This window comes from Ostrea edulis, chromosome 9, assembly GCF_947568905.1.
Source record: "Ostrea edulis chromosome 9, xbOstEdul1.1, whole genome shotgun sequence".
Taxonomy (NCBI): domain Eukaryota; kingdom Metazoa; phylum Mollusca; class Bivalvia; order Ostreida; family Ostreidae; genus Ostrea; species Ostrea edulis.
In genome coordinates, this window is record NC_079172.1 from 48,570,133 (window position 1) to 48,642,221 (window position 72,089).

The 72,089-nt window shown below is 36.2% G+C and overlaps 2 protein-coding genes across 2 annotated transcripts in view; both read left to right on the forward strand.

Moving 5' to 3' along the window:
• The first annotated feature begins 15,863 nt into the window (after positions 1 to 15,863).
• LOC125659381 (solute carrier family 22 member 4-like) lies at positions 15,864 to 44,473 on the forward strand. Its single transcript, XM_048891036.2, has 9 exons — positions 15,864 to 16,505; positions 26,047 to 26,451; positions 29,455 to 29,876; positions 34,638 to 34,868; positions 35,085 to 35,219; positions 38,762 to 38,844; positions 41,300 to 41,423; positions 43,254 to 43,326; positions 44,115 to 44,473. The coding sequence occupies exons 2-9, from the start codon at positions 26,059 to 26,061 to the stop codon at positions 44,271 to 44,273; spliced, it is 1,620 nt and encodes a 539-aa protein (XP_048746993.2). The 5' UTR covers positions 15,864 to 16,505; positions 26,047 to 26,058; the 3' UTR covers positions 44,274 to 44,473.
• A 17,973-nt stretch (positions 44,474 to 62,446) lies between these two features.
• The window catches only part of LOC125659192 (organic cation transporter protein-like), a 15,168-nt gene continuing 5,525 nt past the window's right edge, over positions 62,447 to 72,089 (forward strand). The window contains exons 1-4 of the mRNA XM_048890782.2: positions 62,447 to 62,850; positions 68,473 to 68,894; positions 69,044 to 69,274; positions 70,761 to 70,895. Coding sequence (XP_048746739.2) covers positions 62,509 to 62,850; positions 68,473 to 68,894; positions 69,044 to 69,274; positions 70,761 to 70,895 — 1,130 coding nt within the window. The 5' untranslated portion in view covers positions 62,447 to 62,508. The remainder of the gene's footprint in view (positions 62,851 to 68,472; positions 68,895 to 69,043; positions 69,275 to 70,760; positions 70,896 to 72,089) is intronic.

Consider the following 72,089-nt stretch of genomic DNA (forward strand, 5'->3'; position numbering starts at 1 on the left):
ATCAAATGTTGTATCAGTCTTGCTCTACGAGTGAGAGACATGGAAGCTTACAAAGGGAGATGAAAAGTATTAGACGTATTTCTCCATTCATGCCTGAGAATGGTGTTTAAAATATATTGGCCGGAGAATATCGATGACATTAATTTGAGGAAAAGAGCAGAGATGGATAAGATCAGTCGGTGCTTTAGTGAGAGTAAGAAGATGGACCTGGATTTGGTATGTTTGAGAAAAGATGTACATAACAACTGCAGAGTAGTATTGACATGGACACCTGAAGGTAGAAGGAAAAGAAGTCGGCCAAAGGAAACGTGGAGAAGAACGGTGGAGAGAGAAAGAGAGCAGCTAGGGTTTACAAACTGGACTGAAACGGCAAAAGCTGCACAAGACAGAAAAAACTGAAAAATGTGTGCTAGAGGCCATATTCTCCAGTAGGAGAAAAGGAACTAAGTCAAGTAAGTCACAGCATAAGTAGTAGATGACCCCTGTTAGTTTTAGGTCACATGGTCACACTCTTGACATAGGTAGATAATGTCTGCTCAATACTTTGAATTGGTGATATTACTATCAATTAAAAGATGCATGTGTATAACCATTTTCAATTTTGCACCACATTGGGGCATATATGTTTTACAAACATCTTTTGTTTTTCTTGATTTCACTAGGCCAAATTTATATGCTAAGCGTACTTTGTTCTTCAGTGGATAGCCATCCTTTAGGGGTAAGACCAACCGAGCAATACAAAGGGCAATTTGTCTTCGTTTGAGGATATGTATAATACATACCTGTATTGGAATGCTAGAAAACCAATGTTTGATGCGCATATTCCGTATGTCAACCTATCTTGCCTTCACATGGTGTTCTCTTGACACGCGATACAGTTTAAATGAAGTAATCAATTTGGTTGTGCACGTAGTATGACACAACAGAACATTAAGGATAGGCAGGACATGTCAGAGCTTCGTCATAATAGCGAGCGACGAACAAAGCGCTGGTTCGTATTGCAAACTCTAGATCTAAAAAAGTAAAAGTAAGTGACGGAGGGCGGGTGTGAGAACGGAGCTCTCCCTATATGTAGCACGTATATACATGTTTAAAAGGAAAATATGGAAAACTAATGAAAATTAACCATACCTATGGAAATTGAAAATCAAAATGGCGTCGATTAGAATGCAAGTGCGAAAACATGTATTTCACCATTTTAAATCTCATCTACCCAAGATCACGTCGTTCTAAGATGTTACATAAACTCCATAAAAGCGTGTAAACTATATTTCCTCAATGATATTTTGGAATCAGATCTCGATTGTAACCTGCCACCTATGTTTGTAAATTTGTTAAAGAGCGATGCTAAATGTGACGTCACATTGCACTTTGAATAGCAATTATGTTATATTTCCCGCGTTCAATGAATAGACGTATCAAATATCTTAAGTTGTGTAACAAGATGGTTAAGATTCTTTGACAGCTGTCCGTACACGTCCGGATAACTTGGGAATTTTTTTTCATCCAAGGATGGATATAAATACCAATACCAATACTTTTAGCTTCGCCCTCAAACATGGTCACTCCGCAAGAAATATTACAGCTGTATCTTTGTAAAGAAAATTTTTTGTCACCAATCCCAGAAGTCCCTCATCAAAAATGACGGATATCTCGCAAAGGCACACTGTGAATTATGTGGATTATCACCCTAGTCTTATGGTCCCCTAGCTCCAAAATACAGTGTACCATCAGTCCTAACGTACAAAATACAGTGTACCATTAGTCCTAATGTACAAAATACAGTGTACCATTAGTCCTAATGTACAAAATACAGTGTACCATTAGTCCTAATGTACAAAATACAGTGTACCATCAGTCCTAATGTACAAAATACAGTGTATCATCAGTCCTAATGTACAAAATACAGTGTATCATCAGTCCTAATGTACAAAATACAGTGTACCATCAGTCCTAATGTACAAAATACAGTGTACCATCAGTCCTAATGTATAAAATACAGTGTACCATTAGTCCTAATGTACAAAATACAGTGTACCATCAGTCCTAATGTATAAGATCGCTGTTCGTTGTCTTCGCCTTTCATAAGGAAATGCAATGTTGATGAAAGGCAGGGTAAGACGATATGTGACGTCATGTCTATGTTCTGACTTCATAGTATAATTCATGTGGGGATACGGGTTAGAATAGGTCCTCAGTACCCCTTGCTTGTCGTAAGAGGCCACTATGTGAGGGTGTTCCTTCGGATGAGACCGCAAAAACCGAGGCCCCGAGTCACAGCATGTGTGGCATGATAAAGATCCCTTTCTCGCAGTAGTGGGTCTAAATTAGTAGGAGTTTGTTTCATTGAACAGAAAATGCAAATCTGTAATTTTCCCCCAGACACCCCCACCCACATCCCCCTTCCCCGATAACCAGACATGTCACTTAATATTCACGACTAAGAATTCATGAATTAATTCTAGACTTCTGAGAATAAATCTCAATGTAGCCTTACTAGAACAAAAGGGAGGATTGATATATGTAGCAATTTGCCCAATATATTAATGATATGCGAATGCAGAATTATTTAATAATTGTGTTAATTCTAGTATTCCATACAATGTCACATTGTTCTGAAACATGCCATTGATACTTGGGGATTATTATATAGATTTTCAGGATAACCACCGCCTTGCCATTAGATAATGAGAATTTTGAAGATGTTATCATTATATTGTGTCATTTTTAGTACACTTAATTAATACATATATTCCCCATTTTTCTTTTTTCAGTTTTAAATTAGATAGGTACGCATAAAGGAGTGACGGGTGCTAAAAGGAGAAATCTTGAACACGTTTGGATCCGCGCATGTATGTGCAATACTTGATGTAATTGATATTTCATCTACAGGAATGCATATCTAATGTTTCAAACTGAAATTAAAGTATTTGAATTACTTTTATTTTGAATGCGTTTTAAGTCTACAGGCAGTGCTGTTTACACGGTTATACTTTGGAAGATTTGCGGCAAGACTTGAAGGACATGTTTGGGCATTTTCATCACACAGTTAGAGACTAAAGATTTGAGGGTTCAAATAATGAAAGTAGAGGTATCTAGATCATACAGTTCAGAACAATTCGCCAAAGCAAGACACAATGAAGACAGCAGAAGGCGACAGAAATATGATAAGTGAACATGAAATAAAAGACACCACAGAGTCGTCCACTTCTGCTTCATGCTTAGATATTTTATTGGAAATAGATATTAACGCCAAACTAACAACTCAACTTTATGACAAATGGGATGATTTCAGTTTCTCCATCGTCAACTTCCCATATTTATGTAGCAATATTCCATTATCATCTGCATATGGTGTTTATATCTCTCAACTGATTCGATACGCGAGAGCTTGTTCTGTGTATGGTCAGGTTATTTTTAAAAATTGAGACAGGCTACTGTCAAACAAGTTGATGGTTCAGGGGTTTCAACAATCTCGTTTAAAGTCAGCAAATTTTATGGTCGTTATAACGATCTAGTTTGCCAATACAACCTATCATTGGGTCAAATGCTGTCTGACGTGTTCCGTACCGATTGGTAGGCCATTCGTGGCCAACTGATTTTGATTACGGATAACGTCCGCTTACTGGATCAAGATATAAGGCTCACGGTAGGTGTGACCGGTCGACAGGGGATGCTTACTCCTCCTAGGCACCTGATCTCACCTCTGGTGTGTCCAGGGGTCCGTGTTTGTCAAGCTCTATTTTGTATTGCTTATAGGAGTTATGAGATTGATCAATGTTCGTTATCTTCACCTTTCATTTTATATATCTAAACACTTTCAACCACATTCATGTATATGATTGTTATTTCCTGCCGGATCTAAATATAGCAAAACCTTAATTGTTCATTATTTAACACGAAACCCTGGAAGAGAGCTAAAATAGGATGTTTCCGCTGCCCAATCCCATTCATGTACGGATTATTTCAGTGGTAAATAAACATTTTTTAGATTGAACTTGATCTTAGATCTAGTCTGGTCCCCGCCCCCGCCACTCCTTGATCACTCGTTTTGACACGAGTGATCAAGGAGTGGCGGGGGCGGGGACCAGACTATCTTAAATCCAGTTTTCAGTGCCCTCTATCCGTGTATGAATATGCACATTCCACGAACTTTGCAACCTATTTCGTGGCATTATTGAAATTGTTGGAAACTATGTTTTGAGGTGTAATTTTTACAATTTATTTGAATTTACAATAATAGATAAGGTTTACCTATATCATACGATGGATTATTTTATAAGTTTAAAGTTCATCCTTCTTGGACTATTTCCCTTTACCATCGTTTAAATATGGAAATTGGACAAGTCAAGATCGGGTTTAAATAACTTAGTTCTTACAAGATTATTGTTATTTCGGATTTTCAAAATTTCGGCTTCAGCATCACTGAAAAGACACAATTTGTCGAAATGCGCATCTGATGCATCAAAATTGGTACCGTATAAGTTTTACATTACGACCCCTGGGTCGAGGCCTCTGCTGGTGGACTGTGAGTCCCCGAGGGTCTCTACAGCCCAGTAGCTAAGTACTTCGTTACTAGCTTGGAAATACGGATGTATAATTAATTGCTGTGATAAAATTTAGAAGTTCATTTCCAAATTAAGATATTATCTCCCTCAAGCATAGCTCTGATCCTTAGACGAATTTGGCTCCAGTCTTTGACACTCTGTTTTTCCTTTTCATTCCTACAAGTTTATTGTTATTGGATTTTCAAAAGTTCGGCTTGAGAATCAATGAATAGACATTAGTTGTCGAAATGCGCATCTGGTGCATCAAAATTGGTACCGTATAAGTTTTACATTACGACTCTTGGGTCGAGGCCTCTGCTGGTGGACTGTGAGTCCCCGAGGGTCTCTACAGTCCAGTAGCTAAGTACTTCTTGACACTAAAGACTGGGTTGTGTATGATAAAATTTCTTAACATATATATTTTTTCTCAAGTCAACATATAGAGGAAAGGTGAAGATAACGAACAGTGATCAATCTCATAACTCCTAAAATCAATACAAAATAGATAGTTGGACAAACACGGACCCCTGGACACACCAGAGGTGGGATTAGGTACCTAGGAGGAGTAAGCATCCCCTGTCGACCGGTCACACCCGCTGTGAGCCCCACATCCTGACCAGGTAAACGGAGTTATCTGTAGTCAAAATCAGTGTGCCAAGAACGGCACTTTAACGGGACTCATCCTCTACATCATGTAGATCACAAACAGTACAAAACCGTCATTTTCTAACCTACATCATGTCTTCCAACCTCAACATTCAATGTATGAGATGAAGTCAAAAGCGAGTAATATATAGGAATTTTGAACATAGATGAATTTGGGGGAGGTGACTAAGAATGTGAAAATCGCCTCTGGAAAACTGCTTGTTTTATGTTTGTGAGAGAGAAAAAATACTTCATGTTAGAAAATGAAATGACACGATTTACTCATCTATGCTTGAAAACGAAAATTATGATTATTAGAAGACGAAACTCTATTTGTGATACATCTATACATTTAATCACCAATCAAAATTACAGAACCACCATCCTTCCCTCGCTTTAATTTCTGATACGAGTAACAGACGAGACCAAGCCATATGACTGACTAGTTTTCTTGGTCAACCTAAATAAATGAAACTGAATATTTTCTTAAGCTTGATTAGAAATGGTTAATTTAGGTTAAGTTTAAAGGTTGAAGAGATAAAAGAAAGTAAGTTATCTAAGGGCGTCAGAGATCTCTCTTGTGCTTCAAAATGGCGTGTTTAGTTCTATGCGACTTACTGGCATTCGACAAACTTCGACAGATTCCGGTATCCTCCGGTACCCTACATCTAGATGGAATCGACCGAGGTGATCCGAGAGACTTATGGTATACTCTCTGTAGACAACTTTTGAAACAGATGAAAGAGGTATTTGAAAACAATTATTTTGAGTAAGTTATGGGCAGCTAAGTTAAAAATCGCAGTAGAAAACTTGTAGCAGTATAGTTTATGCGTATGTATAAATAATACCAAAATGTAAATATCAGATTTGTTATATCTATATCTTACAATGTCCAAAATATTCATAAAATAAAATACATTGTGTTGATTATGAATATGACATACTTTCCTGGTTTCTTTTTATGTACATGTACATCAAAATGTTGGATGTTTTGTAATATCTTACCTTTACATTTCAAACTGAGATTATTCAGTGATCTTTATAAGCCTTATAAAATGCTTTATTTAATTATTATCCTGCAACATCAAAATTTTAAGATATATATTTGAAGGTTAGCTTAATTTTTCAGTTTTTTAAATAGTTTGTTTTTACATACAAATGGAGATCGATTACATATCAAAAACAGTTCTTCATAATCATGAAGAATAAAATACTTGGAGAAAGAATAAAAATTGAAACAATACGTACTGGAAATATATCGACAAAATTTGGAGAAGGAATAAATACATAATGAAATTCCTGAACAACAGTGAATACTACGAATTTTCAATACGCTTGGAAAAAAATTAGGTTTAAGAGTTTTATGCAGTGCTGACTATCATCAAGGGGATGGGTATGTATTTGATATTTTCAAATTCATCTAGAGGGGGACAATGTGTTGCTAATTGTGTTTTATTTCTATTAATTGACTGATCTGAAATAAACAAATATTTTTATACACGACGTACAGACACTAGACACAAATTTGTACTGACATCAGTGATGATAATGATAAAAAAAAAAACATCTGTAGATCACAATCTACACATATTCATATAGGGAAAATAGATTTGCCGTCCTATCAGAAGCCCAGATCATGTTAAATTGACATTAGAGTGTTCGTTCCAGTTAATAGCAAATCGTAAATATTGCAACAAACATCCACATATTATATGTAATAAGAGTAACCATATCCCATTTCTGAAATTTTTACCACATATATTGGTTCATTCAATCCAGTCATAAAGTGAGATGGAAAATATTTTATTTTCTGCACCATTTGATCTAGAGTCGAGTGAAAACTCTCAATCGTCGAGTTTTCAAAACGAACATGACCTGACAACATATATACATGTATCAATAGTATCAGAATCGTATATGAAATTGATGATATTGTCAAGATTTACAACACGTTTTAAATTTCGTTTCCTTTGAAATATTCTGTACTTAAGAACTGCTTTCAGTACTTTGATTATCATTACTCGACCAAATTTAAGCTTGAAGAAAAATCCCCTTGAAAGTCTGTGACACGTGTTACACATGAAACATGTGTTACAATCACATTTTGTTATAAAACTCAAAAGACAGGTGGCTGTTTCTGGCCGTTAGTTAAACAAGAGGTGCAAAAGTTCAGGGATTTGAAGGATTATGTGCTGTATTCATGTGTAATTCGTTTAAGTTATGAATTAAATGTATAATAAAGAGCAATTTGAATTTGTGAACAGCAACAATGAATACTGTCAGAAAACGTTTTTGATTGCTATTTAAAGTTTTATCATGGGAATCTAACTTGTTATGACATTTGTCACAAGGTAATACTAATCCGGCTTACCAGATCCATTTAACATCATTTATGTTGACATTCTGTTTAAATTATTACAGAATCACAAGTTCATTCTTAGTACATGCATACTCAGACATTCGACACATGTAGGGTGCAAGTTGTTTTCGAAGATTGTAGAAGTTTAAATTTCACAAGACAATTACACATTTGTGTTTTTCTAATAATATTTCCTGTATATTTTTATCACTATTACTATAGCAAAAACATTTTTATATGGAATTCGTCTCACATACTTCGAACGGTTATAGATACATAATTTATGTGACGACTGTTTTGAATGCCTTTAGATGCGACATTTTAAAAATGTTTATAAGATAACACATTGGGAATGATGTTTGTTGCCTGCTTTGTGCTTTCTAAACTTTGTTTAAAACAGTATATGGATTAGGTTATGTATATGATAAAACATCTGTGTGTCGATACTGACACGTGAGGATACTGACACGTGTTGATACTGACACACTGCTATGTATAACGACTGAGTCGGGAGAGCGGATGTATCAGAAACGTACAACCTCGCGATCGGAGCTCCTCTAGATCTGATCTTACGTGGGAAAAGAGTACCAATTCATTTCCCATAGACCTCAATGTTAACCTTTGGCCCTCTCACTAATTAACTATATCGATTTTAAACAAATGACCGCAAACATTTCAAAGTTCATTCCAAGTGTTGATAAAAAATGACAAAAAATATATAGGGTCCCGTGCCTTTTATAGGTCATATTTGTACTTTTTTACAACGCATAGCAATCTGCAGTAAATCACACACTTCATTTTAAGCACACCCCTATCATGGTAATTTCCTCAGTCATTTCTCGATTTTGTGCGATAATTTTTCATCCTGACAATTAATTTGAACCTCTATAATATTTCTTTCAATTCCAAATAATTTCACTCTTGATATTAGCCAATCACGCAACACCTAGACATTTATACCTCCGCTCAATCTTGGGTAAACTCCGTCCGGGTTACGCATACGGGGGTTTGGTACTCTCATTCCACGTACTACAACCTCGCGATCGGAGCTCTTCTAGATCTGATCTTAATTCATAATCAAAACATTCCATTTTGCATTGGCACGTATCATGTGTGTGTGTGTGGGGGGGGGGGGGGGGGGGGGGAAGAGAAATTGAAAGTTACATTTACATGTAGTTTGTCAAAATGTGTGTGAAAGAGCGGATCCAGGATATCAGTTTAATGGGGCGTGGAAAAGAAAATTGAGAGACAGGAGTCTGAGGGCCACCTTTAGGACCCCAGTTAGCCAAAAACGAAGTCCCCGGAAGCCCCCGTGTTATACTGTAGTTTGATACATGTAATGAAATCTGACGTATCTAAACAAAAAATGAAAATGATAGTATTTTAGCACATATGCTGCAATCTTTAGGATTAATCAATAAATATTTTTTTTAGTTTCATTCAATCACGATTAATAATGCTGCAGGCTACCTGTGTCTATCATCTTTTTATAAACAAACTTGGATGATGCAAACATACCCCATGCATAGACCATCCTCGGATATTTTTATATAGATTAAAGCCCCCCCCCCCCTTACTGTGTTATAAACGAACTAAGCTATTGACGCATTTATGATCTACTGAACAATATTATATTAGAATTTGGAGAGTAAAGGTATTTAATCATTATAGGCATATGGTTTGTATGTATTGTAGGTTTATAAACCTTACATGTATATTTGAACTTGTACTGCTAGTTTTCATGATATCATTACGTACATGACGTAAATATTGTGATAGTTTCTTGAACAATCTTTCTATTTCAAGGGAAGAAAAGGATGAAAAACTCATTTTAGTGATTTATGGATTATTGTGTTGCCATGGCAACCATAACATCAGATCATACTACGTAATTCAAAACTTAGTGTAGCAGTTTACTGGTCAGTTTGTATTTCCATGTGAAGAAAGGGATGAAAAATCAACAACTAAAATGTATTTTTGTGATTCATGGACTCATTTAGTTGCCATGGTAACTGTAAAAATTCATTACACAGCATAATTAGAAACTTATTTTTTTCATTTTGAAATTTTTATGAGTTATATTCTAAAAATATGCGTAGAGAAAGTTTTAATTTTCATTTAAAATTTTCTTCATCAAGTTTCAAGGAACATTTTACAATAATTACAGGTAGTCTACTGTAACTTATGCGCATCTTGTACTTCAATGTTAATGTACATGTATAATTATATTTACAATAAATGACACTCAATTTCATGAATGCATGTTATACATGTACATGTATATGAATACAACTATTCCTAAAATTTATTTAAATGATGGCTGATAAACATTCAATTTGTGTGTTTTAGGTGACGAAAATGGTGAAAAACACATTTTTGGGATTTGTGGGGTATTTTTGTTGTCATGGCAACCGTTACACCACATTTTAGTGCATAATTAAAATCTTCAAGATTTGTCCTTTCAGAATATGCAAGGTTATATTACGAAAATATGACTAGAAAATGTTTTAATTTCAATTTGAAATATTTGTATCAGCTTTGAAGGAAAACTCGAAAATTTCTGATACATGTAGTTAAAGGGTTAAATCATATTACTGTATGTGGAAAAACAAACTGCAAGTGTAAACAACACACATTCTGGAGTATGCAGTTTTACATGCGGGGTACATCAAGGCAGTTAACTTGGGCCTCTTTTATTCTTAGTATATATGTGAATGATCTTAGTGCAAGTACTGATCCTAAATGTAAAGTTTTATTATATGCATGTAGATGACACAGCCATTTTATTCTCTCATTCTAATCCAAACAAGCTAGGAAACTGTTATCTACATGTACATGTATGTTAGAAAGCTGTCGTAAAAATGTAACTGGTTGGTAAATGATTAACTGTCACTATTCTTGAATCTACTTCTTTTTTTAAAATAAAAGACCAAATCAACGCTTGAATGTTTATACAAATAAAACAAATCATGTCTGTTTTTCTGTCTAGGAAATTGCTTTGAAATGCTTTCAGTCAGTGTCATTTTGACTATGTATGTACATCCATAGGAGACTATTCCAAACTAATTTTAATAACCTTATTTTGAATAACTTTCAATTTATTCTTGAGTCTTTTTGTAAAGTCCTGGCTATAGGCACGCAAATCGACAATTTTACTATAAATAGCACAACAGAGAAAATAAACAAAAAACCGAACAGCCTCAAAGTAGAAGCTTCCGATATACAACATAGTCACAAATTGATACGATACTTTATCAAATATATGGATGAAATAGAAATTTTTAATAGGAAACAGAATGAGAGTGAAAATATGAACACATTTCTTGAATTTTATATTCATATCATATGGACACGAGTAATCATCTTGCGCAGATACACTATGGTATGCGTAGGAATATAATGAAGCTACTGAATCCGAGTGGTTTCAGTCCCATTACCTGTTCGCTCCGAGTGCGTTTGTCCCCTTTACCCGTTCGCCTTGAATGGTTTCGCTCCTGTTCGATAGGTAATTGTTTATCTAATGTAACTGAGGCCTTGCAGATGTCGATGAACATTTTAATTTTATAGCGATAATAAATATTTCTGTTACAGAAAATCTCCTTAACCTAGACATGATCTTACAACGTATGATATCAAAGTTTCACATATTAAGTTCGCACATTTTTTGTTTTTGTTTAATAAATGAACTAAGTATAATCCATAGCTAAACTAATCTGGCATTCTTGGGTACAAACAATAGAAGAACTAATTTTGCGTATTTTGTTATTTCATTCGGACAGTACACTGAACATACTGTTGCGTCACTTTCGACTAATGATAGCGGATGCGATAAACCAACAATTCTCCAGAAATGTTTCCATTTGAAAAAAATAAGCTGTCGTGGTTTGTTTTTTTATCAGCATTCGCCATTTTATTTTTATTCAGATATGTACAAAATACTTTTATCACGTTAATCTAAGTAATATTATCAAACATGCGGTATTCGTTGTGTAAAACACACATGAAAAAATCACGCCATTTAGCGATATATAGTACCTGAAGTTTCTGGTGTGTAAAACAACTCCATGATGGTCTTTTACACCTTTACAAATCTTTCTCTTATCTATAGTTATGATTGAATCTGACTTTAAAGACCTATACGCAAGTACGCAACTGCGTACACATAATTTGAGAGAGAGAGAGAGAGAGAGATCTGCCATTGAAATATATCCTTGCCCCAATATATCAAGTCCTTCATATCCCGTGAGGATCCGGGTTAGAATAGGTCTTCAGTCCCCCTTGCTTGTCGTAAGAGGCGACTAAATGGGACGGTCCTTTGGATGAGACCACAAAAACCGAGGTCCCGTGTCACAGCAGGTGTGGCACGATAAAGATCCCTCCCTGCTCAGAGGCCGTAAGTGCCGAGCATGAGCCTAAATTTTCCAGCCCTTCACCGGCAGTGGTGACGTCTCCATATGAGTGAATTATTCTCAAGAGGGACGTTAAACAATATTAAATCAAACATCCTTCATTTAAATTCACTTAAATGTATATTAAATATTACCATGTTCAAAATGTCTCATGTAATGAACAATGTTTGAGTTCATACTAATAGTGCATATTCTGCTTTTTCATTCTTTTCTTTTTATTATCATTTTTAAAAACATTGCACATTGAAATATTAACAATCATGTATGCTGTATGCCCAAGAGGGTCCTAATTTGGAAATAAATCATATCGTATTGTAGTAGACGAATTTAGGATATTCTTTGTTATCAGTAACATTTACCGTATATATACCCATCGAAAACAACGAAAATAAGTGGACAACACAATAAGAAAAACGAATGTAAAGTCAGTCCAAGTACAATGTACATACGATGAGTAAGCATTAAAAGCACTTTAGAAAATGATTTTGTTTTTCTAATGACATTTATTGTGTACAGAAAAAGAAACATTTGGAGTTTAAGATAAAAATCAAAAACTCTGATATCATTTCCTGATATTTGAAATTTTCTTGAAATGGAAAGTTTAAAAATTCATTTTAAGCATATTTCTTGGACTTTCACTTTTCCTGTAGTTAAACATTTTAATCTTTGAATTTAAATTTTTTGGAGTTAATTACTTTTATGGATTATTCTAGCTATACTTTATCCATAACAAAATCAATGAATAACAAATACTTCATTTAGAGAGCTGAGAGCGCGAATTTTCTTCGAACATCTTAATCTTGGCGTTTTAAAATTGTTGGGAATAAACTTCAAAAGGAAGAATTGTGTTTAAATTTTCATAATGGTAGACAATTGTTGCAATTCAAAGCACATTACGAATTAACTTTCTCTCTGGAAAGATAGTTTGGTGGAGGAATATTTTAACACAAGTAAATTACAAGTTAACAAACAATTAGTAAAAAAAAAAAAAAAAAAGCAGTGGCGGGGTCCCGGGACTCTTTCCCCTTTCCGTGCCCCGGATAAACAAATGAAGCAACCTTAAAAGCCTCAAAATCTTCTTCATATTTAAAAGAATGGGAAATTAAATTGGTATACATGTATATGGAGAAAAATATTGCAACTATGTTACATAAGGATGGCGAAAGTCTTGTTGCTCTCATGCAGGCCTTGCCCCCCCCCACCCCACCCCCCACCCCTCAGAATGTGAGGAGGATAAAATAGAAATTTACCTCGTGTCTCTGTGTTGTCTAACTCTGCCTTTTGAATGTACATTTAAGTGAATTATTATCGCTGACGTTTGTAACACTCAGTCATGTTTTACTTTTACATTGTTATCATGATGGGTTTTCTGCCTCAATTATTCAGGCCAAACGTACATGTATTGCCAACATCTAAAAATACTTAAATGATGAAGTTTTTCAATGATGCTGATTGATAAAACATGTTCCTGCTTTATTGCAAAGCGTCAAACTTTTCAAATATAATGTTGTTGTAAACTTAGTATCTGCATATTGATTGACTGTACTTCTTTAAAGAACAACTTTGTAAAATATCTCTGTAATTACTAGCCTAAGGGAAGATCTGTAATTACTAGTCTAAGGGAAGATGCTGTAATTACTAGTCTAAGGGAAGATGCTGTAATCTGTAATTACTAGTCTAAGGGAAGATGCTGTAATCTGTAATTACTAGTCTAAGGGAAGATGCTGTAATCTGTAATTACTAGTCTAAGGGAAGATGCTGTAATCTGTAATTACTAGTCTAAGGGAAGATGCTGTATCTGTAATTACTAGCCTAAGGGAAGATGCTGTAATCTGTAATCACTAGTCTAAGGGAAGGTGCTGTAATCTCTAATTAATAGCCTAAGGGAAGATGCTGTAATCTGTAATTACTAGCCTAAAGGAAAATGCTGTATCTGTAATTACTAGTCTAAGGGAAGATGCTGTAATCTGTAATTACTAGTCTAAGGGAAGATGCTGTATCTGTAATTACTAGCCTAAGGGAAGATGCTGTAATCTGTAATTACTAGCCTAAAGGAAAATGCTGTATCTGTAATTACTAGTCTAAGGAAAGATGCTGTAATCTGTAATTACTAGTCTAAGGAAAGATGTATCTGTAACTACTAGTCTAAGGGAAGATGCTGTAATCTGTAATTACTAGCCTAAGGAAAGATGCTGTAATCTGTAATTACTAGTCTAAGGGAAGATGCTGTAATCTGTAATTACTAGCCTAATGGAAAATGCTGTAATCTGTAATTACTAGCCTAAGGGAAGATGCTGTAATCTGAAATTACAAGCCTAAGGGAAGATGCTGTATCTGTAATTACTAGGCTAAGGGAAGATGCTGTAATCTGTAATTACTAGCCTAAGGGAAGATGCTGTAATCTGTAATTACTAGTCTAAGGAAAGATGCTGTATCTGTAATTACTAGCCTAAGGGAAGATGCTGTAATCAGTAATTACTAGCCTAAGGGAAGATCTGTAATTACTAGCCTAAGGGAAGATGCTGTATCTGTAATTACTAGTCTATTATTTACTTAATTTTGGTAACAATGTTAACATAACGTAATTATGTACCAATTTGTATTCATGTTCTATAGTTTCTGATTGGAGAATTTTAGATTGCGATGTAGTTCTATATCATGCTTACATTGTACCTGATTATGCAAGTAACAAGCTAATTGAAGAAAATTGTTGTCTTTATCTATAGATATTTTACCTCTGAATTTTATCAGCATTTCATGATTGTTTTTGATGGTTTTAAAGCACATGCATATCCTGCTAATTACAATGAAAGTTAATGCAACATAGCAACATAACTGTTTTAAATATTTGACGCAACCTGACAGTTCATTTGAAATTCAAAGTACTCTGTACAAATCAATGAGTGTCTAAAAACATGAGAAATAGGTAAGTAAGTATCTCGTGCATGATAACTTGATACATGTATTGTAATGTGCAAACACTACCCATCAAATCTAGATTCTTTATGGATACTGTTTCTCTGCTCAAATATAATTCTACGGTGTATTGTTTTACAACTCTCTTAACTGCTGTATGTTGTGTTGGATTTAAAGATATCCATAAGTAATTACTTATGGAAGTTGCAGTACTGCGAATTTAAGTAAAAATCTCGAGAACAAATTAACAAGGTGTATGTTTCAAAACGTGTTCTACTGAAAGTGACCGAAGTTAGTCGTCATTACACCCGCACATTAATACCAAAAACTCAGCCCACACACAGAGTAGGGATAATCCGATAAACGTCAAAGATCTTTACTCCAACAACAGAAAAAAACGACAATTTCCGTAGTACTATCTGATGTGTAACGGCTCACTGGCTCACGATCGCAGATCAAAGGGAGACAACTCGCATACCATGTTACAATGCGACATCTTCACCAACATAATGAAAAATATTTTTGATAAAACAATACCATAAACAAAATTCTAGTTTGCAATCATGTATTTGAAATCATATCATTGTTTATTCTAAGAAAACAAAGAGACATGCGGTAAATAGTATACATATAATTTCCATCAGACTCTGTCACAGTGGGGATATTTAGTTATGAAATTATGTTTCATAACAGTTATACAACAGTTACGCAACTCTCTTCTATCTTAAGGGGCGATATCAAAAGTTCAATGTCTGACAAAAAACTAAATTGACATAGTATTCACCAAGACCCCCTCACCCCTCTTTAAAACTAAATATGATGAATGTTGAAATTAATCGATTAAGAAGTAAAAACATCCGATTATAAATAACACTCTGTATACCTTTTCTACTGTTTATTCACAAATGAAAGAGTACATTAAAACTATTAAATGTCCATTAAAATGTAATATTATTATGAGGTTTTTAACAGTCGCTTGTCATTTTTTTCTTTTTCCCCTAAAGTGTATATTTGATGTCGGATGACAAAAACTTACCGGAGTTTTTACCCTCCCTCCCTCTAACTATTTGAATTAAGATTTTTATCCGAAATCGATCGTTTGATCTCGTCCCTAACGCATGTATTTTTTTTTTTTCACTTTAGCTACTCATGTGTTTTACAAAGTTATTCATTCCTATTTCACCTTACCCATGCCCATTTCAATGGTAATAATAGATTGCCTTGAAAGCTGTGACTGGACGTCGAGCGTGACCGCGGAGGTTTCCAGGGGGTTTGATAGTCACTGCGTGTGTAGTCTGTTTTGTTAAGTTTTCTTAAAGCACTCACGGCAGTTTTTTAACTTTAAATTTTAAGCCCCTCCCTTGCCTCTTTGCGATGGTCGTCAGCTTAAATTTGTACAATATTCAGATCGCCAACCGTGTCATTACAGCACAAAGAGACTGGCGTGTGGACTGTATTTTCACGCAGTGACTTGATGCACATGTACTTTAGATTGATTTAGCCTTGTGGCTTACAGTCAGTGTATATCGTTCGGAAGCTTGAACCAGCAGCTGCAGTTCGGAACGCTCAATTCCGGTTACTTAGTTACATAACTCAAAAGAGGATTTAACCGATTTCCTTTCCATAAAGGTTTGTTCTTATGGCATTTGTATATTGCAAACAGGGCGATATTTTTGTTCTTTCATTAATTTTAAATACGAACAACGAATTCTCTCAGACATGTTCATTTGATAAATTTCTTTGTTGTAAATGCTTGTGGGTATGGCCAGCGAGCGTCGCCTGCATACTCCATGAAGCGCGTTAACGTCAAACGGGTTGGGAACACTTCGATCTTCTCACTATTTAAAACGAAATTATCCCTCTTTAGCGAGGAAAAATTAAGGGAGTTTTGGGGGGTGGGGTATGGAAAATATGACAAAATCCGTTAAACAGAGTCAATAAATTGCTGCGTAAGAGAGAAGGAGAGAAGGAGGCTGGAAAAGTACTTTTGTTTCGGTTTAGTATCGGACAGCTTAGCATTTTTCCTTCTTTTTCACGTGAAACACAAATAAAAGTACTTCCCTCTGGAACGCCACATTAACATAAAAGAAGATAACTTTAATCATTTGAAGATGTCATCAATTCATTTCATGCGTGCAACAATTCAATTAGAATTGAAGATATCTTCAATTCTGAATTATTGCGCACATTAATTGAATCGTTGACAGCTTTAATTATTCTGTTGAATTGATGAATGCTATGATTGACTTCATTGTTGACCTCTCCAAATGAATTGATGCGCGCTAGAATTCAGCGTGAAGAGAGCAATAATTAGATTGCAGTGAATTACTGCTGCTTCAATTGCATTGTAGCGCGCCTCAATTCAAATAGTGCTCGCAATAATTAAACTATTGTTTTCTTCAATGAAATTAATGGTATTACTAATTCAATTGATGCATACAATAACTAGACAATGTCTCGCCAGGTCCCCAAATTGGAAATGCTCCAAATGAAACCTCCTCCCCTTAATGTACAACATGGTGTGAGGTTTAAGCATGAGCAGGAACATAGACATTATGAACTCCGGAGAAGTGTTCACAAACTATTTTACACCCTCCACCCTCAGATCCACTATTACTTTAAGGACAACAATTGGACCCCCCTGTCCCTGTAATATGCACATTTGCAAATGGCATTGAAGTATTGCAATATGTCATGTGATATTGTAATTAATAGGTAAAATCTATAATAATGAAATGAATCTACTAGTTTCATCTATCAATTTCTTAACAGCTGAAAAATAATCATTTTAGTCTGCGAATGAAAATTATAATAGATTTGTATCTATATTGACCAAGTCAAGAAAAGAAGGCATGGTGCAATGCGCTTCATACCCCTTCGTGTGTTTTATTATATATTGTGGTGGTTTTTGTTTTGTATTCATATTCTACTGCCATTTCTGTCGGAATTCTTAGCCGTTAAAATAGACGCGCTACGCACACATTATTCACATCTGCATCTTATTCTTGAGGAAATGGCTATCATTACAGTTGGTAAAGATGTCAAAGGCAAAAACATTGGAAATGTAAAGAGACGCTGTGTTAGTTCATGAACTGAAGATAATAGAATTATTCACCAGAGAAAGACAAAAGTGTAGTACATGTTTAATTACTAGATCTATGGAATTGTACTACATAATGGGAATAGCTATGTTTTACCTTTTCATCACGTGATAGGGGGTCCGGACCTTCCCCTGGATTTTGTAAAGTATATAACCATAGAGAAAAGTTAAGTGATTCATTTGTGAGCTAAGTAACGAGAGCAGAACCAAATCACAAGCTTATCATGAAAGTAATTATAGATATATAAAGTGTTGTCAAAGGAAGATTTGCTTCAATGCCTTTCTTCCATTTATCATTTACATAATCACCTGTGACTGATGTAACAATCTAATCATACTCGATGTTTGATTCGACCTATTAATATTTACACCTTTCATTACTTATTTTTGCCAACAATAAACTTTTGGACATGTACAGTACGTAATATCGTTTTTCAAAGGAGGGAGGGTCATTAAACAATTGTCTAAAATTCTTGACGAACAAATTTTTGTAAAAAGTGGGCAAACAGCCAAAACATCTTACTTTGTTTGTGAACGTAACTAACTTTGCACGTGAAAATAATGGGAAATGAACTTTGTCAAAAAAGTGGAAAGGGGGGGGGGCAGGTTCCGTGGTTCTATATACCTGCTGGACAATGTGAATCTTTGACTGGTGGTATTATATGTTATAGACCTTCATTTTTTTAAAAAATAAATATAATACTAATACGATTTAGAACCAACATTTTAACTGTTAAACCAATTCTCACACTCGTGGTCCATTGACCGGTCAACAGTTTACGAACTGTTGACTGGGCAATAGTCTGCCCTATTTCCATTGGCTAAGTGATGTGATTCTCTGTCTGCTGTTTTGTTTACGTAATGGCGAGGGTCAGTGATTTAACTGATGATGAAATGCAGAATTTATTAGATGAAACGCTAAGCAGAAACACGAAAAATGTAATTATTGATTATTATTTCGGATATTGGGTATATGTTTTCTTTTAAACTAGTGGATACGTTGATAAATGTACACAACATCTTACTTTGCTTGTGAACATATCAAACTTAATTGAACCTTGTCAAAAATGTGGGGGAGGGGCAGGTTCCCTGGTTCCCAGTCAACAGTTCGCACCGTCTTGTTAAAAGTTCATAGTCAACAAACCATGACAACCTAAAAAGTGAAAGTGTAGAACAAAACAGGTATAGACTGTGTCGGAGGACAACAGCTGTTTTCCGTCATCAGGTAAAACGAAACAGCCGTTGTCGTCGGACCCAGTCGATAACTGTTTACTACTGCATTGTCCTTGGTCGAGTTTTGACTATTACTGCTTAGTTCTTTATTAAAGATTGACTGACAAGAAATTTTGCAGCCATTTATCGGACAGGTGAACCAAATATTATTTTAACTAAGTCAATTACTCAGTAAGAGAGGAGAAGTGGCCTTAAACAAAATACTCCTCCCCCACCCCACCCCCCCCCCCCCCACCCCCTCATCTCTAAATCATGCAGGTATTGTTTCACTGGTTGGTTGATCCCTCACTTTTTATGACAATTAGTTAAAGCTAGTGAAAATGTAAATAACAATCGTTGAATTTAATTCATACAATGAGGAATGATCCCCCACGAATGACCACAATGTAGTATTTTGATCTTTGAGTTGAATCAAACTTTTACATGTGTTGACAATGCCCCGCCATGAACATGGCTGGAGCATATAGTGTTTGTCATTTCTGTCTTTCGTCTTTCCATCCCTCTGTCATTTCATCCTCCCCTCTGTCCTTCCGTCACACTTTGCGTTTAGCTCAGTTTCAAAGAAACTATTCAATTTTCAAAATTTATGTGCTGGTACATATTTGTGACATCTATTAAACTGCATCAATATTTTTTACCTTGATATTTTCTTTGACCTTGACACCGCCCTCACTTTTTCCTATTTGCTTTTTAGCTCAGTTTCAAAGCAACTACTCCATTATTGAAAATATTTTTATGAGAACTCTTACACTGGTACATGTTAGAAGTACTTCGCTACACGTATTTAAATGTGGCATTGTTTTACCTTGACCTTTCCTGTGACCTTAAACTCACTATTCCCTATTTGGTGGTTAGCTCAGTTTCAAAAGTAATGAAAAATTGTTTCCCCTTTCTGATAATGGCCGCGGCATATATTGGTTGTCATGTCTGTTTGTGATACCCATGTATATAAATGTTAATGAGGATCTGAAATTCATGTGAGTATAAATTGTAGCTGGGTGTAATTTATGGCAAAATAAAAACCAAATGTCAAAGTTATAGATAAGAAAATACAAAGGTCAAGATAGAGAAATAAATCGTTTCACCGCAAAAAAGCGGACAAGGGACGTGCACTTGCGGTGAAGTGCCGATACGTGTATATGCCATAATATGGTTAAACATTCTTTAAAAAGAATAAAACGTTTCAGAAGGTACATAACATATTACTACATAACTCTGTAAGTTGCCGGGGTTCAAGTGGCCGAGAGGTTAGAGCGTTCGCCCCGCATGCGGAAGGCCGGGTTTCGAATCTCGGCCGCGACAGACCTTAGTCGTTAAAACAGGTAGTGACATTTCCATCGCCAAACGCTCGTGAATGTCATATATCCTATATATTTTTTTCCATCTCGTAAAAACGCTATTAAATCATCGCACGTATGTAGTTATGAGGCTGTACGACATATCATAAATAATTTCACCTGTTTTAACCCAAATTATTTGAATTTTAAATCGATGTTTACAAATAACCGCGTCACTCTGCCATTTCAAGTGACAGTCACGTGACCAGTTCAAACTTTCAGATCATCGGTGGTCTTATCTGTGTAAAGCTGTGTATTTTGTTATAACAGTACCGTACATAAGTTTAATTGAAATAAAAATATCAAATACCTCTTAGTAATTCGTTGTTTTACGCTCTTTCAGCCTTAAAACTAGACAGTTGCGTATGAGTTAATACATCATGTTGGGATTCCCCTGACGCGCGTGGGTCTATTTATAGACGTCTATTATGGGATGATTTATATATGTACCCACTATATTTACTTTCTAAATAATATTCGCACTGTTTTCTTTTACATGCAGATGTTTTCAAGCATGTAATTAAGGGAAAGTTAATAACTTTATAAAGTAATTAATCTGCTTTAAAGTAATTATGTACAAAAATAATACATGAACATCGGGTCATACAGCTTTAAAAACGGATGTCCCGTGCCTCAGTAGGTGTAACACACTAAAGGACCCTCACTGCTTAATCCGTAAGCGCCAAGCATAGGCCTAACTTTGAAGCTTTACCGGTCTTGGTGACGTCTCCATATGAGTGAAAAATTCTCGAGCGAAATGTGAAGCAAAATGCAATCAATATTTCTTAATGTTACTTCGAGAGACGGTAGTGTAGCCACCATAACTAAGATAAGTTGTACGTCATATAGTTATGTTATTAGGAACGACTTCCTGATAGGATAATACATTAAGATTTACTAGAAAAAGACCTAAAAATCGGTGATTTTGTAAAGTATGGAGCTGGACTTTTTTTCTAATATCTAATATTTCTCAACCTTAACAAAATCAAAATACTCCTACTGAAATAATCACTTGCCCCATCGAGTTTCACTTGTCGACGGTGAAGTAACCAAGTTGTATGCTTTCTTTGGGGGTGCCAGACGGACCAAAGAATCGTCTTGTCCTTAGAGTAACGATATTCACAGATCACAGAATCTGATGTGTCAGTAAAGGCCATCGACAAGATAAGCACGTCAGGATCCGAATTCCCGCCTCCTCAGTCAAGTACATGTAAGTCATTTGGACAACGGATTGTTTGTATGGGGAGGACTTGATACAAACACCCTTAACACCTCAAATGACCTTTATGGTTTTGATACAAGTGAGAACAAGTGAACAGTAAAAATTGTTCAGTGTGGCAGTAAGTAAAACAGTCTAGACTGGCGCTGTCTGCTGGAACAGGTCATTCAGTTGACAGATATCAGGTGATGTACTTCTGATACATGGAGGCTTGTGTTGTTCGTAGCGTGATACCAGTGGTGCAAAACTCAGAAACATTTTACACAATCTTGTAAAGATTGTTCTTTTTATATATTTTTAAAACACTAAAACTTACTTTTAGTCAAAACTTGATAAAGTTCCTGGTATCACACCGAGGGCTTACAACGCTGCGATAGCGTGCCTAAAACTCTTCTAATGATAATAAAATACATTAAAAGTACTCTACAATGGTGGTGTAACACATGAACAAGGGTTTGAACCATCAGAAAGGCTTCCAATCAATGACGTTGTTGTCTTAAATTCCATAGGCAAGTCTCCTGAAAATTATTTTCTTGAGAAAATTACTGTGCCAATTGATAAACCAATGTACATTTCATATCATCTAATATGTACAAAACCAAAGGAAATCACTGAATCTCCACTTAATTTGCATGATCAAATGAAATTGTTCAATCTAGAGAACGAACCATGTATTTCTTGACCAGTAGATCATCATATGCAACATGTATTTATGTCCTCATTGTCATCCCATTGAGTTACCTTGGCAACCTCTTTAATGATAATTTTTTAAAAAACGGCCACAATTTATGTCAGCATGGGTTGCATCAGTACCTTTATTCACTGCTCAGCATACAAGAGAGGAGACTATTTTACTCATTTTGAAAAAGTCTCTAATTTTGAGTTTGAGAAATTGCCAGGATTGACTTTAAGATAAATTGATAATGAGCACGTCTCTTCATATGCCCTTGTTACTGAAAAAGGTCTTTGCCTCCTCTCTTGTATCCTCAGTGTGCAAAGGTATATCGAACCACTACGAATTAATCCAATATCTGTTCTAATTTCTCATCAATCATACTGTTGTAAAATTTGAATATGGTACATGTCTCCTCCCCCCATCTGTAGCTTCAATTTTCAGAGTTTTATCCTTCAAACAATTTGTCGACAAAACCAAAAATACGACAAAACGATAATTAGCGACTTTTCGCCCCGAAATAACAAAATAAAACCCCCTAGCGACCTAATTCTTGTCGTCTTTTCGCTTGGCGTTTTGTCGTCTTTTCGAGGCGAAAAGACGACAAATTTACAAGAAAAGATTTCTTCAGTAGAATACAAGTACATAAGAACTATAATTTAATTTTAGATGTTTCTTTTTTTTTTAAAGGTAATTAATAATTATCGAAAACACAGCAAATTTCATAATGGATTCCTAGAAAATCAGAAAGCAAAATAACGAGAAAATCTATATTTTGTCGTCTTTTCATTATTTCGAGGCGAAAAGTCGCTAATTATCGTTTTCTTGTCTTTTTGGTTTTGTCGTCTTTTCGCCTCGAAAAGACGACAAATTGTAAAGTGGCACAAATCAGCCACCATCGGTTAGAGCGTTCGCCCTGCATGCTAAAGGCCGGGGTTTGAATCCAGGTCACGACAGAGCTAAGTCATTAAAACAGGCAGTGACAGTTCCATTGCTAAACGCTCGGCATCAGGTGTGAATGTCACGGGTCCGCGGAGATGACCTTAAAAATGGATGTCCCGTATCACAGTAGGTGTGGCACGCTAAAGAATTCTCCCTGCTCAATGGCCATAAACGCCGAGCATAGACCTAAATTTGAAATCCTTCATCACTACTGGTGACGTCTCCATATGCGTGAAAAGTTCTCGAGAGGGACGTTAAACAAGATAAAATCAATCGATCAATTGGAAGGTGACAAATACAAAATGAACTTTGATTATTTTCTTCGCACAATGATTCCAATACAGCGAACAGAATTTAACTTTTCTTTATCAGATATTCTGATCATTTCCTTTGCTTCTAATTTGATATGTAATAGTATTCTATAATCACACAAAATGAAAATCTAAAGGCTTTGTATGGCAGGAATCGATCTGATTGTTCCTTATGAACAGAAATTTCCCCCCAGATTTTTGCTAAAACCTATGACATCACACGAGGATCGATCCACCTTAAAGGAAAAGGTGTGTATCCATAATGTTCAAATCAGGTTTTAAACTACTAGAAAATTGAAAAGATTCTTTCGAGCATGACTGTAACACAATCTGATTTTAATTTTATACTCCGGTATAAAAGGAGCAGTCACACCTTACCGGATATTAGAAACGGACGTCGCACGGATAAAAATAATTGTGACATAATGCTGTCCGTTGATGAAAGTCGTTTCCGCCGCTGCTTGGGGCTTTTGTGACTGGTGTATGAAGCGTATAAAATGCATAAGAACCGCACGATTACTGGACACGTACTGTGCAATTAACGGTTGATTAACAGACATTGCCGTCTAAATAACGGACAAGTACCGGTGTTGTAGAATAGACTTCCCCCCGGAAAAACGGGTCTGGGATAGATTTTCCCTCATAGGGGGAAATGCACCCCAGCATATGATTTCCTCCTATGTACAAAGTCAGTATGTAGTTTCCACTTGGGCAACCGCCTTGGTATAGAATTCACCCTCCTGTTTCCAGATCTTATTGTTAGATTTTCAATAGAATATCTAAGTACGAAGTAGATGTGGAAGACTGTGGAGTCTTTTATTTCGAGTTCACTGGAATATATCGAATCGACATACACGTATGAATGAAAATGATCATTGTTGATAGATAAAACGTCGTCGATATATATAAATGTCGAGTTGAAGGCCACAGCAAGATATTTTTTCTGCTCATGTACAAGCTTTTGAATAAATATAGAATGAAGTAAACCCATGCAATTATAAATGATAATCAATGAAATTTGTTAATATTAATAAAGAGGTACATGTAATTTAAAAAAGAAACAAATATGTGCTGTTCAATTGTAATTCAATGATATAGATATGCGCTCATAATATTACAATATTCATAAAATAAACGATTTGTTTTAGATGTTGAAGTTGGGTTTACACGGTGAAAACTTTGAACAACATGCAGTAAATACAATATAATTCCCAAAAGACTTAAAAGATAGTCAACATCGTTAGGATTTTTCGTAAAATGTCAACTGAAAGATATACAATTAAAATATCTGAAAAGTAAAATAGATGCACTGTATAAATAAAAGTGATTTAATTTTCCGTTTATTTAATTCAAATGTTAGATACTAGTAAATAACTGCAAAGACTTGAGATGTCTGAATGAATTTTGATATACCATTACACGATTTGAATAATTTCCTGTTTTAAAAAACCCCATAAGATAATGATTGTGAACACAAAACTCTTCTCAAAATTGAAAAAATAATAATAATAATTCCTGGATCTGATAAGCAAGAGAATTCTAGTAATAGAAACGGATACATAGCTAAAATGTAAGAAGGGGGGGGGTACTGCCATTTAAGGGGGAATTCTATACTGGGACAGTTTTTCTTAGGGGAAAATTGGGCCCGGGTTAATTCTTCCTAGGGAAAAATTCTATGCCAGGCCCATCTTTCCGGAGAATGTCTATCCTGGGTCCGGTTTTTTTCGGGAGAAAGTATATGCGGGGGGGGGGGGGGTGCTATGCTACATCACCTGTTTAAAAGAACGTAGGACGCATGAGAAACTGATAAAACGTTCTTTCAACGTTCAACGAACGGACTTGTACCGGTCCCGTGGACCTCCGTTTCACTACCGTTACTCGCCAGTTTCATGCGTTTCTTTTCCGTAAACATGCGGTTGGTGTCCATTACATTTTCGGTTGACCCGCTGCATGTCCGGTTGTAGTCCGGCCGTGACTCATGTCCACCGGACATGAACGGATGGGAACTGGACAAGTACGGGACAACAAACGCATGAATTCCGATTAAAACGCATAGGTACCGTACAATAATCGGACTCCAGACTCTGGCGGTGTCCGTTTCAAGTTTTGAAAATGCTCAAAACTTTCCGTTGGATAGACCAGACCGGACAGGGAACGTGTTGTTCGAACAAGAAACGCAAAGGAACGGAGACGAACGAATCGGCAATTGTGTTATCCGTTGGACGTCCGTTAGCATTATCCGGTGAGGTGTGACTGCTGCTTTAATTAATTGCGTGATCTTGGTTAACCATTTTGAATGAAGAATCACGGATAGAAAGATTATATTTTAATTGCATCCACAATTATCATCGGCAGGTCGAGTCCGGTATGAAGTCAATCAGTGAATACTTGGAGAATGTGTTGCAGGAGACGGGCGGCTTTGGAAAGTTTCAGTTTTTACTTCACGGCAGCATCCTCTTCAGTAAGGTCTCAATCACATGGAGTCTCCTCATCATGGCCTTCGCCGGGGCGGCTCCAGACTGGTGGTGTGTCTACTCCAATGCAACGCATGTCCCTGCAGTCTCAAACTACAGTGCAATAGAGGTCGCTACCGTTAAATCGGCAACACCTACCTACAGAACGATGGCGAACAAGACTGATGATGACAAACTTGCGGATTATTACGTAAACAAGGCTTATAAAACCTGTTCACCACCTTCAAATAATTCTGTCTGTCAGAAGTTCATCTTCGATGACAGCATGAAGACGATCATCAATGAGGTTGTATTCTATTTGAGATATATTGTTAGAATTACTTTGAAATACGTCGAATTATAAAGTGGCGCATGACTGTATAACTCACCTCAATATATAAAACTTTTATATAATATAACTCCTACCGTATCCTATCGTATCATATAACTCATATCGTAGCATATAACTCATACCGTAGCATTTAACTCATATCGTATCATATAACTCATATCGTATCATATAACTCATATCGTAACATTTAGCTCGTATTGTATCACACGATTCCTGTCGTTATACACATGTTACCATATTGTTACATATATGCACATATCATTGCACATAACGCCTATCGCTGCTTATATTTTTCATGGCATTGATAATTAATCCTATTGTTGTATATAATTCCTATCGTTTCATATATATATAACTCGTATCCTATTGTTACGTAGGATATTGTCACGGCGGGTGTGACCGGTCAACAGGGGATGCTTACTCCTCCTAGACACCTGATCCCACCTCTGGTGTGTCCAGGGGTCCGTGTTTGCCCAACTATCTATTCTGTATTGCTTATAGGAGTTAGGAGATTGATCACTGTTCGTTATCTTCACCTTGCATATACCTCGTTATATTTAACTCCTATTCTTATAAACATATGATCGCCCCGCAAGCGGAAAGGTTCGAATCCCGGCCGCGACAGACTTAAGTCGTTAAAACAGGAAGTGACAGTTCCATCGCCAAACGCTCGGCATCAGGTGTGTATGTCACGGGTCCTCGGAGATGACCTTAAAAACTGATGTCACAGTAGGTGTGGCACGCTAAAGAACCCTCACTGCTCAATAACGCCGAGCATAGGCCTAAATTTGCAGCCCTTCACCGATCATGGTGACGTCTCCATATGAGTGAAAAATTCTCGAGGGGAACGTTAAACAAGATACAATCATATAAACTTATGATTCCTATCAATCGCATTTTAGTTTTAAACACATTTGATATCCCAGTCAATGGGACGAATGAGTATGAGTTTCCATACCTATATTGGATTCTAAAACTTCTCGAAAACCCTTACAGAGGTACATTGCAGTATTCAGTAAATGTTCGAACCATCTTTACTCCTCATACAAATATTAGCTGTTGTGAAGGAGGAACTTCGACGTATTGTGTCACAAGATATACCAGAAGTGGTGTAAATCATATATAACGATCTAGTTCGTCAATACAACCTATCATTGGGTCAAATGCTGTCTGATGTGTTTCATACCTATTGTTAGGCCGTTCTTGGCACACTGATTTTGACTGTGGATAACTCCATTTACCTTATCAGGCTATAGGGCTCACGGCGGGTGTGACCGGTCAACAGGGGATGCTTACTCCTCCTAGGCACCTGATCCTACCTCTGGTGTGTCCAGGGGTCCGTGTTTGCCCAGCTATCTGTTTTGTATTGCTTGTAGGAGTTGAGAAATTGATCACTGTTCGTTATCTTCACCTTGCATGTACATTCTAGAATATTTCTAACAACTTTTAGTAAGTCTGAAATCTCAAAACTTTTCCAAAATTATCAGCATTAAAACGTAAACTTTTGATCACTACACTCTTCACGATAAATAAAGATTACGGTTTTTTTATATATATATATATATATATCAGAGACAGTGGCCTCTTTAATAAAAGTGGAACATTTCATTTCATATGATCTGCCACCCAAAAACTAATAATTTGTTAAACTGATTCTACGCACAAGTATTATAAAGTTGAAATTAAAAAGATGCTTTCCCATTGGCAATACCTACGTAATCAGGTCTTCCAACAGTCTGCTGGAATTACGTTCCTAAATTAGCTGACCTGTTTTGTTTTCTTATGAGACAAAATAAGCTTCGAAATGAGAAAAGGGGTCGCTTGCCGAGGGCTCAACTTGACAGCTATATCAACGACGTTTTATCAATGTTCATTTTCATCCATATGTCGATTCGATATACCCCAGTGATCTCGAAATAAAAGACACCATAAAGTCTTCCATATCTGCTTCACATTTGGATATTTTATTGAACATATAAGTTAACGGCAAACTAACGACTCGTCTTAAGACTAATGGGATGATTCCAGCTTCTCCATCAGAAACTTACATATTTATGTAACAATATTCCATTATCACCTGCACATGGTGTTTGTTTCTCTCAACTCTCAACTGATTCAGTAGCGAGAGTATGTTTTGAATATGATCAATTTTTAAATGGAGGCAGCCTATTGCCTAGTAAGTTGATTTTACAGGGGTTTCAACATTCTCGTTTAAAGTCAGCATTTTGCAAATTCAATGATAATTCAAGCAAGTATAACCTGTCATATGGTCGAATGCTGTCTGACGTGTTTCATAAAAAATTTAAGCCGTTTTTACATATTGATTTTGACTATGAATTACTCTCTGTACCTGATTAAGATAAGGGCTCATGGCAGGTGAGACCAGTCAACAGGGGATGCTTACTCCTCCTAGGCATCTGCCCCACATCTGGTATACCTCGGGTGTGTACAGGGATCCATTTTTGCCGTACTCTTCATGTTGTATTCTTTGTAGGATTTATGAGATGGATCACTGTCCCTTCACTTTTTCGTTCATGAAAGCAGCATGCAGAACATTTCCTAGGATGCAGAAATGACAATTCTGTTAATTCATCCACATTCGAAGTAGTATCAAACTGGAAAAACTCGTGTAGAGTGGTAATTATCGTATTCCAGTACTCTAGTTGAATATAGGAAAGTACGTCAAGGAAGAGTTGATGTCACTCGAGTCAGGAATCATGTTTATTGTTATGATAGATAAATGGTACATGATAGCCACATGTAGGACCGTCCTATGAATGCAGTCACTTCGAGCAAATTTCAAAACAATATGACCATTTATGATTAGGTTTGTCAGTATGTAAAATATCACATGAACCACGATTCAGAAGAAACATATTCATATCTATAATTTCACTAACATTACGATAAGACTGATGTCATGTTATGAAAATTAATTACTGGTATATAAAATTGCAGTGGGGATTAATCTGCGATGAAAAATGGGTGACGGCAACAGTCTCTTCAATACAAATGGCTGGTCTCTTGATTTCTGGTCTCCTCGGTGGACAGATGGCGGATCTACTGGGGCGGAAGCCAACATTCTTCTTGTCAATCCTCATAATGTCCGCATCAAACATTGTGGCCGGATTCTCCCAGTCGTGGTTGATGTTCGCTGTGACTCGCTTTATTATAGGATTAGGTTGCGGAGCGTACCTCACTGTGTTCTACACATTCTCCGTGGAATTTACACCAACCAAATTCCGTCCAATTCAATTATTCATTCCTGATTGGTCAATCTGGGCAGCACTATTGGGTTTGTGTTCCTACCTGCTTAAGGATTGGAGAAGCCTGCATATTCTTACTGGGGTTCTGACAGGACTTAGTCTTTTCTCGTGGTGGTAAGTCTGTGAGATTCATGAACATGCAGATTCACAACCCAGTGGAGGATCAAAAAAATTTTGAAAGGGAAGAGGGGATTGCAACCAAAGTTTGTGTCTTATCCGCCCACCAAAGGGGGGGGGGGGGTGAAGTTCCCCATAATGGCAAAAATTGACTTTTTTAAAAAGAAAATATTCAACCAAAGAGAGGGTTGCAAACTCTAGATCCGCCACTACAATTACATGTATATACTCCCTAGAGTTGTTGTCCGTACCTCACATACACCCAATACGCCAGTTTCGAGATAAGAGATCTTCTGTTTAGGAGGTGCATTTAGTGGAATTTTGAATGCCTAAGTGGGACAGAGTGTGCCTTCCAGGTATCACACCGGTAATGATCTTCACTATAGAGGAAAACATTATTTTGCAAAATTGATGCCAAATAACGTTTTCGGAAATCTTCTATACTACATGTCTCGTCTGCAGACACCAATAAAACAACAACCTATACCTGCAGCCACTCGACGTTTTAAATATCTATTTTAAAAATTGTCTTCCAATGAAGAAACTATTCACAAGGTATATCATGCCGCCATCTTGGTTTTCTACCGTTTAGAAGCAATTTTGTCATGGTCTTACATGTAACTCTCGCATCGTCACGGTGAGCTGGAAATAAAGTCAATTTATCGGCTATTATCAACCGTCAAACATTATATACTGCTTCTTAAATGTGAAAAATCGGTAAAAGGGGGATGGAAGTAGACATACTCAAGTAATTTCGGTGTAGCCCTTTTTTCATTGGTCGATAAAATTATAAACAGTAAGTATTGTAATTAGCAGTAAATATGTGTTGGATAAAATTCTTTTCAATATATGGAACTACAATTAACTACGTTCATGTTGATTGGAGGATTTTGATTGGACAATTACCGGTGTGATACCTTGACAATTAAATTTCCGTTTAAAAATGTCAACTTTGCACAACAGGTGCCGGTTTCGTTCATCAATAGTACCGGTGTTATATAGTAGCCTTTCCCCATAGACATCTTTCCCCCCGGAAAAATGGCTATATAGTAGTTTTCCCCCCCGGAAAAATGGCTATATAGTAGTTTTCCCGCCTGGAAAAATGGCTATATAGTAGATCTCCCCCCACGGAAATATGGCTATATAGAAGGATTTTCCCCCTTTTATAGCCAGATTACCCCCAGGAAAACCTACTATATAGTAGATTTCCCCCCTCTTTTCATTCCGGTTACGTTGACACGTTTACGGCGGACCATTCCCATTCATATGTTTCCCATTCTGAAATTAATCCTTTTCTGGCTATTCACTTCAGTTATATCCTAAATGGAGAGTTAATTTCCAAATTCCCTTGATTGGGATTTTTGGAAATATTTATTATTGAACAAACCTTTCATGCAATCGAATGTTATGTAAAACAATCATATATTTAGAATGTAAAATCAGAATATTTCGTGCTTGTAAAACAGCATATATTTAGACAACTCAGAATTTGTTAGTTAAACAAATAACTTGAGTATTTATCGTATGAGAAATCAAAATTGTCTCTCTCCATTTAATTAACACAAAAATTTTTCATACAGATAGTGGAGAAAAACTTAAATTCTATAACTTTGTTGATTGTCTAGCCCTGATTCCAAATTGCCGCTACTAAGGAATAAACTCGCTTTCTCGCTAGACATGATTCTTAACACCTCATGGGGAGAACTTGGGATTTTTCAATTGAATTAGAAGTTTTTGAGAGGAACACCCCCCCCCTCCTCCAACTGTTCTCGGGTCATTGGTGGATTAATAGATGTGAACATGTTATCGATATATAATCGTAATTCACTAACTACATGTATTCCAGGTGGTGCAACTCCCAGCTGTACTGTCAGTACTTTTATTTCTACATATTCGTTTACAAAATTTCTCCAAAGATGAATTTATTTTGAATCTGACTTATGGACAACGTCATCATACTTTATTCCCATACGAAGACTATTCTGGAAAAATTTTGATTTTAACATGCATTTCTAAAACTTTTTAGCTCACCTAAGCTGAAAGCTTAACTAATATTCATTTTGCCATCTCAATTTATAACATGTACATTTTCATACATGTATATAACATGTATCTGCTACCCTAAAAGATCCTAGATTGTTTTGAAAAATGAAAACGAAGACTCGATGTAATATTTCGTCCATCTTGTATTAAAATCTTTTGCGCAGTACCCCCCCCCCCCACCCCACCCCCCACCCTATGGAATTTTGAAATTTCAATGTTTTACTATATATTTGCACCCAAAAAAATGTTGGACCCCCTGGGAAAATTGGGTCCATATCTAAAATATTTGGACCCCCTGGAAATATTACCTGGATCCACACCTGACTTAGGTTGGTTTCGTTTTGTTTCTACGTAGACCTACATTATATGTAGGCTTGTTTCGATTTCGTTTCGTGGTTTTGCAGGTGCCCTAATGATTAACATATACATGTACAAATGAAAAAACAAAATGACCAAAGTGTCAAAAGAACGGCCTCAAACTATTTGTTTCATCTAACAATTCGAAATAAACATGTCTTAGACAATAATGATAATGCATTGTACATTTATTATTTCAAAACATTGAAAATGAATCCTCGTGAGAATATAAAAGGTACGTAAAATGATGGTACATACAATCTTTCTTTTTACGTAATGCCTTTTGTTCCGCAGTTCAGACTTTGCATTACCATGGTTACCAGGAAACGTTTTCTTTCTTTATTTTTGTTTTTACTTATAAGTTTTTCTTAATACATGAAAAAATTCTTTGCAAATAAACACTTCTAAATCACAAACTATGTGTTAAAATAGCGCAGTTGAAACGCACAGCTACTTACAACTTGCGTATCCATACCGACCGCCTCGTGGAGGCCCGTAGAATTTGTCCATTCATGATCAAAAATTCTAATAATTATATGCGTTTTTCATCATATGTGTTCAAACGTGGATATAACATTAGAAATACCAACAAATTAAATTAATATTGTACATGTACTCTCTAAATTGTAGTCAAAAATACAGATATCCTACCCTTGAGCATGTTTTCAATGAAAATGCAAATTACAATTGTGAACTAGCTCTTCCTCTCTCTCTCTCTCTCTCTCTCTCTCTATATATATATATATATATATATATGGGTGTGTTTGCTTATACATGTGTACTATGGGATGAATCTTAAAAAAAATTATAATTTCGTATGTTTTATACTTTCTCAGTAATACCGTAAAGCTTATCTCTAAAATTTGTCTCTATGAAAATACATGTACATGTATCTGCATTTAAGCTATCGGCAACATACACTTTTCGGTATCCCATGGGGATCTGGGTTAGAATAGGTCCTCATTACCCCCTTGCTTGTCGTAAGAGGCGACTAAATGGGGCGGTCCTTCGGATGAGACCCCAAAACCGAGGTCCGTGTCGCAGCAGGTGTGGCACGATAAAGATCTCTCCCTGCTCAATGGCCATAAGCGCCGAGCATAGGCCTAAATTTTGCAGCCCTTCACCGGCAGTGGTGACGTCTCCATATGAGTGAAATATTCTGGGAGGGACGTAAAACAATATTCAATCAATCATTTTTCGGTATTCAGATCTATGCAATATCAATATTTGTTGTACAAAGCCCGACTGCCTTTCCATAGTCTGTTTTCTAAAATCAAAACCAAAAACGTGAGGGGGTAACCCTGCTATGGGGGAAGATCTTCTATATAGTAGTGTTTCCCCCTAGGGGAAAGGCTACTATATAGCCATTTTCCCGGGGAGGGGGTCTACTATGGGGTAAAGGCTACTATACAACACCGGTACGCCTCATGCACAACAGCGATCGGAGCCAGATAACTGTCGTAATTGGTGATTTACTTCCCATAGGGACTATTGTGATTTCTGCATGCTATTACATTTTGCAGTATTCTATAAGAAAAGCTGCTTTTAATTAAATGGTCCCTGTAGTTCAGTAAGTCAAGCAGATCATTAGGATCGTAACCGGGAGGTCGGGAATTTGAGCCCCGCTCGTGTCATGACTGTAAGACGTAAACATATGTAGTGATTGCCTCTTCGCCAAACGCTCGGCATCACAGGTTTTTCGGATATGGCCTTATAAACAGAGTTGCATCAGGTGTTGGCATGTTAAAGAAACCTTACTGCTATGGCCATGAGTGCTAAGCATAGGTTTAAGTTTGCGGTACTTCGCCTACAGCTGGTGACGTCTCAATATGAGTGAAAATTCTCGAGGGGACATAACTTAAACCAACAACCATATCAACAACAAAAAAATTCGGTAATTTGCTCTGTGAATGTTTTATCTCTTCATGATTCACAATTCAATTTACATTCTCTATCAAGTATACAGTGTAAGAATGGAATAGAAAGTAAGGATTCGATCACACAGCTGTTTACCTGTATCAATGGGTCTAGTCTTTTGATGTAATTTCTATTTAAATGAATATAGATCAACAAAACATTAGCCGGTCCAAGAAAAATATTTTATCGTAGGGCAGTAGTCGACTTTTGTAATACTTAACTTAAATGCAAAAAATTACCACAGAATCTTAAATATATGGGTTTTAAAGAGATAAAATCCTAAAATTGTCAATCTTCCATCACTGTTTTTGGGGCGATAATACCGAAAGTGAGGTTACGCAGTCAAGTCATCAGATATGGTGAGATAAAATACTACAAGTACTGATATGATGACGTAAATACTAGAGTAGTTACGTTACCACAGTATGTTGTTCATTACAGGATTGTTCCCGAGAGTTTCCGATGGCTAGTGTCACATGACAAATTGGCTGAAGCTGATAGGATCATCAAGAAAATTGCTCGTTTAAATAACCATCCCAAACCCGACCTTAATAAACTTCAAGTCGTCGTAGAAGCTGATGTTACTTTTCAAGGAGACAGAAAATACACATTTTTGGATCTGATAAGAAGCCGACCTCTACTGATCTCCAGTATTCTCGCTGGTGTTGGCTGGTAAAATAATTTTTTATCGGAAGGAAAGGGAACTATAGTTTTAGATTGAAAACATTAAGTTAATAGAATTCGCTTCTCAAGAGCTTGAAATAATTTTACATAACAGTTTCAAAAGAAGTGTTTTCTGAACATTAGACTTAGTCTTACAGTCAAAACAATATCTCAAGCTATTTTTATTATCCGATGTCGTTTTATAATAGTAGAGTATTTGAACAGGTTGTCGTGTGGCTATGCTTATTACGCCATCTCGTACAGCGTGGACCAGCTCTCGGGGAATCTCTACTTCAACATGTTTCTTCTCAGCGTAATCGACATCCCAGCCCTAATGAGCATATGGTACCTTAGTAATCGGTAAGTACATCAGTAACTAGTGAATTCCTCAGAAACCTGTAAGTACCTTTGTATTTAGTGAATACCTCAGAAACCGGTACATGTAAGTGCCTTTATAACTAGTAATATTATCTCAGAAACCGGTAATTAATTTGTAACTAGTTATTACCTCAGAAACCGGTAAGTTCAATATCAACTGTCTCATCAACCGCTAAGTACCTTAATATCTGGTAACATACATCTGCAATTGCTTTCCCGTGGAGATCCGGGTTAGAATAGGTCCTCATTACCCCTTTCTTGTCGTAAGAGGCGACTAAATGGGGCGGTTCTTCGGATGAGACCGCAGAAACCGAGGTCCCGTGTCACAGCAATCCTTAGCAACAGGTAAATACTTGGGTAACCGATATATCATGAAACGGTATATATATACCACAGTGATCACTTTTTGGGGGCACGTATTGCAATCTCTTACTGCATTTTATTTTTTTTGTTATGTTACGGCCTATGTACATTTGCTACAAAACTTCACCCGAGAAACTTTTAAAACTTTCATTTGATACAATTGATTAAGGTTACAATGTTTTAGTATGCAGTCATTTACATTACATCTTACTAGAGGAAACAGTAAGTACTTATGTAGAAATAATAGTTTCAGTAGTTGGTCTGTCGGTAAGACAGGCAGACAGACAGAATCTCTGTAATAAGTAGCTGTTTTCAAGAGATGAATCCCATTTAGATATCAGTTGCATGTTAGTAACTTAGAATCTCCTTCTTTAAGTCATCTCCGACATCCATCATACTTTGAATTTCGATATGAGACCTCCATTAACTAATAATCAAAACTGACTTCTGTTATATTAACTCTTTTTCTTCCGCACTGGTCAATTTGACCGGTGGCGCGTAAAAACAAGACTACACAAAAGGAGTGTCTCTAAATCTTTGAAATCACGGTCATAAGATATATGATCTATGTATCATATTATTTGGAAATTTTCTCTATTTTTATACGCCCGTCTTAAGACGGGCCGTATTATGTTATGGCCTTCATGTCCGTCCGTCTGTCCGTCCGTCTGTTAGCTTTTTCGTGTCCGGCTCATAACTTAAATACTATAAGGCCTAGAATAATCAAACTTTGTCAGTTGATACATCTTGGGTAGAAGGTGTGTCGCACATTAAAACCAGGTCGCTGTGACTTTTAATTAAGAAGATATGGCCAAATATGGTAAAACCCTGTCCGGCTCATAACTTGAAAACTATTTGATCTAGAATCATGAAACTTGGTCATCTTATGCATCTTAGGTAGAAGGTGTGTCGCACTGTACTTTAAGGTCACTGTGACATTTAGTTGAAGTGATTTTTTGAAAAAAGTATGTTATAATTGGTACAATCCCTACTCATATAAGAGTTTTGTAGAAAACCTCATTCAAAAATGTTACATCAAGAAAACACATATTTTTTTTATGATATACTGTACAGCTTTTTTTTAGCCTATGTAATGTTTCCTTTGTTTCTAACAATAACATGAGAAATTCCACTTGTCCCATGGGAGTAGCATGCAAAGGGCATATTGACAAGACTAATTAATGAGTTTTGTGTAGAGCATCTCTGATCAACATGATCAAGCAGGTGTTATCTTTATCTCTAGGGAATTGGGCAGAGAGATCTTAGCCTCTTCATTGCAGATATACCAGAAATTATTTGTGAAAGTGAATTTGTTTGTTGTGGTTAGTCTTTATTTTCAAAATTAATTTGACATTGTACTATATAATTTTTAATTTTTTTTCTCAGCAACCTATATGCAGAGTATCATTTCTCACTAAGACAACAAATGGTTGCAATATGTATAAAGGCCTATTTTAATGATTAGTATTTTGATGTTTTGTTATGGCTGTGGCATTGTTCAGAAAAAAGATATACAATGAACAAAGCTGCAGATTGGGCATTTGTGTAAATCTGAACAGATGAAATAGTATTGCAATAACCATATTAAAAAATGTTAATTCAAGAAACTACACATTCTTCATTATATACACTGTACTATACAGCAGTATATAACAAACAAATTATTTCTTTTGTGTCAGTAACAAGAGAAATTTCCCTTGTCCCATGGGTGTAATTATCAAGCAATTCAGGAGGCATTTTGCTAACAGAAAAATTGCATTCTGTCAAATTACAGATTAATTAATGAGTTTAGAAGATTTCTGTTACAGCAATCTGATCAAGGAGGTGCTATCTATATCTCTTGCAATCGGGAATTGGGCAGAGGAATCTGGCCTTCTAATTGATCTGTCAAATTTTAGAACAGTTCTAATTGGTAGCCATTACTTTGAAAGTTAATTTGGTATAAAGTTTAAGAATTAATATGATATTGTAAAATATATTTTTATTTTATATCTCAACAACAAGGTGCAGATTGTCATGTCTCACTAAGATGACAGTTTTACAGTCTAAGAATAAACATAATGACTAATGTTTGATGTTTTATTACGCTGTGCATTGTTCTTCATTCCTTAAAATACAATGAGCAAAGCTGCAGATGTGCATTTCTCAAATCTAACACAACCAGTTGAGAAATATATGATGTATTATTTTTTTCTAATTAATAACTACACCATAGGAGATGCACCAGTATTTGAAATAACCGTTTTTAATCTATATTTATTTATATTGACATCACCATGCATATTTTACTTTTATACTTGAAGATTTGACAAAGGCAGATACTGATATATGTATTTTTTGATAAGTTGAATAAATCAACCTTTTTGAGTACTCCCATTTATTGTAAGTTGTTTGCTTGGATAAAGGGCTATCTTGCACTTTAATCATTTCATTGAAACCATTTGGGAAAATGTTTTTATATCCTTTTAAAAATCATTAAGCTTACATTATCAATATTTGAAGCAATGTCACATGAGGCCATAAAGTGGGTAAGATTCTTAAAGGAAGGTTGACATGTGGTTCCATGCATACCTATCTCTTCATGGTGATATGTTCATGTTAACAATATTTGACGGGCGTATCATGTGCCGTGGCGGTGCACTTTATTTAACTATGTAAAAATCAATTAGGTAAATAAAGCCATTCAATTTTAAAAAGCATTTAAAGTGAAAGATGGCTTCATCTAAATATGACGCAGCTCTTTGTCGCAATACCATTGTGATGTTTTTGTATTATTTTAAAGGGCACATCAGTTCATACATGTAAAATTTGCTATTTTTGACTTTAATCTAGTGAGATGCATGGGTCGTATAACTATTACATATATTTCAGAGAAAAGTGTGCACTTATATAACACTTGACCCCGTAGACCTCTTTGGGGTCATGGGATACCATGACAAATTTTATTAAAAAAATTGTTCCCTGTCAAATTCCTAACAAAATTATATGTCATATGCCTACTCCAAATTGTGGTTCATACAGATTTAAATCGATTTTTTAAAAATATTGTCATTTAGTCTTTAAAATCCTCTAAAATGTGCCGGTAGAGAAAGGGTTATTGCTAGTTATACGATATCTTGCACGATTTTTAAATTGCCTGCCTTTCTTTTATTCCCTCACAGCCTCGGACGCAGGTGGACCTGTTTGGGATATTTTGTGATCGGGTCCGTCGCTTGTCTTGGTGTAGCCATTTCTCAAATGATAGGTAAGGCGGCGTGATATAGATTCAGAGAAAGTACCCACCACCTTTAAGCTGAACTGAACAGAAAGCTAAGAGAGCAATATATATTGAAATTTCTCCATTGTCTGTTAGCCTGTAAACATTTTCACATTTTCGGCTTCTCCACAAGCATTGGATCAATTTTAATCCAACTTGGCCAGACGGATTCTTGCCTGAAGGAGATTCAGGTAAATTCAAAGATAATCTTACACATAGTAGTTTGAAGAACCGATTTTTATTTTTTGTGTGTGTATGGATGATGGTCAGCTGCTAATGAGGGGAACCAATTCATTCAGGACTACTAGATTTAATCTTTTCGATGGTCGATGGAATCTTTTTTACAATGATGTCAAAGGGCCCCCTAAACGATATAATTCAGATTAGTACACGTAAGTGGATCAGATCTAGGATGAAAGAGGGTTGTTAAATCTAATCACACAGTACCTGTATCAGAATGATACTCTTCTCTGGCAAAATTACAAGTAATGAAGTTCATTAAGCACAAAACAAATTCAAGATCATGTACATGTAGTTTGTTTTCATTTATTAAATTAGTAACGTATTTTGGGGGTAAAAATATGTTTTTGATACACATAATTATTTATGTTCGTCATATTTTTGCTTTGTATTCCGGACTTTTTCCGTAATGGATGCATGTACAGAGTTGAAATTTTGTCACAATTTCTCCCTAAAAAAGCATGAGTGAGTTTGCATTTCAGCTGAATTGGTGCACCGTGACCTTCTTAATTGCTAAACATATGTCAAACAGTTTTCCAGACTTTTTTCGTTACGGATACAGGTATTGCCCTGTCAGTCACAGTTCTGTCGGAGGAATACAAGTTCAGTTTGCATTTCATCTGGAATGGTACGCCCTTGTGTTCGTCCGAGATTGTTTTCCAGACTTTTTCCCGTAACAGATGCATTTACAGCATTAAAATTTGATCGCAATTTCTCCCTCAAGAAGTGTAAGAGTGAGTTTGTATTTCAGCTGGATTGGTGCACTGTGACCTACTATAGGGCTAACAGTAGGCCAAACAGTTTACCGAAATGTAGTCATAAGCTTCCTCTCAGAGAAATAAATTCAGTTTGATTTCAGCTGAAGGAACTAAGCTCCTGAGCTTTTGACCACACCTGCGCAGAATGCTACAACAAAGTATTTACTGGTTCAATATTGATCCCATTGGTGCAAACATATCACACATCAATTACTAAACCTTATCCAGTTGAAAAAAATTGTGTCAATTCAAATTTTGAAATGGTTTGGCAGGGACTATGTTTCGTGGCGGAAGGATTGATTAATCAAAAAGTTCTGTATGATGTTAAAGTTTCTGTTTCATCCAATATATCGTCTATTTTTATACTCCTATAAATGTATTTCAGTTTTATGATTTATGATACAAGTAATTGAGACTTGGAACTAGTTCAAATGTTGTATAATTTGGTTGATATAAAAAAAATCAAAACTAAACACCGATTCTTTAAAAAGTTTAAATTTATTTATTCGAAATTTTTGTTTAAAACTAAATTTAGTATTTTCGCCAATAATTCAAAATTTTTATCTCCAACCCCCACTTTTTTTTAGTTCCATTTTAAATTTTAAGACGAGACCTTGAAAATTATGTGGAATTTTAGAAATTAACATTACTCCTAATATGTCCTTTTAAACTCTAAAACTTGATATCGTGAATTTTTTGGTGAAAAAAGGTCATTATTTATTTCCATGACTAGCATTAAAGTTTTTTTTATCTGTATTGTTAGAAGACATGATTATGTATTTATTTTATGTAATGATTGATTTGTGTTGCTTATGTTGTGTTGACTCCAACAGATAAATCAAGTTTAATTGAATACATCTCAAGTGCAAAAAGGTCATGTTTAGAATACTGTACATAGCTTAATAACAAGAATTGCGACCCCAGATTTTGTTTTTAATTTCCTAATTCTCCTTCAATGTAGAAATCAGAAATACACTTCCCAAAAAAATTGACATTACTCCAAATCTCAGGTGCGAACCTCTTTAATTGGTGCACCGTCAGCTACTTTATGACTAAAAGTAGGTCAAATAGTTTTCTGAACTTTTTTTTATTATGGATGCAGATATTGCATTGAAATTTTGTCATCACTGTCCAACGGGCGTATGATGTAACGCTTACGGTACTCTTGTTTATCTATAAAAACGAATATAAAAGTTTATAAATATCAACATATGAGGTGAAGTAAAATGGTATACCCAGTTCTATCCGTTGTATGATGTTTGGGGGCAATCCTTGAGGCCATGCATGTGTCCTATACTGGAGCTTTAGTACTTACAGAAAATTGCTCCTAAACAAGTGTTTATACAATATCCGTGAGCCAAAGCCAATGTTATCACGCCTCACTTTGACTGCTAGAGCTCTGTTTCTAATAGTCAGATTTGAAGAATATTTAAACTTCATTTCAGATGTTGATGAAGACCTTCAGAAGAGTCTGATTAACGGATTCGCCTTGGCTGCGAAGTTTGGTGTCTCTGCGTCCTGGGCCGCCATTATAGCCTTCACAACGGAAGTATATCCAACTGTCGTCAGGTAAAAGAACTGAGGTCATAGGTCAAACCAAATTCATGTATATACATTCTATTGATTGATTCTGAACATTGTTCGTATTCGCCGCAAATCAAAGCATATCTATCAATCTTTAACGGTTATTTTAATTGCGTGATCTTGGTTAACGAGTCCCGAAGTATCGTGTTATCTCGCGAGCCGCAGTGTTTCCATACATGTATATATCCAAATCAATAAAAACATATACAAATGTAGAGCGACATGGCCGGCGATGTCCAATTTTCTTGATTCATCATTAAAACTGCAAGATCAACGCATACTAGTTGTACACTTTTATCATAATATAAACAAAATTTAGTCTTGCGTGCTTCAACTAATCAAGAAGTCACACTTTACTGGCATCTATTTGGCAACTAACAGTTACGCTATATAGCAGTCGCTACAAACTTTTACAGACTTCAATTCAAGGCTGGCAATAACAGTACACAAAATGTATTTTCGAATGAATATTTGTTCAACTTCATCACCATTTTGTTTGGTGAAACCAACTATTAATTCCTTGTAGTATTTAACAAAACACCACGTGGAGGTGTAAGAATGAAAACGAGAACACAATACATTTGTATCACTGTTTACTAATTAATCTCACGCTCCCGGCGGGTCATGTCGCTTTCAGATATGATAATTTCATACAATATGACACTTGGAAGAAGAAATAAAACCGTAATTTCATACGGGAACACAAAAAAAAGGTATCTCGGTATCGCTAATATGTAAAGGGGGCAACTCGAGTGATCTTCACTTCACTTTGGCACGTAGAGCTTTTGGTATTTGAATGGGCATGGACACGATTTGAGCTACATGTATAAAAACATTCAAATTTTATTTTTCCATTTTTTATTGTTTACAATGCTTAGCTAATGTATTTCTAATGGTCAGTAAAAATTTAAATATCATTTGTTGAGTTACAAGTGAGATACAGTAAGTACTCACAATTCTGTGTTGTGTTAACAAGGCTCGTGCCATGTTTTGTTTACATATAGATTGCTTAATACGAAATAATATGTTTAAAACAAAATGAGATGTGCCAAACACTAGAAACTATTGAATTGTGTTCAGAATTAACCTGTAAATTGAAAGAATCTGATTTAAACGAAGCTTTTACATGTACTTGTGTATCTAAACCTATGTAAACAAGAACACGGCGTGAGTCTTGTTTACATTACAAAGAATTGCGAGCTCTTTATCTCCCATGTAAACTGTACCTAGAAAACTGAGATTCAGATATTTGCTGACTAATAGAAATTCTAAACATTAAAAAGGGAAAAATAAAATTTGAAAATTTTCAGCTCAAACCGTGTCCATGCCCCTTTAACACCAAAACTGCATGAACTGAGGTCGTAATGGTCTGAGGTACATGTATAAATAAGCCGAGATTGTTACATGTCGAGTTCTCCAGACGACGTAGACACATAAAATGGAGACACATACGTGTACAGCTGGAAAAAGACCTGTTGCTGAGAAATCGTGATATAGTTGTTCTAAAATCCCCGTCTCATAAGCAATACATTAACATGTTCTAAGAATGAAATTCCCCAAATTCTTAATGAAGTGTACGACCGAGTGTATTGGTACTTTCATGGGGTATTTCATTTCACACTACACCCTGGATATTGATCGAGGGTGTTCCCGGTCACCCGAGCTCATTGCACTCATGATGTTGTTGCATAGTATAGTAAATAACCGTTACAAATTGATAGGTACGCGTTGTCATGTTGTATTCACTATACGAGAAATATGAAGATTTTCCCGTGTAACCTCTCTCTTATACCGAATTTTTGTATTGTTGAACAGAAATATCGGTTATGGAACCCAAAACTCGATCTCTCGTATAGGAGCTTTGATAGCACCTCAACTCGTTGTGTTGGTAAGTATTCATTGAAATTCTCTTCCTTGTTGCAAATTACATTACATGTTTTCTTGATAAGTGTACAAGAGAGAGAGAGAGAGAGAGATGTAGATAGCCCAGTGTACATGTATATATATCATATGATATATATGAAGTTTTTAAAAGAAATTGCTACCCGAGATAGTAACTTACTTTTTCCGCTCAAAATACGGGAATTTGTAGATGCCAACATGACACAACATGGTTACATGTATCTCTGTTAAAAATGCACGGTTAACCAAAGGGAGGGTTGGAACCCCAGTGACGCCCTCTCTAGATCTGTGATTGCGTGTGAAAAGAGATCAGTTTTAGTTTTAGCACACAAATAACAAGATAGCGATCCTCAGGATTCTTTGGATGATAAATCGAATGAAGAACGTTTTTCATTTGAATATATTGTGGTCTTTCCTTTGTTTTATAAAAACAACTTAAGCACGTCGCGAGCTTTGAAATCCTTTTTGAAGTATACTCTGTTTTCTCCAACTTCACCTAAAAATGTTTTTACATTAATTTAAACCTCCGCAAATTATTCAGGTAGAGTTAAATTTAAAATTTGATTAAATATAAATCAAGCTTAAAAAAGAGATCCTGATTGTTGTTGTTTTCTCAGAAAGAATGGTGATACCTGCATACAATTAAAAATTCTGCATTTAAATTCACTATGACATTTTGTGAAGCCCAATAGTCTAAATTTCTACTCTTTTCTGAGCATAATTAACTGAGGTTTTGCCATATTCCGCAATTTTTTTTATTTGTTTTAATTCCAGAACAAGGATAACCCAGGTGTAATGTACATAATATGTTTTGTTGTTACCTTGGCCTCTGCAATTACGTGCCTTTTGCTGAAGGAAACCAAAGACAAGACAATTAGTGACAATTTGGAGGAGGTAGTACCAATGAACCGGAAGCGGAACGAGTCACTCTAAGGCGCTAATAGAGGAAAGATATTATAGTGAGATATATGCAATCAATGTTTATAATAGATAAAAAGAATTTATTTATTAGTTATGGTGAATAAAACCATTAGTTACATATATGTAAGTAGGTTTTGAATATACTCATGTCTTATACTATGCTTTTGTAACAATAAATATATTTTGAAAATAAAAAAGGTTTCAGCTCAACAGTCCACGGTTCAAGTGATTTTTTCGATGCTTTAACCACTGAGCTACGATGATGGACAAACTAAAGCTTATACTCTTTACGACACCACGTCACAAGATGGCGATTTAAATGTTTTGTAAAATGATTACCAGTTCGGTCGGTCTGGTTGTATTTCTGTCATATTTTAATGTTTTTGTATACAGGGTAGGTGTGTGTCATATTGCAATTTTTGTATTTACACTCGCCCAGTAAATAAAAAAAATACGACACGACATTTCCTTACTTCCCATTGCAGAAAAAAAGTATAAAGACAAACATACAAAATTCAACATTAGATGTCCTCTTGATGACAAAAACGACTTATTTATCATTTCCCTAGTTGAACAAAAATTACATTTTGTCAACATGTTTTACTTTTCTTTTATATGAAATTATGACGAGAATATTAGCAAACGTAATTACCAAATACCCTTGAATTTAATGAGCAAACTTAAGTTTAAAAAATATTGATTCAATAAATCTTTCTACAAGAGTCTCCCAGTGGCGCTTTACAATTCTTAATTTTGCAGAGCATTTACGGGTTGCTTTTTTTTGGTCCCCTAGGGGACTTTAGGTTTGCACTCCGTCCGTCCGTCTGTCTGGCAGTCCTGTAAATCAGTTTTCCGCACCTTGTCTCTCTGTTCTTGCAGATATTTATTTTATGTTTGATACATTGCTTCGCTATAACAATTAATTTAGTTACAGATCAAGTTCGAATTTTGTCTCGGTCCGTTGATTTTTCACTAACTTATTGCCCTTGGACTTGGAAAAATAGCGTGAATTACCAGATTCTGGACTTTTTGTTGTTGTGCTTCCAGATATACATTTGATATTTGTTACACTTCTTTACTATAGCATGTTACAGATCAAGTTTTAATTTTGTAATTTTTATGCCCCCGAGATCGAAGATCGGGGGACATATTGTTTTCGTCCTGTCTGTAATTCTGTCATTCTGTCTGAAACTTTAACCTTGCTAATAACTTTTGAACAGTAAGTGATAGAGCTTTGCTATTTCACATGAGTATTCCTTGTGACAAGACCTTTCCGTGATACCAACACTTTTTACCCTGTGACCTTGACCTTGGAGTTTGACCTACTTTTTGAAAACTTTATCCTTGCTAATAACTTTTGAACAGTAAGTGATAGAGCTTTTAATATTTCATTTGAGTATTCCTTGTGACAAGACCTTTCCGTTGGTACTAAACCTTTTGAACTTGACATTTGACCTACTTTTAATTTTATTTTTTTTTACATAGGTCATAACTTCTAAATGGTAAATATTAGAGCTTTCATATTGTACATGAACATTTCTTGTGACAAGATCTTTCTACTGGTACCAAGATATTTGTCCTTTTGACCTTGGCCATCTTTGGAATTGGCCATTATCGGGGGCATTTGTGTTTCACAAACACATCTTGTTCGTTGAGTTACGGTTCTTGGACTTCAAATAATAGTGTGAATTATCAGTTTTCGGAATTTGTTTGTTGTATACATTTGATAATTGATACATTTTTAGTTCGCCTCTACAAAGTTGATAAGAACTAGTGGAGTTACATCCACACCAGCTTAAAGTTTACGTCCAAGTCTCTTATTTCTGTACGTAAAAGTACTAGACTCATTAAAACCTCTAGCATAGTATTACAACAATGTAGCTAAATTATTCATGATCATTGACTTGGTTAAAGACGTAAACCTAATTATAAATATGTCCTTTTTTCCTGGTCTAGTCTTTGTACCTGAATAGTAGTTGATTTCCTGGTTTCCCTCTACCATAACCTACATAATGAACTTTGAATATTTGCTGTGGTCCAACTATTTTTGCGACCGGTTGGGGACTATATAATCCCATGGAATACTCTCAGAATATTTATTGTTCTCTCTCTCTCTCTCTCTCTCTCTCTCTCTCTCTCTCTCTCTCTCTCTCTCTCTCTCCTTCATACAAAGGTGAGATAACGAACAGTGATCAATATCCTAACTCCTATAAGCAATACAAAATTAGGAATAGGGCAAACACGAACCCCTGGACAAACCAGAGGTGGGATTAGGTGCCTTAGAGGAGTAAGCATCCCCTGTCGACCGTTATCAGAATCAATCTCTTGAAACTGGTGCAAAATGTACAACTGATGCAGAGATTTTTCCCCGACAGTTTCTATCGACGTGTTTGACATTGTTCTCTAATCGTTTGTTAGATTTGTTTTATTCCAACACCTTTTAGTCAATTATCAGAGAGGTCTGAAAAGTGGTCCCACCCTTCGGAGGCCCCAGGTGGTACCCCTACAGCCCCAAACTGAGAGTGGAAAATGATACCTCAAGGAGTCTCCTTTCTTACCTGCATAAGTTTTCGGCGGACTCTTCAAAGATTAAATTGATTTTAGCCTCCATTATGACCCTACATGATGTAAAATCATGAACTTTCAGGTGAGCTCGATTGCCCTTTAAGGCTTATTTGACTCCCATTTAGATATTTATATGGTTCCTTTCACTGTTCTTTATCAGTTTTGTTTTATTGTAACACCCTTTAAGCAATCATTAGAGAGGTCTGAGAAGTGGCCCCAGGTGGTACCCCTACAGCCCCAAACTGAGGGTAGGAAATGATAGCTCTAGGAGTCCCCTTTCCTACCTGCATAATCTTTTAGCAGACTCTTCAAAGATTAAGTTGTTTTTAGCCTCCATTATGACCCTACATGATGTAAAATCATGAACTTTCAGGCGAGTTCAATTGCCCTTAAAGGCCTATATGACTTCTATTTAGGGTTGTATGTGTTTTGACATCATTGTTATCTAGTCGTTTATCAGTCTTGTTTTATTCGAACACCCTTTAATCAGTTGTTAGAGAGGTCTGAATAGTGTTCCCACCCATGGGAGGCCATAGGTGGTACACCTAAAGCCACAAACTGAGGGTGGAAGATAATAGCCATAGGGATCCCCTTCCTTGCCAGCATACTCTTTTAGCAGACTCTTCAAAAATTAAATTGTTATTAGCCTCCATTATGATCCTACATGATGTAAAATTAGGAAGTTTCAGGTGAGCTTAGTTGCCCTTAAAGGCCTATGTGACCGCTTTTAAGGGTTCTAAATGTTTGACTTCATTGTTCTCTAGTCCTTTATCAGTTTTGTTTTATTCCAACACCCTATAGTCATTTATTAGAGAGGTATGAAAAGTTGTTCCACCGTTTGATGGCCCCAGGTGGTACCCCTACAGCCCCAAACTGAGGGCGGAAAATGATAGTCCTAGGGGTCCACTTCCTTGCCTGCATATACTCCTCTTGCGGACTCCTCAAAGATTTTGTTATTAACATTCATTATCCCCCTATGTGATGTAACGTCAGAAACTTTCAAGTAAGTTCAATAGCTCAGTGAACTCGATAATTAAAAATTTGTTGATCAATTGTTTGAAAAATTATCAATTTTGATATATTTTGTGTTACTTTTTAGTATTCCATCTAAGTACTCGCAGTACTTTGATGAACTTTCTTATTGGCTGCTACCTTCAGCCTAGTAAGTATCTTATACCATAATATCAGGAGGTCAGCATTTTGTAAAATCAAAAGGCTTATAAACAAGGGAAGCAGAAATTACAAAGAGAACGAGAAGACATACTCAAAATCCACTGTTTGATATACTACATACAAATATACAATATCAACATGTATACATAGATTTGTCTTTAGAACAAAATAATACTGAAACATGTATTCATGCCCAAAGGCAGATCCAACGCCGGCGACTCCACCCCTGTTAAATGTGTGTTTTCCCAGACCTCCGACCTGTGAAACTGTAACCCTCCTTTCTGAATTCGAAATTAATTGCACATTGTATTTATAATTTAATCAACTTCAGACATGCACTTTGTGCCCCCCCCCCTCCCTCTTTTTTTCAATTTTTAAAACGTTGTATTAGTCAACCCGAAAACCTACATCAAAGGGGAGGCGAATTTTATTTATACATGCTAACTTTCACAGAGGCCTAGGATACCATTTTTAATTATCATAATTAAAAGAGTTCGGTTATACAGTCTGTTTTGGTAGGTTTAGTTTCGGTAGATTTCGTTTCGTTTCGCACTTTACAGGTACCCGTCAACCATATGATACATGTATTTTAGCAGTTACTTCTAGTCTATATATTTTGTTTAAAACATATAAAAATATATATAATAAAATGTCTTTTGTTGTTTCATCGGGTGATGAAGGTAGCAATCATCACAGAAAAATTACATAACCCACTAATGCTGCTCATGTATTATTTTTTTCTGCAATGCTTGCCAACTTCCTCACCCGATGAAACAACCAAGATAGTATTTTATTGTTTATATAACACGCCTTGTTTTAGACTATTTCTGAATATTATAATTAAGCTTAGATATGCAGAACAAGATTTTTTTTGGGTAGATTCCATAGCCCTTGGGACAAATGATACCTACTCAGGTGACCGATAAGGCCTATATAGGCCTCTTGATATTTTTAAAAACTTGTAATAATTTGGAAGTATTTTGTAATAACCTGCAATAATTTTGTTTGAATCATTCAACTGACATTTGAACTGATATATTCTATGAACAGAGATTGATAAAGTAGGTATCAAATCCACCAGAACATCCAAGTACAGTATTGTAATCAAGTCATGTGATCTTCAACAAGTTGAACGCAATCCCTCATGTCGAGGAAAACACTTATGCAAGTGCATGTACGCCAAAATTAAGTGCTTATCAGGATAAAACTTCAAATCATCATATTAAACTTTAGACAACCAAAATACGCACACATTCTAAAGTCATAATAATCCTTTTGTTTGTTGTTTATACACATTGTTGGTGCCTGTGTTCCTTTAATGGACAACAGTTAGATGGGGGGGGGGGGATCTTGCATAACACATCTGACCACGATGCCGGTTTCCAAGGAAACAAGGCGGCAGTCACCAACTGAGTCCGTGGATTTCACCACTGACCTCATTATCTGCGGCTCCAAAATGTTGCGCTTTAGTTCCAAGATGCTAAATGTAGAGTACATATAAACAAAACTATTCGAAGTAATATATTATAATTCACTATGATCCGTTTATGACGTTTCAGAAAGTTTTGATTTTTAAAGTATTGTTTCACAGCGTGATATTTGATGCGTATGAATAAAACTATTCATTCCAAGCAGTTCGATTTTACATTACAACAACCCTTACACAGAAATAATCTGCTTCATAATTTGAAACTGCGAGCTTGATTTCGAACCGTCTATATACGTTTGTTACACTAACATCCATCTCTGGGATTTGTTTAATGACTGTGCATACTTAATTCGTATAGACAAGAAAGAAAAGCATATCTTATTTACACACACAGATACCATCATTTCATGGCCAGCACTGCATGCCCAACCCGATAAGGGCATACCTATGCTACTTGCCCAACACCGACGGGACACCATTTAACGGGTTGGCCCAAGGTTGCTACAAATCAACGTTGGTCTAACATAAAAGCACACATAAACCCACAAGCGCCCAGAGGTATATCAAGTTATCTCAACTCTCTAACATATAGTACTTGGATCCCGACTGAAAGCCGTACATGTAATTCTTGAAAGATTGAAGTATTTTAGTTTTATTAGGTTACCTGAGTCACTCGCTCGGATGACCATTGCATTTGGTCTGGGTCCGGTCTTTATGGTTCGTCGTGCATTAACAATTGATCATTTTAACTACCCTTCCAATTCCTTACAAAATTGGAATGAAGCATCTTTGGGATAAGGGGAGCGATATAAATTTCAATATACAGAACAGGAAAATTATTATACATTCCGTCTGTTACGGATTCACATATTTTGGATCCGTCGCTGTGCATTTTTCAATTTACACGAGTTACTGTTAGCCCTTGGGGCTAGTGATACTTGTAACCAATACTCAGGTGATCGATAAGGCCTATGGGCCTCTTGTATTCTGCATGACCCCAGCTGCCATCATATTTTCATACACATGCATATGGTTGACTACCTCGTATCTCAATCGACTCGATCCCTAAAAAGGTTTACTCGTTTCCATGGTATGAGAGTATAGCGAGTTCCCACAAAGAACAGCATCAGCGTGTTTGTCATTACACATGCAGTCTGGATTTGATGGAAATATAAAATTGTAAGTATGGTAAAGTATTTAAACTATGATATTTACACATGCAATTTAGATTTCCTCTGAAATTAGACGTGTTACAGATGCTTATGTCCGGTGAGGTCATGAAACTACGGCCTCCAGAGTTACTAATTCATTTTCAGAATGATACATTGTTAGAGAACTGTAATATAATTAAAGGGATCCCCTACAAGTATTCTAATGTATATATCATTCATTATATTCATTGAGTATATTAGATATATTCAACAGTGTAAGATTATCTCTGATAAAATATTGGTAAATATATATAAAGATTTATAAAGGACTAAGCTTATTCACACACAGTTTGTGCATTTTAGACTGAATGGAAAGTTTTGATGCTGTGCCAAAACTGCGATTGTTGTGCATATTAATTATATTCAGATGATAGGTCAAGAATCGCCAAGGAAGTTAAAAGGTCATGCTGTTTCAATTAGTCGCTCTTGATCGATCAAAGAATTCTCTTTTCTGTTCAGTACCGTATGAAAAGCCAATGCGGTCAAAATTCCATCTCCATAGCTGTGTATAACTATGCAATGCACCATTTGTTCATTGTAGATGTAGAAATGTTAAACGTAAATGTAGAAATATTAAATGTAAATATGTTAAATGTAAAGAATGTAAATGTAGAAATGTAAATGTAGAAATGTTAAATGTAAATGTAGAAATGTTAAAGGTAAATGTAGAAATGTTCAACGTAAATGTAGAAATGTAAATGTAGAAATGTTAAATGTAAATGTAGAAATGTAAATGTAGAAATGTTAAAGGTAAATGAGGAAATGTTAAATGTAAATGTAGAAATGTTAAGTGTAAATGTAGAAATGTTGAAGGTAAATGTAGAAATGTTAAACGTAAATGTAGAAATGTTAAATGTAAATGTAGACATGTTAAATGTAAATGTAGAAATGTCAAAGGTAAATGTAGAAATGTTAAATGTAAATGTAGAAATGTTAAATGTAGAAATGTTAAATGTAAATGTAGAAATGTTAAGTGTAAATGTAGAAATGTAAAATGTAAATGTAGAAATGTTAAGTGTAAATGTAGAAATGTCAAAGGTAAATGTAGAAATGTTAAATGTAAATGTAGAAATGTTAAATGTAAATGTAGAAATGTAAATGCAGAAATGTTAAAGGTAAATGTAGAAATGTTAACGGTAAATGAGGAAATGGTAAAGGTAAATGTAGAAATGTTAAGTGTAAATGTAGAAATGTTAAGTGTAAATGTAGAAATGCTAACGGTAAATGAGGAAATGTTAAACGTAAATGTAGAAATGTTAAATGTAAATGTAGAAATGTTAAGTGTAAATGTAACTTGATAGTTACTGTACTTATCATAAATACTTTATAGGAAAAATATTATTATTAAATATCAGTTTGCTAAATAACATAGATATGTTCTATGTCACCTGTCTCGTCTGCCAACACCGGAAAAATAACGCCCCACACAGCATCATTTTCTATTTATTTGTTGTACCCCAGCAAGACTGTCCCGTGGGGATCTGGGTTGTAATAGGTCCTCATTACCCCTTGTTTGACGTAAGAGGCTACTAAATTGGGCGGTTCTTCGGATGGGACAGCAAAAACCAAGGTCCCGTGTCACAGCAGGTGTGGCATGATAAAGAACCCTCCCTGCTCAAAGGCCGTAAGCACCGAGCATAGACCTAAATTTTGCACACTTCACCGGCAATGGTGACGCCTCCGTATGAGTGAAAACTTCTCGAGTGAAACGTTAAACAATATACAACAGTTATCAACCCAACAAGACTACCCTCACATCCAGGTGGTTACTACATGTATTTGAATTCGAAGTCAGTACACTTGCATACTCGGTTACTTCTGGAAAAATGGCTGTAAGAAATAAACGAACATTACCAAATATTTTTGTCGTTGACTTACAAAAGTAATACAATTGTCGATCCTCTGTCACCAATTTATATCTTGAATATTGATTTACATTTCAATTAATGTAAACCAATAAATCATTTATTTGCAAAGAAAACCTTCCTTTTGATTAGTTTTTTTTTAAGCTTTTCATCAACTGAAAGGTTTGTATGGACATAATTCATTTTTAAAGCAGCGAGGAAAAATGTGCTGGTATTTGGGTGGTACAAAAATTGATATATTCTTTAAGACAGACTGGAGAATAAAATGCATGTGCATAATATTATGATAGATTTACATTACAAAACTTGAATTCTGCTCAATTGTAGGTTAAATGACTGTAACTGAAAACAGACGATTCGTGTTTAATTCTAATGAAAAGTCTTGTTGTCTTACGTTCAATTCGTGAGGTGGTTTTCCCCACTTATAAGGGACGTTACCAACTGTAGGTGAAGAGGCACAAATTTTACCCCTATCGTAGTGCTAAAGGTTGTAACAATAAGGGTTCTGCATCGTACCAACGCCTACCGTGACACGGGGTCTCCGTTTTTAGGTCACCTGAGTAAACTCAGATGACCTATTGCAATCGGTTGTCGTCCGTCGTCGTGCGTCGTCTGTCGTGCGTTAACAATTGAACATTTTTAACTTCTTGATAACTACCAGTCCAATTCTTTTAACATTTGGTATGCAGTATCTTTGGGACAAGGGGGACAGGCATAAATTGTAAATTTCAGGTCTCCAGCACCCCTGGGGCCTTAGGGGCGGGACAAAAACTGCCCAATTTTCAAAAATCTTCCTCTCAAGAACCGCACATGTGTAAGAAAAACTAAATGCATGGTGATGAAGAGCAGGAAGGCCTCTACCAAAATTGTAAATTTCATGATCCCCGGGGTAGGGGTTCTGACCCCAGGGCGGGGCCAAACTTAATATAATTATAATGTTTATGTGTAAAACACTTAAATAACATCTTCTTTAGTGCTGTGGATACTATATTGAAACATATAGATATTTAGAAAGACCAGGTAGTCCTTTACCAAAATTGTAAATTTGATGATCCCCAGGGTATGGGTTCTGACACCAGGGTGGGGCCAAACTTAGTATATAGTAATTATGTGTAAGTTTGCTGATACTGTATAAAATCTAAATGCATACTTAGGAATAGCAGAAAAGGATGTACAAAAAATGGTGAATTTCAATCAAAACCCAGGGTTATGACTTAAGGATGAGTCCAAAGTCATATGTTTTCATGTTTTAATGTTATTACACCTATTATTTAAAGCCTTTCATCAGTGTTATGCACTTTTGAAGGCAGTGAAGGTTTAAGAACACATCTTGTTTTATACTGTTGCTGAACATTAGAATTTACCTTAGAATAGGATTTTTTTTCTAGATTTCATAGCCCATGGAAGTAGTGATACTTTTTCACTAGTATTCAGGTGACCGACAAGGCCTGTGGGCCTCTTGTTCTAATTCATATCCGAAAGTTCAGTGACTTTCACTTCTAATACCGGGCACATAGCGGCGGTTCTGTCGCAAGCTATTGTATAGTTATGTTTGATGCGGCGTCGGGATCGAGAATTGAACCTTGTAACTTCCGGTTGTGAAGCAAGCGCCTAACCACTAGACTATAGTGAGCGACTGTCTCGCTGAAGAGTGACATAGGATAGTAACAGAGCCATAGGAATAGAAACAGTAGTAGAGGAAACATTTGATTACGTTCTTGTTGCGAGTCACGAAAATGACGAGCGGCAGGTACACGCGCGGAATACATGTAATTATCAAAATTTCGATATCACTCTTACTTACTTTAATTTTTAAATACATGTTAGGAAAGGAAAACAAAACGACGGGGGGTGGGGATGGGTGGGTTGTTCAGCTCTTCTATTTCTACAGAAACTGCAAAGGGGGGGGGGGGTGTTCAGCTTTATTTCTACAGAAACTGCAACAATGTAGCCTTCTCTGGTTTTTGTTTTAGAAAGAGGGCTATAATGCCGAAGGATCCTCGTAATGGTGCAAAATATTCTTATGAATAACCTAAGCTCCGTGTAGTTGTCTCAAATGTTGCTTATACTAAAACGAATATCAACTTTGTGCTTGGGGATGTCTAATAAAGGTGTTTTTCATTAAGTATATACAGCATGCAAAATTCTTCGTCTGCTCCGCCTTGCGTGTTATTGAGAGGTCTCGTAAATGGATCTATTGAAAAACCAAAAATTGACAATCAGCGCGAAAATGCAGTTGTTCAAAGGAAAATCATATGGTGGCAGAAAACATTTACACCCTGCTGTTCGTTTTTTGACATATGTTATCAAATTTAAATCTTTTCAATACTCCTCCGAACTCGTACATTGATGTGAAGACTACCTTATATGGGCATATGTAAATAACTTGACAACCGGAAGCTCATCAAACATGGCGCACAATATGAATCAAGAAATTGACCGATTGATGATTGTTTTATGTCTCGTCGAAAACTTTTCACTCATATTGAGACGTCACCAGCTGTATTGATTGATTAAATGATGTTTTCCGCTACACTCGACAATTTTTCAGTTATATGGTTGCGCCCAGTTTTTGTTGGTGGAAGAGAGAACCCAGATACAATGTACCTGGGAAGAGACCACCGATCTTCCGAAAGTAAACTGGGGAACTTTCTCACTTGCCAGCGCGAGCGGGATTCGAACTCGCGCCGACAGAGGTGAGAAGCCGTGTGATTTTGGAGCGCGATGCTCTAACCACTCGGCCACGGAGGTCCCTCGCCAACTATAGGTAAGTACCACAACTTTAGACCTTTGTTTAGCGCCCAGGACCGTAGAAGTGAGGGCTCTTTATCGTGCCAACGACTGCCACGACACAGGAATGTCACATCCAAAATAAAAAAAAACCACCTGTGATTCTCGCTTAATTCCAAACGTTTGGCAAAGGAGCAATTGCTGCCTATGTTACGAGAAATTCCAATCTAATTAAAATCAGACCTTCTCTAACCGTTACACTGGAGAAGGCCAGTGTAACGGTTAGAGAAGGTCTGATTTTAATTAGATTGGAGAAATTCGGATATATCGAAATTGTTAAAAACGGTAGAATAGTCTCACAAATCGTATGTTGCACGCTGTAAATTTATATATCGACTAAGGAATATAATATCATTTTGTTTAAATAAAGAAAACCATCGGAAAATATACACTTCTGCATCTGCACCATTACGGAGATCCTACGGAGTTGCCCCCTCCCCTGAAAAGTTGGGGAGGGCTACATAATTGCAGCTATCTATACAATATACCACAGCATTATCTTTAGCACCCATGCCTCTAGTTTGTCACCAACACGGCGAAAGTTTCGTAGCACGTGCGATGGAATGGAAAGTCACAGGGAATTGATTGGTTGTATCTTGTTTAACGTCCCTCTCGAGAATTTTTCACTCATATGGAGACGTTACTAATACCGGTGAAGGGCTCCAAAATTAGGCCTATGCTCGGCGTTTACGGCCATTGAGCAGTGAGGGTTCTTTAGCGTGCCACACCTACTGTGACACGGGACATCTGTTTTTAAGGTCTTCTCCGAGGACCCGTGACATTCACACCTGATGCCGAGGGTTTGGCGATGGAACTTTCACTACCTGTTTTAACGACTTAGCTCTGTCGCGGCCGGGATTCGAACTCCGACCTTCCGCATGCGGGGTGAACGCTATACCTCTTGACCACCGCGGCAGGCCTCTGAGTCATGTTCAAAATAACCCATTGTATCAGTCTTGGTCTACTCATGTTGACAACCAAGGATGTCATCTTGGTCAACTCCCAACATTTACCTGGTATTTACAATTTAAAATCATGGCCAATTCAAGATACATCTTGACCATCCCAGGATTACAATCATGACCTGCCCAAGATGCGCTGATATAGAACATGACTCGGAGGTCCCTTGTGGCTTTCCGAGTGTGAACTGTCATCCTCAGATCATGCTACGGTGATATGAGTAACTTTCGGCGAGCTAAAAAGAAAAAAAAAGAGGGCTATCGATGTCTGAATTAACAAAACAAGGTGCACGAGATCATAGACTCGGGCTGTGAATGTATTTTGTAATACATTTCTACAACTATGAATCAACCTACATACAGGAGGCTAGACACTACTCGTGTAATATGACTTTGACATCGAATGTTAGTGACACTCAGTGCTTAATTACGCTCCGGCAAATAACAACACGACTCGGCGTGCGCCAGTGAATGAGACAGGAGAGTTCCACACTGGCAGAGGTGCTTTTGACAAACATTTATGTCTTTTTGGCAGCTTGTACGGTTCTTATTGGCTTAAAAAATATTCTCCCTTGCATCACCAAGTGATATTTACATTTCGAATTTATTTATGCAAATTGTAGTGCTAGTCATTTCACCATGTTATAAACAATGTGTGTATGAATACAGGCCGTATAGTGCGTGTATTTTAACGGCTGGGAGTTCATTAAAAATCAATTTTATTTTTTAAAGAGATATATGTATCTAAACGTATGCCGACCAATGGCAAACTCTATTTTACATACTCGGTTGATTGTTTATTTACAAATTGTACGTCCCTTCGAGAATCTTTCATGTTTTGACTTTTAAGCTGGACGCTCTGATTGGGTCGTGTTTAGCTCACTTGAGCCAAATTCCTAGTCATTTAGAGTATATCCGTTGTCTGGCGGCGGCGTTGTTAAGTTTACACAATGTCATCTTCTCCAGGATCATATGGATCAAATTTCTACCAAGCTTGGCAGCGAGTATCCTTGGGTGAAGGGAATTCAAGTTTTTTCCGTTGAAGGGTCATCTCCCCTTCCAAACGGAGATGATTAAGATAAGGTAAAAATAGGGGGTGGGTTCATTTAAAGAACTCTTGACAGGAACTATTGAAAAGGATGAAACTTTGGCGGATGTTTTCTAACATAATGGAGATCTAAGCTTGTCAACATTTTGGCCCCAGGGTTTCATTGGGGTTTGGGCGGGACTAGATTAGGGGATTAAAGTTTTACATGGGCATATACAGAAAAATCTTTTTCTCAAAAATAGCAGAACCATGATTAGTTATATCAATATGCAAGCATCCTCAAGTAATACATTTTCCAAAATTCTTCATTTAAATTATGACCACTAGGTGAAGGGGGGAACCACAATAGGGGAGTAATGTTTTATATGGGAATATCTCGGGGGGGGGGGGGATAGACTTTAAAAATCTCAATCTCAATATGCAAGCATGTCATGAAATGCAGATTCAAATTCGTTCAATTTGTGGCCCCCGGGGATAGAATAGGTCCATAAAATGGGATTAAGGTTTAACATGAGAATAATGGAAAAAGTCCTCAAAATGCTTCTCATGAACCGCTAAACTATGACCAGTCATGTTGATAGCCAAGCATCCACGGATGTTGCTAAAACGCGAGACAGGGAACGGAACGGAAAATAATTTATGCAATGTTATTAGGAGGTCAGTATTTTGTAAAATCGAAAGGCTTAGTTTGAGCAAGGGAAGCAGAAATTACAGAGAGAACAGGAAGTCATTTTCAGAATCCACTGTCTCGTATTAATACCACATACTAATGCATATGTATTTTAAAACAGTTGATTTTGTGGAGAATGTACCAACAGGTGCTTGCTTAATATTTTGCATAGTTGGGTACAATCCTTTTCCCCGGCTTTGCCCCCCCCCACCCCCAACCCCAGATTGTGACAGTATGTTGATTAACAAATGAAGAAAAAAATAAATAAAACAAACATACCGAAAAGACTTTAATCATAATTTAACCCCTTTCATATTCTATTACTTTATTCTGGCTGCTACCTTAAGAAAAGATTTTATGAGCCTATCCAATGAATAAAAGGACACCCTCTCCCCCTCCCCCAAAAATAACAATGTAAAAGATAAAATAATTTTTTCAAATATTTTCCCCAAATATAGTCTTTTTAAATTGAACGTGCTTTTAACCGAACTAGATGTGTTTAAGATAACTGAATTTGAATTTGACCTTAGTTCTACAGATGGTACAATAAGCATTTATGTATCACATCAGATTCTAAAGCGAACGAGTCCGGTGTGTATAAAAGGTTTGTCTCATTTTGGGATGAATTTATGTGAAAGTTCGTACATTAACTGATATCTTGTAGGTTAGTGTTGAACCCAAAGAGATACAGCAAGATTGAAACAGAACCAGTGAAAACTAAGGTGAAGTTTACGATCCATAGTAAGAGGAAACAACAGATTTATTTCATAAGATATAAAATAGCTAAAAGTTTAGCAGAGAATTTATGCTTGAATGGAATTAAGAGTCATACATTATTAATCTAAATGTTAAGATACAAGTATTTAGTTTAGAAATGAACTGCCAGAAGTCCTTCCTATTTAGGATTGGAGTGCTGCGATCACTAATTCTGTTAGTTTAAAAATAATAAATCAAATACAAGATGCTCAACTTGTTGACCTAATAATATCATGAATTATTGTTGTTTTACATTGTACATACCACACTCCGTGACACGGTATTATGTGTAAATACATGTACATGTGCGTTAATGACATTTTGCCACAAGGGGGTGGGGGCATATAAGCCACGTGTGTTCTTTTCATTCTCTAGCCATAGATGTTGCTGCTCGCTAACACCTCTGTCAATGCCGAAATTTCAAAATTCTTGTAAAAGGCTTTGTAAATTCTTATACAAACGTTTAACTTAATTCGCTTAATCAATTTATGATGCAAAATTTTAAGAAAAAATTGTTTTACCGCTTGTAAACGATTCCCAAAATGTTGATTTAAAGATAAATGCAATGAAAATCTTGAAAAATCATATTTTCAAGAGCAACAGAACCAGGATTAGTCATATCAATACGCAAACATCTTCGGGTAGTGCAGATTCAAGTTTTATCAAATCAATATCCCAGGGGTAAGTTTGGACCAAAATACAGATTTAAAGTTTGATATGGGGAAAAATTGAAAATCTTTTCAAGAACAACAGTGCGATGAGCAGTACGCAATCATGGGCAGTGCAGATTCCTAATTCTGGGAGGTATGTTTAGGTCACAATATAGGGATCAAAATTTTACATGGCTAAGTATATAAAATTTTCTCAAGAAGCACTCGACCATGAAGTCATGACCAAGTCATATCAATATGCAAGCATTCCAATGTAGTGCACATTCATAAAGGATCAAATTATGGCCCCCGAGGAGAGGGTGGGACTAAAATACAGATTAAAAGTTTTACACGAAAATATGTAAAGGGAATTTTAAAACATTTTTATTTTTCCATTTTTATTGTTCACAGTGCTTAACGAAAGTATTTTTAATGGTCTGAATATCAGTTGTAGAGCTACAAGTGAGATACAGCACTCGCAATTCTTTGTTATGTAAACAAGGGTCGTGCCATGTTTTTGTTTACATATAGATTGCTTAATAGAAAATGGCATGTTTAATCAAAATGAGATGTGCTAAACATTAGAAACTATCTAATGTGTTCAGAATTAACCTGTAAATTGAAAATCTGCTTTAAACGGACTTTTACTGGTATATTCAGTTTATGTAAACAAAAACATGGCACGAGCCTTGTTTACATAACAAAGAATTGTGAGTTCTGCATCTCCCGTGTACCTCGACAACTGACATTCAAATTTTTGCTGACCATTAGAAATACATTAGTTATGCATTCTAAACAATAAAAATGGAATATTAAAATTTGAAAATTGTCAGCTCAAAACGTGTCCATGCCCCTTTAAGAGTCACAGGACCACACTAATTCGCATTGATGTGCAAACATTCCGAAGTTGTGTGGACTCAAGTTTGTTGCTGTTGTTTCTGCACCCTGGGTTTAAGAGTGGGGCTAGAATCGGGGATCAAGTTTTACATAGCACATGAATACAGACAAAAGTCTTTTAAAGTATCTTCTCCATAACACAACAGCAAGACTTTGTTAGCAATATTGCTACAGATGCATTCCTGTTTTCTGGATTCAAATTCAATTAAGCCATGTAGGACATGGAATCAATCTTATTTTTAAAGAATCTTCCTGATGAATAACATCATACAGTTGAGTTGTCAGTTTGCCGTTAATGTCTACTTTCAATAAATTAACTAAGTATGAAGCAGAAGTGGACGACTCTGTGGTGTCCTTTATTTCGAGCTCACAGGGATATATCAAATCGACATATGAATGAAAGCTATCATTGTTAATAGACAAAACGTCATCGATATATCTAAATGTCGAATTGAAGGTCACAGCGAGAGATTTTTTCTTCTCACGTAGAAGTTTTTGAATAAATTCTGCTTCATATGAATATAAAAACAGGTCAGCTAACAAAGGAGCACAATTCGTGCCCATGGGAATTCCAACAGACTGTTGGAAGACCTGATCACCAAAGACCACGAAGATATTGTCAATGAGGAACTCTAGCATATTTTTTATTTCAACTTCAGAGTACTTGTGCACGGAATCAGAGTGGTGTTTAACAAAGTAAGTTTTTGAATGACTGATCACTAGATATGAATATTTCCGTTTTCCGTTTTTGTTGAAGAAGCAACTGTCTATGATGTCAAAAAGTCTAGTCTTTAATTTATCGTGAGGAATGGTCGTGTATAGTGTTGAAAAGTCATAGGTTTTAATGCTATTGATTTGGGAAAAATTCTGTGATTTCAAGTTTACTAAAAGTTCTTTAGAATTTTTTAGAATCCACATTTGATTAACACCACTTCTGGCATATGTAGTCGCACAGTAAGTTTGAAGTTTCTCCTTTACAACTGTTAACATTCCCGTGAGGAGCATAGATAGGGGCTTGGTAGAGCACTTACTGGATCCAGCAATGTATCTTTCTTTGTAAGGGTTTTTATGTAGTTTAGGAATCCAGTATAGGTACGGTAACTCATATTCATTCGACCCATTGACTGGAATATTAAATGTCTAAAACTGAAGCATGGTTTTGAAGAATTTCGTATTTTGAAAGGGCAGTTGGAGTATAAGTATGATTACCAAAAGTGGAATTAATGCCAAGTTCGTTTAAAATACAGTTGTAATAATGAGCCTTACAAAGACAATGTTGTTACTAGCTTTGTCAGCTGGAACCAAAACATATTCCTCATGTAACCTATCTAATTCTTTTATCACTTCTGGTTTACTAAACACAGAAGGATAGATGGTACGTACTTATTTTAACTCGCGATAGGGTTTGTTGCGGCTAAGGCAATCAAGCATTGTACTTACTTGGGTAATAACTCCGATCGCGATACCCCAGCGGTTAGGACGTTCCCGTCACAACCGGAAGTCTCGAGTTCAATTCTCGAACCTGTCGCCGCGTCAAACTTAAGACGTATAAGATGAATTGCCCACTGCTACGATCCGAAGCGCCATGCATAGGTCAACATTTGTGGTATTTGACCTAAAGCTGGTGACGTCTCTATATAATCATAAATGAAAAATTCTCGAATGGGACATAAAACTACATACTCTTAGATAATTCAAACACTATTGGTGCTTTCATTCATAAAACACGTGTTATGTATACAAGATATTTTGTTGACCAATCAAGGGCCCCGGAAGGCATTGTTAGCAAAAAGAAGTACGTATACCTTAAACATTATATCACATAAAAATTCAACAATATTGCATATCATATAATCATAACATCATTGTCTATGGTGTTCATGATGAAATAATTGAGATTTTTGAACATGTATCTACAGGAGGAAAGTGTTGACCGGCATTTTAGAATTGTAAATAAACTGTCGCTATTAACAAACCTAAAACTTAAAATATTGTTTACTATATTTCACTTATCATTATGATTTGGTATACTACAATAAACAAGAAATAGTTTTTCTCGTGACGGGGAAAATGTCGCTATTAATTTGGATACTTGACAGTCCCTAGATTTATGCCAGAAGCTAGAGTTGTGATTCACGTAATGTGAAAATATCAAGGTCGTGATTTACTGTCTATAACTGCTGTTTCTATTAACAGGCGCGGATCCTGTTTTTGTAGATTTTATCGAATCCGGCATGAAGACAGTCAGTGAATACTTGGAGAATGTGTTGCAGGAGACGGGCGGCTTTGGAAAGTTTCAGTTTTTACTTCACGGCAGCATCCTCTTCAGTAAGGTCTCAATCACATGGAGTCTCCTCATCATGGCCTTCGCCGGGGCGGCTCCAGACTGGTGGTGTGTCTACTCCAATGCAACACATGTTCCTGCAGTCTCAAACAACAGTGCTATAGGGAACTCTACCGTCCATTCAGTGGTCCATGATGTACTCCAGGCGTGTAAAACGTGCACACCTCCGGCAAACGACTCCATTTGTCAAGTGTTTGTCTTCGACGACAGTATGAAAACGATCATCAATGAGGTTGTAATATCTACTTTAGTTTTAACGTAAAATGATTATATATTTCAAATGCTAAGTGTATTTCTTTTAACTGTAGACTAACGTTCTACAGAATGGGATGTGCCCGCGGTGGCACTGTAACAATGCAAAATTAACTGTTACTGGCAATCTTTGAATCGCAGCATTAGATATTTATCAATCCCCGGACCTATCTTAAATTTAAAATATTACACGTAGAGGTAAGTTGCTGATTTGTCTATGCGTTATCCTTCACTTCACATTCACCAGTGTTCACGGTACACTGGCCATTCTATCCTTTCTACAGCAATACGGGACTGCTTGGATTAAGTCACGTGACCGATTTGCAGATGATCTTTTTTATGTACTGTCCTTGTCAATCAAAGTAAAAATATATCTTAGTTAAATACAATGAATTGATACAAAGTAAATGCTATTGTATATTTTTATTTGTTTCTGTAATTCACGTGATTGATCAAATCAGATTAAAAAATGTTAATCCGAATTCCCAAACTGAATTCGTTCCAGTTAGACCTATTCATTGAAAGTACTTATTTTTATCAAAAAAGTAGAACTTACGATGTCGCAATTAGATAATTCATGGAAAAAGAAAAGTTCACAATGGCTATTTTTCTAGTTCCTCATAATTATACAAGTGTGCTTTCCTATTTGTTGACTATGAATTTCAGTCAATATTATAGATTTTTAACTCATAAAAAGGTACGTGTATTAAACATTTTATTCAAATTCAATATGCATGTATCCCCTCTTTCTTTGAAATAGTAAATTTCGAGAGTTTTTAAACAAAGGACTGGTTCATGTTTTTTGAAAAAAAATATTTTTCATTTTTGATGTTAAACATTAGAAATATAACTCATTTGATTTTAACAGCCAAAATTTTGACCTTCAGAATGCAAGAATAAAAGCAATATTTTAGTCTTAACTCTGTGTTATGTAAACAAAGACTCGGATATTTTTTATGTTTACAAACAAATCAGTGAAATGTTGATTTTGAAATTTAAAGTATCTTATTTTACACAGTCACAAATTTAACTTTCGGGTGACATATTTTTCCTAAAGAATACTTGAAATGTGATAGAAATAACAAACTTAGATCGATATCCATTTCTTTTGAAAACTTCGTAAACAATAACACATCGCAATCTTTGTTTACAAAATAATAAACTTTCTAAAATGAGCTTCTGTGATATTGTATAACCTTAAATTTTTGTGAAACCTTCTAAACACATTCGATCGTTGATTTTGATTATTAATAGTGAAAAACAAAATTTGGGGTAAAATCGTGAATCAGTCCCTTTATAAGGAAGAAGGATGATGTGACACGTCTCTGATGATTGAAAGTACATTAATGTACCCAAATCCAGGCTTCTATCCTGTTTGTAATTGTCTCTAAACGCTGAAAAACAATCTCATTGCAATTGACCCGGTCCTCATTTGTCCACTGACAACGAGGGTGAAAGGGGCAAAAATAAACCGGGCAAGTATTTCCCAGCATACAGTAGTCAGAATAGGATTGATGTTTAAATCTATCTCTCACGTACAGAAAAAAAATTGTCAAAATCTTTTTCTCAAGAACCACAACACAAGGGAACAAATAGTTGAATACATGTACAAACTTCCTCATATAGCGTAGATTCGGGTCCAGGGCGGGACGGTAAAATGGGTTATGAAACTGAATGCTTACGTAAAGATTTGTAAAAATCGTCTTATCAACAATGCTACAATCCTGAAATTCATTTTAAAAATTCGGCCAAATTTTGTTCGCAAAATATTTATTAATTTTGCACTTCTTTTTACAAGTCTGAAAGCACGGCAATCTAAAGAAATGCTGACAATGATTACATAAAGAAATGCTGACAATGATTACATAAAGAAATGTTGACAATGATTACATAAAGAAATGCTGACAATGATTACATAAAGAAATACTGACAATGATTACATAAAGAAATGCTGACAATGATTACATAAAGAAATACCGACAATGATTACATAAAGAAATGCTGACAAAATGCTGACAATGATTACATAAAGAAATGCTGACAATGATTACATAAAACCATATTCTCCAGAACAGTACATAAACATGAAAATATTTTAACCTATTTAAAGCGCTGGTGAGGTTTTGTAAAACTGTAAATACAATTTAAGAAGATGCCCCCTCCCCTCTGCCGGGTAAAGGGTTGAAACTATGTACCCCTCCCCTCTGCCGGGTAAAGGGTTGAGACTATGTACCCCTCCCCTCTGCCGGGTAAAGGTTTGAGATTTTGTACCCCACACCTCTGCCGGGTAAAGGGTTGAGACTATGTACCCCTCCCCTCTACCGGGTAAAGGGTTGAGACTATGTACCCCTCCCCTCTGCCGGGTAAAGGGTTGAGACTATGTACCCCTCCCCTCTGCCGGGTAAAGGGTTGAGACTATGTACCCCTCCCCTCTGCCGGGTAAAGGGTTGAGACTATGTACCCCTCCCCTCTGCCGGGTAAAGGGTCAATACATGATGAAGGGTAATACAGCTTCACGTCTACATGTGTACTTAGAAATTCTTTGAAATAGAAGGTTATTCAATTTGACAAAATCATTAAAGTCTCTAGAGATAGTATAGGTGACAATTCATTTGTCTATAGATAGTATAGGTGACAATTAAAGTGTCTATAGACAGTATAGATGACAATTCAAGTGTCTATATATAGTATAGGTGACAATTCAAGTGTCTAGAGATAGTGTTGGTGACAATTCAAGTGTCTATGATAGTATAGGTGACTATTCAAGTGTCTAGAGATAGTGTAGGTGACTATTCAAGTGTCTAGATATAGTGTAGGTGACTATTCAAGTGTCTAGAGATAGTGTTGGTGACAATTCAAGTGTCTAGAGATAGTATAGGTGACAGTTCAAGTGTCTAGAGATAGTGTTGGTGACAATTCAAGTGTCTAGAGATAGTATAGGTGACTATTCAAGTGTCTAGAGATAGTATATATGACAATTCAAGTGTCTAGAGATAGTATAGGTGACTATTCAAGTGTCTATGATAGTATAGGTGACAATTCAAGTGTCTAGAGATAGTATAGGTGACTATTCAAGTGTCTAGAGATAGTGTAGGTGACTATTCAAGTGTCTAGAGATAGTATAGGTGACTATTCAAGTGTCTAGAGATAGTATAGGTGACTATTCAAGTGTCTAGAGATAGTGTTGGTGACAATTCAAGTGTCTAGAGATAGTATAGGTGACTATTCAAGTGTCTATGATAGTATAGGTGACAATTCAAGTGTCTAGAGATAGTATAGGTGACAATTCAAGTGCCTATGATAGTATAGGTGACAATTCAAGTGTCTATATATAGTATAGGTGACAATTCAAGTGTCTATGATAGTATAAGTGACAATTCAAGTGTCTAGAGATAATGTAGGTGACAATTCAAGTGTCTATGATAGTATATGTGACAATTCAAGTGTCTAGATATAGTATAGGTGATAATTCAAGTGTCTAGAGATAGTATAGGTGACAATTCAAGTGTCTAGAGATAGTATAGGTGACAATTCAAGTGTCTAGAGATAGTATAGGTGACAATTCAAGTGTCTAGAGATAGTATAGGTGACAATTCAAGTGTCTAGAGATAGTATAGGTGACAATTCAAGTGTCTAGAGATAGTATACAGATGTAGGTGACAATTCAAGTGTCTAGAGATAGTATAGGTGACTATTCAAGTGTCTAGAGATAGTGTTGGTGACAATTCAAGTGTCTAGAGATAGTATAGATGACAGTTCAAGTGTCTAGAGATAGTGTTGGTGACAATTCAAGTGTCTAGAGATAGTATAGGTGACTATTCAAGTGTCTAGAGATAGTATAGATGACAATTCAAGTGTCTAGAGATAGTATACAGATGTAGGTGACAATTCAAGTGTCTATAGATAGTATAGGTGACAATTCAAGTGTCTATAGATAGTATAGGTGACAATTCAAGTGTCTATGATAGTATAGGTGACAATTCAAGCATCTAGAGATAGTGTAGGTGACAATTTAAGTATCTAGAGATAATGTAGGTGACAATTTATTTGTCTATAGATAGTGTAGGTGGCTATTTTTTCGGGTCGACCTACATTAGATCAAATGTTGGAACTTTCTCAATAGCAAGAAAATTATAACAGTTTATCAAAATACGAAATAGCATGTATTCACCCCGACACAGGTAGTGATTAAAGAGGCTTGGACAAGATTTGAGCTGAAAATTCTAAAATATTAGGTGGTTTTTTTTTTTTTTCATTTTTAATGTTTAGAATGCTTAACTGAAGTAGTTCTGTTGGTCAGCAAAACATTGAACGTCAGTTGTCGAGATACATGGGAGATACGGGGTTCACAATTCTTTGTTATGTAAACAAGGCTCGTGCCATGTTTTTGTTTACATAGGCTAAATATGCTAGTAAAAGTTCGTTTAAAGGAGAGTTTTTTAATTTACAAGTAAATTCTGAACATACTTGAATAATTTCTAGCGTTTAGCACATCTCATTTTCTTTTAAATAAGCTATTTTCTATCAAGCTATCTATATGTAAACAAAAACATGGCACGAGCCTTGTTTACATAACAAAGAATTGTGATTGTTGTATTTCACTTGTAACTAAGAAAAAACCTGATACTCAAATTTTGGTTGATCATTAAAAAATGGAAAAATAAAATTTTAACTTTTTCAGCTCAAATCGTGTCCATGCACGTTTAATGTCTATAGTTGTCTATAATTGTCCAATGACAGATCTAGATCTATTACTTAATTGTTGGACTACCATTATTGTTTTAAACTTACTTGTATGAATTTCATGTTATAAGCATGCAGTGACTAAGGCGAGCGTTTTGGCTCAAGAGACTTATGTGTTATGTATCATTGAGTGTATGTATCCGGCATGAACCAAACATAAAACACCACATTTTATTACAGAAGTATGGTGTCCGGATAGGGCCATTTGCAAAAGCGTGACTGCGCGTTAGTCACAACACGCCGTCACGCCAACAAGCAACGCGCTCTCACGCCAACAAGCAACGCGCCTTCGCGCAGACAAGCAACACGCCTTCGCGCTCTCACGACAACAATCAACGCGCCTTCGCGCTCTCACACCAACAAGCATTACGCCTTCGCGCAGCGTTGCTTGTCTGCGCGAAGGCGCGTTGCTTGTTGTCGTGAGAGTGGGAAGGCGCGTTGCTTGTCTGCGCGAAGGCGCGTTGCTTGTTAGCGTGAGAGCGCGAAGGCGCGTTGCTTGTCGTGAGAGCGCGAAGGCGCGTTGCTTGTTGGCGTGACGGCGTGTTGTGACTAACGCGCAGTTACGCTTTCGCAAATGGCCCTATCCGGACACCATACAGAAGTCGAAACTGTTATGCACTGTACATGTAATCTCTATTTTCGGTATCATCGAACGATTCCAAACGGGGTCGGGGGGGGGGGGGGCATAGTTTTCACAAACACAGTGTTGGAACATGCCATATCCCCACTTTGTTGACCTTTCCGCTTTCCTTTCATTCCAATGATGTACATGGTGATCTGGAAGAGATAATTTATACTGATATTATACAACACGTCTGTTTCAGCACTACATGGTGTCAAGTTGATTATTATTTTACAGTGGGGACTAATCTGTGATAAAAAATGGATTACATCAACAGTCTCCTCGGTACAAATGGCGGGTCTCCTGATTTCTGGTGTTTTGGGTGGACAAGTGGCGGATCTACTGGGGCGAAAGCCAACATTCTTCTTGTCTATCTTCATAATGTCCGTTTCAAACATTGTGGCCGGATTCTCCCAGTCGTGGTTGATGTTCGCTGTGACTCGCTTTATTATAGGATTAGGTTGCGGAGCGTACCTCACTGTGTTCTACACATTCTCCGTGGAATTTACACCAACCAAATTCAGACCTCTTCAAATAGCCTTCCCTGATTGGTCAATCTGGGCAGCACTACTGGGTCTATGTTCCTATCTGCTTAAGGACTGGAGAAGCCTGCATATTCTAACTGGAGTTCTGACAGGACTTTGTCTTTTATCGTGGTGGTGAGGATGTGCGCATCGCTTTTTAATACGTTAAATGTCGCATGCTGTAAGTTGCGGTACGTAAATTTAAAAGTATACATTATACGATGTAGGCAATATCATTTTATGATAGCATTTGTACCACTATATTCAACATGAATTATTCGTAGGATTGTTCCAGAGAGTTTCCGATGGCTAGTGTCACATGACAAACTGGATGAAGCTGAGAGAGTTATCGAGAAAATTGCTCGTTTAAACAGTCATCCCAAACCTGATCTTAACAAGCTCAAAGACCTGACAAAAACTGATGTTACCTTTCAAGGAGACAGGAAATACACATTTTTGGATCTGTTCAGAAATCGAACTCTACTGATAACCACTGTTTTAGCTGGTGTTGGCTGGTAAGATTATTTTTACGAGTGCTGAAGAAAGAGGAAAAATTCATTTGTAACCCAATATGTCGAATGTCCAGCATACAAGAGCCTAATTGTATCCTGAATTAAAAAAAATTAATTCAGATTCCACTGTTTCGTAATTCCAAGATAATCATCTCGAGCTTACGAGAAATGAAGAGAAAATATATATTGGAGTGTGTGAAGCAAATGTCAGAAGAGATAAAGATATGCAGAGTTTCTTAAGCTCCTAAGCGATAACACACATCCAAGAAATGACTATCCCTACATAATTCAAACTCGCATGGTTGCAAACAATCATTCATGATCGTGACGCTATATCCGAACTTTATTGTTCAGATTCACAGCAGGTCCACTTCTCAGAAACTGCAGCTTTTTTCTGGCTCAGATTTGTATGAATGATTCACATTTCATATTCAAAAATCCTTTATAACCCCCTCCCCCAGCCCTACAGACATCGAAATCCAGAGGCATATGATTTTGGAATGCTATTCTGACTTTAACTCATATGAAGAAGATATCAAGCAACAAAAAATTATTGTTTTGCGACTACCATTTTTTACATTTTTTTTTTTTGTGTATTTTGCATGGTTTTCTGACGTATTTACTCTTAATGACTAAACAGGAGAATCAATTCTAACTTGGTCAACTGAACACTTCATGACCAATATAGGTAAAGGATCTCCATCAATGTCTTTTCCTCAATGATTGTGGCCACACTCAGAAACATATTGATATAGTTGATATAGTTTGGAATACATGTATAATATTATGCATCTTGGTTATATGATGCCATGTATGAGTTTTTATCTGATTGACATGAACCTTGTTGATAAAGATCAATTTAGAGGACTGTTCCATTGATTCCAAAATTACCTCGCTTGGAGAGCTCTGATGCCATTTGGGGTTAAATAAATACAAATAGCATAATGCAACACGTGCTGTATAAATTTGATTTCTTGAGAAGTCCTAGCAATTTTTGATAAGAATGTTTGGAATCAATTCGCAGTCCAATTAAGAATCAACTAATGAAGAAAACAAGTGATTTACTCAAAAAGAGCCAACACATAGATATTTTCTTTTATATTTTAGAGTGCAATGTATCTGTAATTCATGATGATATTTGATAAGCTAATGGATTACAGACCAGCAATTCTTAATGTTTTCTATATGTACTGTATTGTACAATACAGAGTTGGCTGCCCTTTGTTTGATAAGCAGTACATGTATTTCATATACGCAATGGTCAAACAACAAAGCACGGCTAAATTCCCGATGACTGCATGAGCATCTGGATACAACATATCAATTCTTTAGCCTCTTTATCCATACATTCCCGCCTGCATTTATCTTACATAAACTACTAGTTCGTTGTTACAAGGAATCACTCGCACAGACTTACAATCTGCAAATTTTGGTTACCTCTTTGAACAATGCGAGTACCTGATTTCTGTATGTCACTATAATCCAACAGGTTGTCCTGTGGCTATGCTTATTACGCCATCTCGTACAGCGTGGACCAGCTCTCAGGGAATCTTTACCTCAACATGTTTCTTCTCAGCGTAATCGACATCCCAGCCCTAATAAGCATCATGTACCTCAGTAACCGGTAAGTACTTAATATACTGTTAGACCTCCGGTAAATATCGTAAAGCAATACCCATATTCATAAACCGTTGTACATGTATATATGAATGTAAAACTAGTTGTTTGAACACCAGTTGCGTCGTCCCATGAGGAACCGGGTTAAAATAGGTCCCCAGTACCCCTTGCTTGTCGTAAGAGGCGACTAAATGGAGCGGTCCTTTGGATGCAAAAACCGAGGCACCTGTGCCACAGTAGGTGTGGCACGATAAAGATCCCTGCCTGCCCAAAGGCCGTAAGCGCTGAACATATGTCCAAATTTTGCAGCCCTTCACCGGCAATGACGTCTCCATATGAGTGAATGATTCTCGAGCGGGACGTTAAACAGGCCAATATTCAACCAACCAATTGCGTCAATATCCTTATTATATACTTTCAATTTCACCTCTTCTTTTTTCATTAAAAGTTTGCGGGCATATATTACACGATATATGCCCGGAAACATTCCGGCCCGCAAACATTACGTCACAATCAAATTTCTACGCCGTTAATTTTCAAATTTTTCGTGTTTTTCATCTTTTACTCGGTTAAACCGATAAAGTTATTGTTAAAAATAAAATTATTGTTAGTTTCTAAATGAAATTGAAAGTATATAATAAAAAGGTTATAGACTTTTTATGGGAAATATGACGACCTCGTTTTTTGTCGCGAACGGACCTCGCAAGCTCGGTCCGTCTATGCGCCAAAAAACTCGGTCGTCATATTTTCCCATACAAAGTCTATAACCTATAATTATTGACCTCAATGACTAGTACAGTGAAATTGATTGGCAAAACGCAACTGCTACATATAGCACTCTTGTAATACTTCGCTTGAACGGAAGATTGTCGGAAAACCCTCAACGAATTGTAACTGTTTAATAACTACAATAGGTATGTGAATTTCCAGATATTCAAATGTTGCGAGTGGTTCAGTTGCAAAGTTCATTGATAAAAGGTCAACAATTTTGTAACCAAACAGTCCCTTGAAGTAGTGAGTACAGCTGTACATGATCTACATCGGAGAAGCCAACCTGCTGTATAGCCTATATCTAAGCTGTAAATCTTTTCGAAAGGAAATATGCAATATAGTTTTCCTGCTTCCACTAACGTAATTAAATCTGTTTTCTTGATTCTTTAATTTGAAAACCATGAGACCGATGACTTGCTGATCACTCATA

Excerpts from the sequence above, each read along its gene's own strand:
- LOC125659381 (XM_048891036.2), top strand. The coding sequence starts at position 26,059 with ATGAAGTCAATCAGTGAATACTTGGAGAATGTGTTGCAGGAGACGGGC. Across the intron at positions 26,452-29,454 it reads TGAAGACGATCATCAATGAG|TGGGGATTAATCTGCGATGA; the intron begins GTTGTATTCTAT and ends ATAAAATTGCAG. Across the intron at positions 29,877-34,637 it reads CTTAGTCTTTTCTCGTGGTG|GATTGTTCCCGAGAGTTTCC; the intron begins GTAAGTCTGTGA and ends TGTTCATTACAG.